This window comes from Alosa sapidissima, chromosome 6 (assembly GCF_018492685.1).
Source record: "Alosa sapidissima isolate fAloSap1 chromosome 6, fAloSap1.pri, whole genome shotgun sequence".
Classification (NCBI taxonomy): Eukaryota; Metazoa; Chordata; class Actinopteri; order Clupeiformes; family Clupeidae; genus Alosa; species Alosa sapidissima.
The window spans coordinates 10,413,988-10,486,076 of record NC_055962.1 but is presented as its reverse complement, the minus strand read 5'-3'; the positions used below and the strand labels follow the sequence as shown (position 1 = coordinate 10,486,076).

At 43.3% G+C, this 72,089-nt stretch overlaps 1 protein-coding gene and 2 long non-coding RNA genes across 3 annotated transcripts in view; 1 reads left to right on the top strand and 2 right to left on the bottom strand.

Annotated features, from left to right (window-relative positions):
* LOC121712017 (runt-related transcription factor 2-like) overlaps positions 1–6,460 on the bottom strand; it is a 43,177-nt gene extending 36,717 nt beyond the window's left edge. Inside the window, exon 1 of the mRNA XM_042095924.1 lies at positions 6,202–6,460. Within this exon, the coding sequence (XP_041951858.1) occupies positions 6,202–6,367 (166 nt within the window). The 5' untranslated portion in view covers positions 6,368–6,460. The remainder of the gene's footprint in view (positions 1–6,201) is intronic.
* Positions 6,461–18,574: 12,114 nt separating this feature from the next.
* Positions 18,575–42,307, top strand: LOC121711116. The gene is made up of 4 exons (XR_006032257.1): positions 18,575–18,707; positions 38,441–38,450; positions 41,532–41,536; positions 42,297–42,307. It is a non-coding gene; the product is annotated as an uncharacterized LOC121711116 (long non-coding RNA).
* LOC121711113 lies at positions 42,267–48,027 on the bottom strand. The gene is made up of 2 exons (XR_006032254.1): positions 47,730–48,027; positions 42,267–42,949 (listed from the first exon to the last, which is right to left on the bottom strand). It is a non-coding gene; the product is annotated as an uncharacterized LOC121711113 (long non-coding RNA).
* Positions 48,028–72,089: the final 24,062 nt, after the last annotated feature.

Sequence of the window (72,089 nt, the reverse complement as noted above, 5' to 3'; positions counted from 1 at the left end):
TTTTTGTGCATGTGTGGGGGCGAGTGCAGTATGGAAGTGCGGTGACAGTGGCCATTGTGTCCATGACGCTTTTTTTTTGTCTCCGAGGTGTCATTGTCTGTGAACACAATTCCTGACCTGCTTAGAAGTGCGGAGTGTGGCTGAACTCTGAGGCCCTGAAAAGACCATACCAAAGATGGAGGAGAGGTGACAAGACAAGGCAGATGAACAATGGATGGGCCACGGCAGATGGGCCATGTTTGATCATACCACCACCACGCATTCTCTCTCTTTCTCTCTCTCTCTTTTTCTCTCTCTCGCTCTCTTGTGTCATACTCGCGTAGTAGCTCAGAGGTGCAAGGCGATCCCTTGCCCCCCTCCCCCCTTTTCTTTTTTGTTGGACTCCTCCGCTACCCTCCTTTTCTTTCTATTCTTAATCTGCTCCCCGTGCCTTGTCACCGAGACGATCGAGTTTCTAAGAAAAACAGCAACCTGGGCGACCCAGAGACCCCGAGCATGAGTGACACCTCTTCCTGGGCTGCCAGGTACGCCTCAGGTGAGAGCTCGCCCACGCCCTCCGTAACGTTTTTCAGCGAGGATGCGTGGGCAGGGTAATCTGAGCGCCTGCTCGAGCAGGCCACAGTGTATCATGGCCAAACGCAGAGTCTCCCCCACACACCTGTGCAGCTGCCGCTGTCCTTTCTCAATTCTGATTGGCCCGAGCGTTTGGTGCATCCGGCCACCGGCACAGTTTCACGTGCTTCTGCTCCATGACTAAGTGCATTAATCAAATTGCCAGTTTGTGTTTGACACGCTAGACGTTTGGGGCTCGGCCCTCTCTGAGATCAAAGGACTACCGCATGCTGGATCGCTCTACCTGAAACCATTTGCCGCATACCTGTGACTAAATCCAACTCTTTTTTTTTTTGGGGGGGGGGGGGGGGGGGGGCTTTTTATGCCTTTAATTGGATAGGACAGTGGAGATTGACAGGACGTGAGTGGGAGAGAGAGAGTCGGGGTGGGATCTGGAAAGGACCACAGGGCGGGAATCAAACCCGGGTCACCGGCGTACGGTGCAGGTGCCCAAGCCAGTTGCGCCACGGCTGGGGCCATGAATCCAACTCTGAAGAACACGATGATTAAAGGTGCCCTGCCACACAAAACCGTTTTTACTTTTTATTTTTTAAAATATGTTAGGTTCATATGTGTTTGTGCTATGTCGTGAATGTGAAAATGAACAGCTACATCCTCTGTCAGCTCTAGCCACTGAAAATAAATAAGTGGAGAAATTAGGCCAATTGCAAAAGCTCCTCAGTTTGACGTGGAATTGATTGAGCTACTATTCATGAGCTCAAGTCCGTGCCCACCGAATTCGTCTAGCTCTGTGACAGTTTTCGTATGCAAGGATGGCTGAATGTCAACGGCCTTGTGTGCTATGCACAAATAGAACTTCAACGATGCATTTTGCCCAAGAACCCAGACTTGAGGAATGGCTTCAGTTCATTTTTTGGAACAATGTCACAGGCTTTGCAAAAAGGTTGCTGTTGAAGCCTGAAGCAGTAGGCTACCATCGCGGCAGTCTACGACCAGTGCACAGTCCGTAAGTAAAACGTTATTGTCAACTCAAGGAAGTGCTATGTTATACAGGTTTAATGCACTCGCTAGCCTAGCAAGTTTATTGCCCATTTGGACAATGCTAGCACTCGCTAGACAAGCTAAGTTCATGTCATGAAGGTAAAATTAGTTGATAACAGCTGTCATGTTATGGACGAAACCGACTAGCTGTCAGCCAATCAGAGTCAAGCAGCTTAGCTTGTTGAATATTAATGAGAACTGGCGCAAATCGAGCTGAGTCTTCCTGCAGGCTTTCTATACGCTAGAATGGCTTGAAACAAGGTAACCAAGGCATGTTTTCCACAAAAAATGTCCATGGTAGAACTTCAGACACACTGACGAAGGCCATAAGGCTGAAACGTTTGTTCATTTACACTTGTTGCTAATGAAATAAACCAGCAAGAAAAAGATTTTTTGGAGTGTGATCAATTTTTGATTTTCTGAGAACTTCAGACATTACCACAAAGTAATGAAATACGTGTGGCAGGGCACCTGTAAAGATATGCTAATTGATTAAAGAGATACCAAGTTCAATACATACTTTTTTAATACCTTCTTTTTGATGGTAACTGCTGGTGTCAAAACACTCAGTGTCTCATTTTTTGTTTTGTTTACTTTGTAACCAAATTAGGGCAGACATGTTGCTGTGAGCTCCTCAAAAATCCCTATAAGTGCCGACGTTTACAGAAGCACAAATGATGCCATGGGATGACATTTGGAATGATATGCTTCCGTGTTGGGAGCAGCTTGGGATAATGTGTAAATATAAGAATGAGGGCTGTTGTGTTTCCTGTCAAAACCCCACACTGATATCTTAATTGGTGCTGTGTGAGGCACTGTAATTGAATAAGCACATTATAAGCTCTCAAAGTGGATAATAGCTCCATATTGTCTAAAAAGCTTTCTCAGCCCAGGCACCGGCAGTCCTAATTATTGTGGCATAATTCATTTCTGCCCTGCGAAACATTTCCACAATTGTCTCTGGGTGGCTAAGTCAATTTACAACCATCCTGTGTTGTCTATGAAAACATCTTACAATCTTACAACAAAACAATTTATTTATTTATTTATTAAAACCATTTTACTAATTGCAAAAGTTATGTGGTTTCATGTTAATGTTTCACCCCAGAAGAGTCAGGACCTGTGTAATTCTATTTATAATTTCACAATGTGTGTTATAAAGAAGCATTCCAGTGAGATTACGGGCATTGGTAGATGTATTACAAAGATTACAGGCATTGGTAGATATATTGCCTGATTATGAGGCCATGTATTGCAGTCCATACAAGCCTTAAATAATGATACAGCAAAGGAAAGAAAATAAGAGTTTAATAGGTGCCCTTGGAGCTATTACCGTAATGCCTTAATTGGAACTCTGGCATTGGGAAAGCCACAAGGACGAGAGCCAAAAAACTCCTCGGAGGAATGTTCACAATTCACGTTTTCGTCGCTGCAAAGCGATCCTACATTTTTACAAACATGCATCTCACCTCTGAGGCCTCTTTAGCATTTGCCCCCAGGGGTGCTAAATCGGCTACCGCAAATGTCACGAAGACAAGAGTTAAATGTTGCTTGAGTCTCCAATCCCCATTATACTCCGTGAGACCCATCAGTGCTGTGCCACTGAGAAGCTGAGTTGGGGTGTTCAGAACAATCCTGGCATTCTTTGCAACCTCACACAAGGGTCTACTCTATACTCACTGTAGACATGGACTGTGTGATCTCCTCTGATTCAATTGTAGGGCACCACTGGCTTTGTAGTAATGTGTGTATGGTCTAATTCAACATTAAAACTATTTATGTATGTAATATAAAAAAACATTTTATACATATTTCTTTAACAAAAAACAATCTGCATCATATTGTAAACTTGTCATAAATACAGAAAAGGGATTTGATTTCTAAGCACAGCACTGCACATCAGAGTGAAAATGTATAGGTTTTAGAGATATCAATGCAAACTAGGAGCTGCGACTGAAGCCATGATACATTTTCCATTGTACTCTTTGGCCAGAATGTTTATTGATGAGAGAGGGGTGTCCTAAGTTTTCCTCCCTTGTGCAGGAGAGAAGAGAGTCCTGGGTTTAAAGACACCCTCAGAAAGTTCAACATTCTTGAAACGGAGAGGCAGACTTCTGTAATAGAAGCTGCCCCATCCACAGAAAACATGGCTTGGGTTTCACATAAAATGCTTTGGAATTTAAAAAAAAAAGGCTGTCTCGATGATTTCTCACATGATCTAACTTGCTTTAATCGTTTTGTGTTTCATCGTGACCCACATATTTTATTGTCCCTCCTTCTCAATTCTACCAAATGATAATTACTAGCATTGCTTAATTGGCAATACCGTTCACACAAAAGTGTGCCCTGGAGGGATACGGGGTGTGTGTGTGTGTGAATGCCACACATGTTTAGAATTAGTCTAGTCCCACATGCCAATAAGAGATGTGATAAAAAATGTTTTCGGGAAATTAAATCCAAATCCTCTCTCACCGAAAAGCCTGAATGAAATTTAATGTGTGTGTGTGTGTGTGTGTGCATGTGAGCATATAAATATATGGTGTACTTGATTCCAAATTTCTCACAGTGTCATTTGCATAATAAAAAGAGTGATATGTGAGCATATAAATATATGGTGTACATTTGCATAATAAAAAGAGTGATATGTGAGAAATCTTTGCAATAAAGTGTGAGAGACAGAAATTCAATAATTACTTCAAGTAAACTCTTCAACTCCAGCTTCATTTCAAAAAGTAACGTTTAGGCATTTTAAATCGAAAAGGCACTTTAAATCAGTCCATTATAATGCATTATAATGTCTTCTTTCTGACTACAGCCCTGTAGAACTCCCACATCACTCAGCAGCTACTGACACAACCCCCCTTCCTCCTTCTCCTCCTCCTCCTCTTCCTCCCCCGGCTTCTTCACTGACACAAAGCATTAGCAAATAACTCTTGTGTTGCCCCCTTCTACACCTACGAGCGACGTCAGACGTCGGCACGGGAAGCCGGGGTGTTAGTCCAGGCCTCACCGCTGATTAGCCCAGGTCAAAGCCCTTGAGTCTGCACACATCTGTTTACAGTTCCCCTCTTCCATCTCCACACCCCCCCCCCCCCCCCCTCATTCTCACTCGCATCTTGTACCCAGGGAGTGTGCTCTTTTTCTGGGGCAGATGGGCGCAGGCGAGGGGTTGGGGGTAAGCGGAGCTGAGTCTGGGCCGTGGTCCTCTCACAGGGCCCAGAGAGGCAGACGGGGGGAGGCCAGAGGTTAACTTGGTAATAAGGGGAGAGCTGATTGCTGGAAGTGCTTCTCTCTCGCTCATCGAGGTCTCAAGAGCACTAAAAAAAAAACGCCGGGCCGGTTGGGGGAGGAAGCACAGCTGTGTTTGGACAGCGGACGCGTCGACTTATTTTAAATCCAATTTTCAAATGTCTACACACACACACACACACACACACACACACACATGGTCCTTGTGTCTACCCGTAAGCCTGGAAGTCAGGTGGAATCATTTCAGCTGGTTGTCATTCAGCTTCACCGGTGATGTTCACAGCAATTCTTGAAATAAATTGACTTGCATAAAGAAATGTGCTGTTTGCATAAAATGTAGTTTATCAGTTGTATGAATTATAAATAAGTCTCAAAGCATTGTGTCGAAAACTATTGAATTATCCATCTTTCTTCATCTCTATCTTGTCATCTATCTTTTCTATTAGAAAAGAAAATACTGTAAAAACATAATAAAATTGCTAATAATAAAGTAGTCATTCTTTCTAATTCATCTATGATGACTGACAGGAATATGACTTCTCTACTTGCAATGACAACGAAAAGCCTTCAACTAACATCCAGACAGAAATGACACATCAGTCTCAACTATGCATTTCCAATTTCCCTATATTTTCTCCTCTGTCATCTCTTACTACTCATCAAAATAAATGTGTACGGTACTTCCATTGTAGCTGCAACAATTCCTTATTGTATCCTTGTCATCACAACTAGTTTGATATACAGTTTGGCAGTGCAGTCTTACAAACTGCCCTCTTTCACAACTTAGTCCAGAGGAGCTATTGGTCAGCTACAATCAGATCAGAAACATCTTCCCAAGCCACCTTCACTTAATTCTACTAATAGTGACCATCACACAGTCCCCTGTTTGATTCTCTTATCAGGAGTTTAATGTCCACTTCTCCATTTGAGAATCACATGGTTGCTATCAGCTCTTATGCAGCTCAGTGTCTTTCTGCTTGATAAGTCGCTGTTGTGACCCTACAAATCTAGTTGAGACTTGTCTAAACATGCGCTCCACGGCGGGAATGTTTGCAAACATAAGCACGAGGTAAACACAAGTGTTTCCGGAGACAGAGAGAGAGCAAAAATTGAGGAAAGTAAAAAAAAAAAATAAAAAAAAAATAGTTTCCCTCAGTTACCCCTCATCTCTGTTGTACTCCACACTTAAAGACAGCTGGGTCATTTAAAAAAAAAAAAAAAACCCATGACCTCAACAGAGTCACCATTAGTGACCTAACAAGGCCCTTAACCCACAGATCATCAGAGAGAGTCATCTCGTCCCACCAAGCCCCTTCTTGGCCCCCACAGGACACTTACCCCAGAAGAAGTTCTGTTGACATGGTGTCACCGAGCTGAAAAGACTGTTGGATGCCATGGTCGCCACTTTTGGTCGCTGGTTGTGGAGCGTGTGCGGTTTTTCGTTTCCTGTGCGGTCTCGGCGGTGACCGTGGACGAGTCCTAGTCGTGGTGGCGCGCGGACCATACCAGGGGAAGCGCAGAAGAGGCAGAAAGCATCCACAAAAAAATGTGTTTTTTCGTATCAACTATTTGTGCATGACCGCAAGTAATGACCAGGTCTGTGTTTTTTCTTTTTCTTTTTTTTACAGAAAAAAAGAGATGGAAAAAATGAGAAGAAAAAAGTTGCAAATGTCTCCTCAGCTGACTGACTGGATGGAGGAATGAATGAAGGGAAGGATGGTGGGAGCTGAACCCACTGAGATTCTGGGGAGTGTGGTCGAAGCCCGCGCTGCTTACTGGTTGCTGCTGCTCTTTAAGTCTCACAGTGTGACCTGCAAGAATTAACCGTTGACGTGCCAGGCAGTCAGGCAGAGCAGGCGGAGAGGAAAAACGGTACCCGGAGCTGTGGCCCCTGGCGTCGGTCTGTGGTTGCTCTGTGGAGGTGAGCACAAAAAAAAACACAGACACACACACACATGCACACACACACACATACACACACACAGAGCACAGAGTCCCGATAGGCAGCAGCTTTTAAAAATCTCTATTTCCCTCGCCTCCAAGCCTCGTCATCAGCGGAGAGGCAGGGTCACAGGCTTGTGATGTCACCAGATCACAGGGAAGAAGAAGAAGAAGAAAAACAGAAACATTCAAAAAAAAAAAAGGAGAAAAAAAGTTTTGAGTGGACCAGATCGCACTGTGAGGATTCTTTCTCTGTCTTCCTTTTCCTCTCTCACTCTGACTCACTCCCTCTCTCACTCTGACAGTCCCCCACCTTCTCTCTCTCTCTCTCTCTCTCTCTCCTACTTTGACAGTCTCCCTTCTTCTCTCCCTCCCTCTGTTTTCCTCCATGTGGAGCCGCGTGGTTCGGCTGTGCTTCCTGGCACTTAGGGGAGGAGCGAGATGATGGAGCCACTTAACTCCCCTGAGTCACGATGCCTCTGAGAGACGGGAGAGGGGTGGAGGGTGGAGTGTAGTGACTGTGGTGGTGGTGAGGGTGGGGGTTGATAGAGTGTTAACCAGCCTTAGCCACATTCAGCATATGGAGAGCAGCAGCACACTGTTTTATTATTATTTCTTTCTTTCTCTCTTTATTCCTTCTCTGTTTCTGTCCCCCTCCTCCTCCTTTCCCTTCTCACTGCTGCGTTCTCTCTTTAGAACTTATCTCTCTCTCATTCTCTCTCTCTGGCGCTGTTTGTCTTTTTTTAGGTAATCATCCGATAGAACACTCCTGTTAGTCTTGGTTGGGCACAGTGGAGGTCTTAAAACATGACCTGTTAGTCTTTCTTCTCTCTTTACATTGACATTTATTCATTTAGCAGAAGTGACTTACAGCACACTTACAGTATACACACACAAACACACTCTCTCTCTCTCTCTCTCTCACACACACACACACACACACACACACACATGCTCTTACACAGTTGGGGCAGTCCCATGTGCCACAGTGAGACTGTGTGTGTGTGTGTGTGAGCGAGTGAGGGAGGGAGGGAGGAAGCTGACGCCCGCACTGGTGTGTGAGTGTTTCTGTGTGTGTCAGTCAGATCGCTCCCCCGGATGACTCGGCAACTCTCCTCTCTAATTGGCTCTCACCGTGGCGACAGGCGGGGGCGATTCCTGTAAGTGGCTGTAAATCTCGCCCACCTGTCCTCCCACCCCACCTCCTTGCTCCCTCCATCCATCTATTACTCCACCTCTATTTTCTCTCTCTTTTCCTCCCTCTCTCCCTCACTCTCTCTCTCTCTTTCTCTTTCTCTCTATCAACCTCTGTCACAAATTTTTTTTGAAGGTTTTCTATTTGTTTCAAATCTGTCACTTTATCTCTCCAACTATCTACCCCCCTCCTCTCTCTTTCATAAGTTCTCTTTTTGACAAGCCGCTATCAGTCCCCCTGTGACTCATCAAGTTTTTACCAAAGAAACGTCTACTTGGCTGGGCCTTTGTGTAGCTTTAAGATCACAGGTATTTGTTTGAACAGATAAAGTATGCAGGCACAAGAGACGTATCTGAAGTCTGGCACTCTTGGAATGTTGTTTGATTTTTTTTTTTATCATTATTTTATTCCAGTGTGGCCTAATATAAGCCCCTTTGAGTCTAGTTGGTGGTGTTCAATTTCAAGTTCAATTAGTCTATACCTGTTATTTATACTGGCAAATGGCTTAAAGAAACATCTGCAAGTCTTTGACGAGAAAACCAGTAGACATTTTTAAATCTTGCTCTTTATACTTAAAAACAAATACTAAAACTGCATTGTTTCAGGCATGCTTTCATTTCCACCCTTTGTTTTCATGTAATAACACACTAGTTGATACAAAATGAGCCCCGTTTTCCATTTAATGAAAATCTGTCAGCAGTATATAAATCATGTTTGTAATTAACCCTGAACACAAATCGTCTTTTACCCTCGAGGCCCTAACATGATTATAGTGCATGACTGCCACATCACTTCACACACACACCTTGATGATTTTAAGTTAAATTCTGGATCATGTGTGTTTGTTTGTGTGTGTGTGTGTGTGTGTGTGTGTGTGTGTGTGTGTGTGTGTGTGTGTGTGTTTTCATGCAAGGCACTGTTTTTTAATGAGCATCTGGGAAAAACATGAGCCGTCAGAGCATGAAAACAGAATTTATGACATTTTGGGGGCTACAACAGTGCCACTGTATACAGCACCGTTAGGACGCGGTGATCAGGAGGTGCTCAAACATACAGATCTGAGATTCTCTCTATCTCCACTCCAGTGCCTTTCCATACCCCTTCAGTACCCACCCCCACCCCCAACACACAGATATACACACACACACACGCACGCACGCACACACACACACACACACACACATGCACGCACACACACACGCACATTCGCCATTTTTGTCAAGTATAACATTTGCTTTGGCTGGGCACTTGGTAAATATTTGTCCATAGTGAGAGTATGCCTCTCCAGCCCCAGAAAGCTTGAGTCCCCATAACACCGTTTATGTGGTGCTGATGTCAGTCTATAAATACTGGACATTTCAAACGGCCCCGGGCCCTAGATTTATTGACCATCTAAACTGCTGTAAATTGCTAATTAGCGTTAGCGCATGTCAGTCTGGAGCCATGGCGCACGCTGGAAGTTCAACGTTTAGGGTCTAGTTACACTGCATGCTGACACTGGGAGAGAATAGTAGAACCAGTTCACTGAGTCTGCAGGCTAATGTTGAGGATTAGTGAATAATCTGGGGGAAGGTTTTTGTTGGCATGATGAGCTTGGAACTGGTTAATACTTGGTTGCTTTAAATGTTTACCTGTGTATCGTCTTTTTGTTAAGAATGGGGACCTAAATCATGTACAGTGTCAACAGATTGCACTCAAAACTCCAGGCAACATCATCGACCGCACACTAATATTTTTCCTGCTTGTGCCCCATAGCTCTGATGCTTATGCAAGTACTCGTTTGGTCTCCAACAAGACGGCAACCATGTTTGGTAACAATTTCTTCAGTCAAAGAAATCACAGAGAGTTCACCTCCATCAAATCATTGACACACTGAAGGTGGGGAAATATAATACATGAGGTAATATTACCAAAAGGATGTTTATATCTACAATGAATTATTTGGTATGGTCTTGAAGGGTATAATTTGAGTGAAAGTAGATATTTTTCTCTGGTCGTCAAATAGTGAGTCTACATCTTCCAATGACCCAAGAGGGCTTTCTTGTGGTGTCTCCTCGGCTGTTTTTGGAGTTGCAGCTTTGAGGGAAAATAAAATCGGCCTTTGAGTAGTTTGAGGGGGGAAATGTTTAATATCAAATGGCATGCTTACAAGTTCAACACACATTAAAAATAACTTAGCAGCGAGATTAAATCAGATCTCAGAGAAATAGGCCAGTGTAGTCGTAATGCAATGACATTATTTTGTTAGGGAAGATATTTTGGTTTGGTGGCTGACCACTGCAAACTCAAGTGATTTTCGTCTTCCTCTTCGTTTTTAATCAAGGACTCGGTCCAGAGCAAACATCGCTCTCTACCTACACTGCAGCTCAAAACACCAAAGCCCTAGGGGGCTTCAGCGATGGTTTCCAAATACCCCCCACCCCTCACACACACACACACACACACATCACACACACATACATGTACACACCAAATGGCCCCACCAAACCCTAGGGTTAATTAGTGGGTTTAGTGTGTGTGTGAGGGGGGTTTGTCCTCTCCACACACACATACATATATATATATATAAACATCGACCAGTAGACATTGTTGCTGGGTGTGCAATCCTGTGCTTTAACTGTACTGCCCTCCCCCCCCTCCCAGGGTGCAGTTTTCTGGTTGGGGTTGGGGTTCATAAGTATTTCTCTTCTGTTTTACTGATGTTACAATTATTCGTCAATGTGCACAGCTTCACTTACAGGTGGCCCTGTGTTTGGTCATGTCATCTAGATCTTCTTGATTGAGTTCAAGTCAAACTCTAGTTGTTAATATTCTGTTACAAATGAAGATTTGGGTCTAGCTTTGATGATATATACTAACGTTACATAAGTCTCTGTCAACTTGTGAGAAACATCGCTATTATAGACCCTTTCAAGAGAGTTCCATTATCAGCATCATAGTTGGCCCCACAAGACTTTCTTTTTAACATTCCATATGTTATCTTAATGCAGAGGAAGTAGATTGGGGCCCAAATAGAACGTTCAAGCATTGTTTTTGTTTTTATTGTTGAAAGGGTCTATACACAACATCGTCACTGTGCCAACTGTGGTCATCACGGACCCCTTGTTATGGTCAGCTGCTGGTTATGAGTCACAGATTCTGTACTGTACAATCACATGATGCATAATAACCACATGACTTTTTTTTTTTTTTAGAAAACAGCAGCGGACAAAATCTGCTAGCATCCGCTGATAGTGCAGCCTAATATCAGTTGTAGTCACAGTGCTGGGATATGAAAGCACCAATCCAGTAAATGACCTCACAGACAGTGTCACTATTATGAACCCAATTAGTGTGATTCTCTCAAATCTAAAGCACTAAAGACTGGGCGTCACGCATGAGCAGATAACTCAGAAAACAAGCAGTCATAATAAAACTGAACTCAACAAAGTCTCCTTAACAATGCGTACAGACAAAAGGGGCTCTGTGTTCACGAGTTGGTCGGAGCCTCTCTCTCTCTTTCTCCTTGACCGGGCTAGTATGACAGCTCACTGGCACAGTCAAATGATTTTACAACGGGGACGGGGGACTCCTCTTTCACTCTCGAGTAACACAATGATACCATAATGTGAAGGAGGATCAAAACAGCCCTTTTTCATAACGTCGTGAAAAGGAGAGCTTTTTCATCAAGAAGCTGGAGTGGTAACTTTAGAATGATGGATGAGGGTATGGATTTTGTATATTCTGGACCGATCCCCCACTTTTGTGAGAAGACAATCGCTGCAGTCCTCCATTTCACCACTGAGTTTAATCAGATTGTTTGACAGTTTTGTCCCCACTTAATTCAGATGTGTCTAGAATTATTAGGTGCGGTTACTTAACGAGAACGTGTACCATTTATTATTAGGAAATTGTAGCCTAAGACTAATTACATTAAATGTCACGTTCACACTACTGTCGGTCGAGAAGGTTTTGGTGTGTCAAAGAAAGACTTGAAGACACTTAACATGCTTAGTTAAAAATGGTCTAGTTGAAAGTAACTGAAAATGTGCCAATTGTCAGATGAAGTGGATACTCCCTGACGTGTTAATTTGCATACAAGAGCGTTCCCTAGAAGGGTTGGTCCTTCGAATGTTTTGCCAGCCTGAATGACTCATGTCGACTGAATGTGAAAAATCTACATGATATATAATAATCAAATTGAAATTAAATATACAGACCAATAAAAACAGTTAAGGTTTCACTAAGAGAAATTTATGAAATGTCTTAAGCTTTCTGACAAGACACAATACTGCAGTGGCTCAAAATGACAAAAAAATATCATATGATGTTGATTATCAGTGATTAAATGTATGAGGTATGCATTTTCAACAACTAATCAAATATTAGTGATGGACTGCCTTTCTTTGGAATGCATTTTGTCGTTAAGGGAGAGGACCATAAATCTATTTCAAATAGGGCAGTGTGTGTGAGTGTGTTTGTGTGTGTGTGTGTGTAGTACTACACTGGGCAGTATCTTCCAATCTAGTTCTTCATCCCGGCCTAGATTTAACGCATGTAGGCTTTTTGTTTGTGAAAGTAAACAGCAAACACACGATGTCTATATAAAGACACGATGACATCCCACAAAGAGAGAGACGGCTCTTTTGGCTGGCATCTCACAGCAGAACAAAGCTGACCTCTCTGCTCGCAGATATTTTGGTTGGTCATTTTTTAAAGATTTATGGTGTGGCCTAATATTTGCACTTCCGTGCTGTTTGCTCAGCGGTGTCTGGCTGAAGGGTGGCATCACAAAGGGCGGCTGCCAGCGACAGGCGTCCACAAAAACACCCCCAATAGCCTACCAGGCCAGAGCAGGTGAACGACGTCTCTCCACGGCAACGAAACCAACAAGGGACGCCCATAAACTTCAGCCATAGCATGAGGCATGTATGTGTGAGAAGGCCTCATCCTCACTAGCTCCCATTTCAGTTTTTATGTGGAACTTTCCAGAAATAGAGGAGCACAGACTTCCAAGGCAAATTTGTAAATTTCCTCTCGTCCTGTTATAATCCAGGGATTCATAGATTATTTCCAGTCATGAATTCAAGCCAACAAGAAAGAAATATAACTTGTTCAAAATCATTTGTTTACATCTTCAGCTCATTCAAGTTATTAATTCTGAGATACCTTAAAATACTAATTAAAACACTATTATCTTAACTTTCACAAATGAATAAACACAATATCAATTAAAAATATACTGTATCTTAGAAGGTAGAGAATCACATTCTCTATTTTTAAAAAAAAATACAATATGCCAGTCAAACTAAACGAAACCTCTCAACCGATCTACCTTCTATGTCTCAGCTCCAACAGCTGAATCATCTATCTCTGATCACACTCACTGTGGAGCCTTTAGAGGGGTCTATAAGGCTGCTTAGGCTTAGTGGCCTATAGGCCCCTACTGCGATATGCCTTTTACATGTTTTTGTAAAAGTACTTAATGTCACTGTCCTCCATTTTGGGGAAAGTTGTGCATTTGAGCTCAGTAGTCAATCAAATTCACCTCATTATTGGTGGGCAGGTACAGTAGTTCTTTGTTTTCCATGTACAGACCAGGATTTTGTGTACTAACAATATCGCTTCTGGCAGGCACACACTGGATGGACATCAAAGGAACTTGAGAATTCGGGTGAATTTAACAAACAGTTTAATGGGTCATAATCAAGGCCCTTGCCTTTAAAGATGGTTTTGAAGCCCACTCTGAGATGATATGCTTTGAACATTTCCTTATAAAAGTTTAAAAAAGAAAATCTGCACCATAACATTAGCAGCTGACTCACCTGCAAGCTTTGACACCTTCGAATGCCAGGGATGCTCAGACTGAGCAATTACAGGAGAAACTCTTCATCAGCAGCAGTTATGAAAACTCCTGCTTTAAAATAGCCTTCATCTCTGCTCCGAAGAGGTCGCCTGCTATGTGTTTAGTCATGGCCTGCCTCTTGATGTTTGCTTACTCGTTCTCTTTGTTGTTTCATGAAATTGTGCTTTAATCACTTTGCCAAAAAAGACTTTGGCAAAAAAAAGTCCTGAAGTAATTTACGCCCACATAATTCGGCAGCACAAGTCAGAAGAACGATGGTGGCATATTTTCAAATAAACTCATCTGTAAAATGTTGATTTTTGCAGTCGCTGTAAAGCAATGGCTCTTTATTTAACCTCTCTCACTGACCATTTCTATTCTTTTTTTGTGGGTGTCCAAATGTGCATTTCATTGTTTCCGCGCAGCTGCGCCTTCTGGGTATTTTCAGGCTCCGCGCTGCACACACAGTAGATTTTTGAAGTTTGTGTTGGGGCATATCTGTTTACACTTGTCAGGACCCAGCGCTGACCCAGACCATTGACTGGCTTGGCAGCGCATGTGTGTGTGTGTACAGTGTGTATGTGTGTCTATGTGAAGTTCTGTCCAAGTGTGTTTACACACTGTGTGTGTGTGTGTGTGTGTATGTATGTGTGTGCGGCAGAGAGGGAGAGAGGTTGTGTGGATGTGTGAACGCACATTCTCTGTGTGGATGTGTATGTATATGTGTGTGTGTGTGGGTATGTGTGTGTGCGTGCATGCATGTGTGGTTGTGTGTGTGTGTGTGTGTGTGTAAGAAGGAGAGAGAGAGATGAAGAGTGCAAAGAGCAGGGCACTATTTCCAGTCTGACCGAGCTCCCAGTCGAGATCTGCAACCTTTCAGCAGTCTGGCAGCCTTTGCGGCTGTTTGGCTTCACCCGGAGATGCTTTCGGAGGCCGACTGCCCCCCCAACCCCAACCAGAAAACTGCACCCTGGGAGGGGGGGAGGGCAGCCAGCAGGGACTTGTTGATTTATCACCCGCCCAACAGAGTTGTGCAACCGATAGGCGCACCCCGCCAAAATATCTGGACACCCGTGGGTGACAAATGATTTGTTGTTTGTTTAAGATGCCATTGGGATATTCAGCATTTTTTTTTCGAAGTTGCATTTTTCCCCCAACTATGACCACTTTCAACTCTGTGGCCTACAACTAATGTGGCAAGACAGATCTAATAGAGAGTCAGATTTGAAAATAAACGGCTAATGCACCTCCAACTCCATGCAATCACAAGTGTAGGAGTAAAGAAGCTATTGTCTGTATTTTTGCCTGTTCTGATAATGTTTAAATATGTTTCTGGATTTGATTTCCCAGATTAGTGAGGCTTCTGACATGTATCGGGTCCACGGCCTTGCAGTCGGTGAGTGCTAAGGAAACGGCACCTGTTTATGTTGGATTAACCAAAGGAGATATGCTGATTTAAAATCTACAATGAAGCCGGCGCCTCGTCGTGAATGCTCCCCTTTCAGCCCCGCCACTTTTATTTCTTATATTTTTATACCAACGATGGTGCTTTTGGCCTGATCCCAGGAACTGTAGTTTTCAGTATGTAATACTCAAATATTTACTCTGCTCCAAAAAAATATATGTTGCTATACTGAGATGGGGACCAGAGAGTGAGAGGATTTTAATGGGCAAACCAAAGGGAGTCGGCTCCAAGGTCCATACCAGTGCCAGGTCTGGGCTGTGCCCGTTTCTGGTGGTCCGATCGACACGACGCAATCCAGGCTGCGCGCAGCAAGGGATTCTGTCACGCACAGGTGGGGGGCCGTGATACGGTGGTCAGTATGACATCCGCTCCAGCTGGGCTCGGTGGAGGCTGGCCAGTTAATATCTGATCTGTCTCCACTCGTTTGGCTGGGCAGGGGACCACAACCACGGGTGACTCCTCCTGACAGATTCATCCTGAATTTCAATATGTTCACTTGTATCAATATTTTCCTAAATGTATGTATAAAATGTTGAGATTGACCACTCAAAATTAATTCCACAGAAGTAGGGAATGTTTAATAAAGGTTGGAAAAGTTATTTTTGATGTAAAAGATATGAGGGGAAGATTTGATAAATTATTTAAAGATATGTTGACAGTAAGTTGACAAGTTTTGGAAAAGTGTGAGATTAATATACTCTCTTCTTTAAAGTGTGTTTTATACATCAAGGACTGCTCCTGAATGACTCAAATGGTTTATGCAAGATAGAAACTTTTTTATACATTTATATAATGTGAGTTCCAGTTTGGACTTGATTTTGGAAAATATTTAATATTTTCCACATCTTTAAAATCCTTATGTTGACATTTTTCTTGTAGACCATCCAGCTTAGAAAAGTAAATCATTTCATTTAAGCATGCATAATTAAGCAGGTTCACCTAAAAATAAAAATGGGGGTAAATTCAGGTCCCGTGGTCCACTTTCTTTCAGCAGACACATGTAGAATGTAAGGAATGTCCCTTTTATAAGTGATATATTATGATAGCATCAATGCTTAGAATCCAGATTGTTTTCTCATTCACCACACAGAGTCACTGTTTTGGCATTTCTAGCCTTGTATTCCAACCAGAGAATAATTCAGATGTCATTGAGATGGGGCCCTGTGTGTGGGGGGGGGGGTTGATGCTCTCTGGTGCTGCTGTCACTGACTCCCGGACAGCATGTGGTTCAGGGCGCATGCCGCGTTCCATTTGTACTCGATAGTCCTATTTCCCAGCTACGAGTAGGAAGTTGCCATTGGAACACCCCTTGAAGTTGTAATTCCTACTTGTCAGCTTGTTCAAACCACAAGAACCCAGAGTTTGAATTTCCAAGATGGTTGCTGACATTAATCCTGTAATCCTGTTGTCCATACTGGTGGCTTGTGACAACTTGTAACAAGCGCTGCTTTGCGTTTACGTTCATCACAACACAATGAGTCAAAGACCAATCAATCGCCGCTATTCACCTTGAGTAACATAGAGTTTGTTTTTAGCAACACAGCAACATGGTAAAACACAGCAACATGGTGTTGGTAAAAAGTGAAAGCCACTTTTACCAACACCAACCGATAAACAACACATTCCATGATATTCCACCAAAAACAAGACAACATAACACATACCCTTGAGGCATTGGAATGTGTACGAGTAATTGAAATGGGCATTCACATTTGATAAGCATTAACAAGAAAAATAGTTCTATCAGAAAGACTCAGGGAGGTACAATGAAAGTTAACACACATTTTAATCCATCAAAGGATATACAAAAGGCATAAGCAACAAAAAGACAGTCTTTGGCATAGGCCCCGTCCTCGGTCCAGGTCACCGAGTGTGCAGACCCTTGCAGATCCTGCCGGTATGAGACGGCAGGGGTGGAGCCTACCCCGAAAGAATAAAAAATAAAGATACCCACCAGAATGCTTAGATGGTCATCCTCTCCAAAATAACAGCACGGTGTAGTGTCCATGACAGATTATATCCGATTTAAGTACGACCCCTAAATGTGATGACTGTTTCCGTGAGCAAGCCACATCCTGCAACAGAATGGAGCTAAAGCAGATCCAAGGGCAAGATGAAAAGAGTGAGGCCATGCTTTTGTACATTGCTCTTGGAAAGCCCCCCAAAGAGTTGAGTTATATGATGAGTGAAGTATTGTGATGGTAGGATATAAAAGACATTAACTGTTGTGATGTGAGATTACCTGAGGTTTTGCTTGCAGAAGCTAGACCAAGGGCGAAGGTGCGAAGTGTCTAGAATGTATTAACACTTTACCTCACGACCTCAGTCAACAGCCATCAGACACACAGATCCCAGATGCACCCCTCCCCCTCCCCTCCCCTTACACCCCTCACCATTACAAAGGATCAAGTGACAGTCCAACTTAAGAAATTGCGCAGCAATAAAGCAGCTGGGCCTGACAGACTGTGCCCAAGGCTACTCAAGGCCTGTGCTGCTGAACTGGGGGAACCACTGAAGCACATCTTTAATTTGAGCCTATGCCTTGGACAAGTTCCAAACACTGTGGAAGACATCATGTCTCACCCCTGTCCCAGAAGCCACCCCTGTCCCAGTGAGCTTAATGACTATAGACCTGTCGCTCTTACATCACATGTGATGAAGACAATGGAGCGATTGGTCTTAGGTATGCTCAGACGCCAGGTACGCCATGCACTAGACCCGTTACAGTTTGCTTACCAGGAGAAAGTGGGCGTGGACGATGCCATCACTTATCTTCTACACAGGACACATTCCCACCTGGACAAGGGTAAAAGTGCTGTGAGAATCATGTTCTTTGATTTCTCAAGTGCTTTTGTCGTGTAGGCCCTGTGTGTCTCCCAAATGTTGCATAGAATGTGTTTACATATCTGTTTACCTGTGTGTTTGCTGACCATCGGGGACTATACAGAGGGGGGACGGACATGTGTGACAATTATGAATGTTTTATTGGGGCAATACAGATTGCAAACAAGAACACTGGACATATTGTGTTGTAGAGGGAGGGGGGGTGTACTGTAATGGCCAGTCTTTGGTCTGTGTCTGCCGCTGTTTTGTTTATGTGATCGGTGGCCAGTATGGACGATCGCCGCCCACGGGGTGGAGGACATACAGGTGTAGGCACTCGGAAGATTGGATGGCTGCGATGCAGATTGGTGGAGCTCGTAATGGACTGGGAAATAAAAGGGCTCACCAGTATGTGATTCAGCAGTCTGGGGGAGAGGGAGCGACAAGCACGGACGATGGACGACGGACGACTGATGACTGATCCAGCCATTAAGACGGTGCCGCTGTTCCTGCGCGGCCCTGCAATCCATGTCACCGATGAAGCTTGCCGGCCGCGTCTAACAGAGGGAAGAGGCTACGAGAGAGGACTGGAGATCGTATGATCGTTAAGACTATTCTGCGCTCTCAAACCGATCTAAAGGAACGGTGATCCCATGTAAATGCCCGTGTGAATGAAGTTATTGTGATTGTTTGCCACAAAGTGCTCATCGTGGTTGTTTACTCCTTAACAGTGTCAGCAGCAGCGAGTCGAGTGGCGCAGTGCTTCCGGGTTCTCAGGATGGTGACGTCATCACGCCAGGAAAGTGGCGGCGTGCCCACGCCAACCCCATCCCCTGTGAAGGCAAAATAAGAGTCCTCTGGCTGTGCTTCAAGCTAAAGGTCCTGTGCTGCTGGCTTGCTAGTGGATAAAAGACTGTAATTTTCCCCGGCCTACTTAATGCACAGTGGCCGGGTGAGACTCAGTTTATTTTGATTTTGTTTTTTTTGTTTCGGTCAGGAGGGGCCCTGACCGAACGGACATTTTTACTTGTTTGTTTGTGTGTTATGTCTCTGCCTGCATGAATGGGTTCTGGCTTGGGGGGTTGGGAGGCTAAGTTGCTGGTAATGGTCTGGGGATCCATAGTGTGCACGTGTGCAAATGGTTGTGTGCCGTGAACAAGATTTGCTGTGGTACTCTGCTTGATGTCTTGACGTGACTAGGGTTCTGAAACCTATGGTAGCTTATGGTGTGGTTCTACTCACTTGTTTCCAAGATCCTAGCTGTGCTGTGTGACCAATGCTGACCTATTAACCCCTGCTCGAAACCTGTGTCGGTGGAATGCTTTTGACCTGCATGTAATAAAGATTTGTACATTCTCTTAAACATCTGTCTGTGTTGTGGTGTGTGTCCTGGGATTCTGAGCCTGTTCAGGGGTTGTTGTCAGCACTAGGCGACACTTTTAACACCATCCAGCCCCTCAGATTGGGAGACAAGCTCTTGCAGATGGGTGTGGACGCTCACCTGGTAACCTGGATTACAGATTACGTGACCGAGCGACCACAGTTCGTCAGACTGAAGAACTGTCTCTCTGACACTGTGATCTGCAGCACCGGAGCGCCACAGGGAACTGTGCTCTCTCCAGTCCTGTTCACCCTGTACACATCTGACTTCTGCTACAACACCGAGTCATGCCACATGCAGAAGTTTTCTGATGATACTGCAATTGTGGGGTGTATCAGGAACGGGCAGGAGGAGGAGTACAGGAGCCTGGTGGAGGACTTTGTGCAATGGTGCAAACTCAATCATCTTCAACTTAACACTTCAAAGACCAAGGAGATGGTGGTGGATTTCCGCAGGTCTAAGCCCACTCTGCTACCAGTTCACATTGATGGGGTCAATGTGGAGGTGGTTAGCACCTACAAGTATCTGGGTCTCCACCTGGACAATAAACTGGACTGGTCAGCCAACACTGATGCACTCTACAAGAAAGGGCAGAGCAGGCTGTACTTCCTGAGGAGGCTGCGGTCCTTCAATGTGTGCAGTAAGCTCCTCAGGATGTTCTACCAGTCTGTTGTTGCCAGCGTCCTCTTCTATGCAGTAGTATGCTGGGGTGGAAGCACAAGGAAGAAGGATGTGGGGCGAATTGACAGGCTGGTAAGGAAAGCTGGCTCTGTAGTGGGAGCTGAACTGGAGTGTATCACTTCACTATCTGACTAAAGGACCTTGAACAAACTGATCAACATCTTGGACAATGAGTGTCACCCACTCCACAGCACTATTGTTAAACAGAAGAGCCTGATCAGCTGGAGACTTCGCTCACTGCCTTGCACAACTGACAGACTGAGAAAGTCATTTGTCCCCAGGGCCATTGAACTGTTCAATGCCTCACTTAAGGGAAGAGGAGAGATAGACTTCTCTGCATAGTCTGTCTGCCTCTTCATCCCCTCCATGTTTGGTACTGTCTGTCCACTAGCCACTTGTACCACTGTCTTTATGCCTCACTGTTTGCGTGCTATATTAGCACATATGCATAACACCCCCCTCCATGCCACAGCCGAACTGTGGCCACACTTATACATTTTCTTAAATAGTTAAATATATAGATATATAGACTTTACTTCAGTCTGTCAGGGGCAGCTGTGGCCCACTGGTTAGCAATCTGGACTTGTAACCGGAGGGTTGCCGGTTCGAGCCCTGACCAGTGGGCCTCGGCTGAAGTGCCCTTGAGCAAGGCACCTAACCCCTCACTGCTCCCTGAGCGCCGCCGTTGTAGCAGGCAGCTCAATGCGCCGGGATTAGTGTGTGCTTCACCTCACTGTGTGCTGTTTGTGTTTCACTAATTCACTGATTGGGTTAAATGCAGAGACCAAATTTCCCTCACGGGATCAAAAAAGTATATATACTTATACTTTACTTTATTTCTGCATTGTTGCACTGTTGACTTACTCATTTGCACTATCACCATGCCCACTATCACCATTGCACTACCACCATGACACTCATTCATTCACACAGAGCACCTTACCATACCTTACTATGCACAGAGAATCACAGGCTCAGTCCCTGCCTCAGTCATTGCAAGCGCCTCTGATTTATTAATCACCACTATGTGGATACTGTTTTTAGAATTGATTTAGATTGTGTTAGTATAATTTGTAATTTTGTTATTTGTATTTTAGTATATTTTTATATATTGTATTAAGTGTTAGTATAATTTGTATTTTAGTATATTTAGCATATTCTTTATCTTCTACTGTCCTTACTGCTTAATTGTGTTTTTATATTATATTCTTTAATTACACTTTCTGCTGTTAAAGAATGTGTTTGTGTTGTATGTATGCTGCTGAGACCTTGAATTTCCCCTGGGGATCAATAAAGTATCTATCTATCTATCTATCTATCTATCTTTATTCTGTGCCTAAGGTGCCGGCTGTGCGTAGTGACTGGAGAAGAGTGGCTTGGGTCCATCATAATTATGACCGCCGCGCAGTGAAGCGGTGGTCATATAGGTTTAGTCAGATTTTTTTTTCTTTCTTTTTTTTCGCATGCCCAAATTTCCGTCAATGATTCCCGGGACACTGAAAGACCGGGGTACACAAAACTTGGTGGGCATGTACCCCCACATGGATAGCATGGAACCATCATTTTTCGTTTTGATCTGTAGCCCCCCCGCTGGACTGGACCCCTCGAAAGGAGGGTAGGGCAGACACAGTTTTCTGTGAATATCTCGAAAACCGTAGGGTTTAGAAGAACCATTTTTTTTTGTATGTTGATCTCAAGGGGCCATGTCAACCCATTCCATAACCACTCATTTCATGTATAGCGCCACCTAGTTCAGTGTTTCCCCTACAATGTATTAAACAGCGGCGCAGCGCCGCCACTGGATTTTCAGCGCCGCTGCAACATAATATCACGAGATTCACTTAACACACTGTAAAAGCACAATGGCCAACGTCATCTCGAAATTGTTTTCTGAAAGTCTTGAGTAAGTTAAGTGCATCAAATCCGCACTTAGCCTCTCATTATTCAGGACATATATGCGGCATGATGTGTCAGGTGATTACAAGCCCAAAGACAAGTCTGCAGCCCATATGGCTAGCCTACGTTCTGAACACGGTTACATTGTTTAGCTATCCGACTGATGGGGTCTTGCTCCGCCACAGTGTAGCCTATGGTGTCATCGTTCACTTGTAGGTTACACAATAAATAGCCTACTTATAGGCCTGGTGACAATAAGTTATATTTCATCACGAAGCTGTTTGTATGCCGTGAATTCGCTTGTAGCCTATGCCATATGTTAAGCTTGAGCAATTCCTCTGATCCAAAGCCTGCTTTGACACATTGACACTAATGTGAAACATGCATCCTCCTCTCCTAGCCTACATCAAATAAAAGAAACCAATTCATGATTACCGAAATGAATTTAACATGGGGGGAAAAAAGTTTGTTGCGATTTAGCCTACTGTTGTGATGCGGTTCTTTCTGCTGATTGGATTTACCCCCCGTGTCGTCAACTCTGAGAACTCTTGCTCCGGCTGACAATTTTATCCAGAGAGCTGATTTCCCAAAGATGAGCCTCCATCAACATTCAACGACAAATTATTAAAACGTAAGTAATGCAATAGAGTAAACCAATGTGCTACAAGGTGTATGGTCTTAACGTTAATTGTAGCCTAGACTTGTAACGTTAGCGTAGGGCTATATGTAATGTTTGCATGGGAAAGCTAGGCGAACACAGTCTAGGCCTGTTTAAACTGTCTGATAGTTAAAGGAAATATGAGCATATGTTGGCATATACGTATAGCCTAAATTCTGTCCACTTAGCTATAATAGGCTATCACAAACAGACCTTTTCTACGTTTACGGCATTAGACATATAGGAGCCTACATTCTCTTATCAGAAAGACATGTTCTCATAACTTCAGCGTTCTCTTGACGGTGAGACGAACGGTCGCACTTCAATCAAGTAGCCTAGGTCTTTTTCGAGTTAATTGTGAGTGAGTTGTATGGTAACTGTGGGAGTGATGTAGAAGAAAAGTGAGTATTTACTTTTTTATACGTGGGTTTGTTGTTTTGGGACTGAGAATTAGACTACAAGGAGAGCATCTGGCTACGTGCATGCGTGTCAGCATTAATGGCCCCCCCACAATTCAATTCAATTCAAAGCCCAGAAAAATTAAGTGCTCGCAGATTGGGTGTGGCCTTTGCCATTAAGACAAATTTAAATAAATTGTAAATAATCTTTTTCTGAGTTGTGCCATTTAATTTTTCTTCTATCATTTTTAACCAATAATGTAAAAGAAAGCTGAAAATGTCCACAAAAGAAACACGAAGGTATGATATAAAAAATAAAAAAAATGCGCAACAACCCCCCCCCCCCGCCAAGTAATAGCACCGCTGCTTGAAAAATTTCTAGGGGAAACACTGTAGTTAAACACAAAAAAGTAAAAATGAGGTGTTGTAATTGAAGGTATCTGTGACCTAACATAGTCAAAACTGCACGAAATTGGAAGTGTAGGATCATTATGACACCTCCTCTATTGGCGTCTGTATGCACGCCAAGTTTTGTGGAATTCCGTTCAAGGGGGGCCACACAATAAATTAATTTATGTTACTATACACCAACTGGCCTGTAGGTGGCCGGAGACAGTTTTCTGTGAATATCTTGAGAACCGTAGGGCCTAGGAGGTCCACCTTTTTTATGTATGTTGGTCTTAAGGGGGCATGTCAACCCATCCCATTACCACTTATTTCATGTATAGCGCCACCTAGTTAAAAATGAAAAAGCAAAAAATTAGGTGTTTTCATCACAATATCTCTGGCTGACAAGGTCAAAACTGCACGAAATTGAAAGTGTAGGATCATTATGACATACTAACCCTCCGAATGCATGCCAAGTTTTGTGTACTTTCGTTCATGGGGGGGCCTTACAATAAAATAATTTATGTGTACATTTAGTGACGTACACCAACAAGGATTCCCGGGACACTGAAAGACTGGGGTACACAAAACTTGGTGGGCATGTACCCCCACATGGATAGCATGGAACCGTAATTTTTCGTTTTGATCTGTAGCCCCCCCGCTGGACTGGACCCCCCGAAAGGAGGATAGGGCAGACACAGTTCTCTGTGAATATCTTGAGAACTGTAGGGTCTAGGATGACCATTTTTTTCCGTATGTTTGCCTCCAGGGGTCATGTTAACGCATTTCATGTGCACACATGTGCACAAACAGATACACACACACACACACAAACACACATTCACAGTAATCATACGTATGACACATACTCACACAGTAGACATATGTACGCTTGCATGCACAGGCACTTACGCAGGCACACACACAAGCACGCACACACACACACACACATAACATAAACATAACACAAACCATCAAGAATTTCTCAGAATTATGAACAGGCAAGATGGAGGTGGGGTTGTATAAAATTAATTTTACATGTGAAATGTATGAACTAATCATGTTTTGGTACTTGTTGTCTAGCAGATACCAGTGAGAATTGAGTGTGGATAATGCAATTTAGTGAGACAGTTAGAATCATATAGGCCTTTCAGCGTGATTTCTTTTTGTGGAAAAATTTTGCTGGACTGGGTGGCGGTCATATTTTGTACCGCTCTGCGGTATATCTAGTTAAAATAATGCTTTAGCTGAGCCGAATAACCACCACCAGACCTTTGCAAGGTAGCTTACCTTAATTGACACTTGCGAGAGCTATTTGCGCATCTAGAAGGGCTTGATCCTGAGGTCTTATATAGCACTCGTAAGCCGATGAAGACCATATTCCGAGCAACTTGATTGAGGATGCAGGTAATCCTAGAGCGGCTGCTGACGTTGCAGCACCTATGCGAAAGTAATGGCCAGTATAGTGGGAGGTTGAGAGCCCACAACTACCATCCACTGTAGACAAGTGGATTCTGAACCATTGTTTAGACATAGATAACCCAGTGGGTAGAAGAAAGAGGGGTGCATTAGGTGAAGTGTGTGGGCGAAGTTTAAGATTTGATCATAGAAGTATAGGGACAGAAGAGTTATTTACTTTAGAAACTCTGATAATGACACCAGAACCTGAGGTGTCCATTTTAGAATGTTTCAGAAATACACAATAGAAGTGGGAGGAGAAGAGGATGGCTGAGCAAGCCAGATCCTGAGAAGGGTTAAAAACCTGGCTGTCAGAGCAAAATTCCCCAGAGCGCATGAACCCATAGAAAGCCATAAGGAACAGAGCCAGGGTTAACTAACCAGCAGCAGACCTAAGGACACAACAGGACAAGACAAAATACAATCAACACATACATAGCTGGAGTACACTAGCACTTATGGATGGTCGCTGAGGATTGTTTAGCATATAACTAAAATAAAGACAAGAGATGGAAGAGTAATCCTCATCATGCTGACTGGGTGAAATAAGATTAAATGTGAAACAAAGCACTGCTCTAGAGCCAAGAGTAAGTGGGTGTTTAGAATATGTGAACCAGCATCACAGACCTTGTCAAGTAAATAGTTAGAGTGAATTGGTGATGTAGCCTAATAATCGCTGTGTGGGGCGGAAGCTGCACTGAATACAACAGGAAAGCCCTGCAGCGCATAGTGAACACAGCTGGAAGGATTATTGGTGCTTCACTCCCCTCCCTGAAGGACATTTACACCACCCACCTCACCCGCAAGGCGACCAAAATTGTGAGTGATGCAAGTCACCCCGCTCACAATCTGTTTGATCTACTGCCCTCTGGGAAGAGGTACAGAAGCCTGCGCTCCCGCACCACCAGACTCACCAACAGCTTCATACACCAAGCTGTAAGGATGCTGAACTCTCTCCCTCCTCTCCCCCCTCAGCTACATAACATCCTGGACATTGGACCCACAATGGCCGCCTGCACTACTCCACTTGCACACTTGCACACTTCTACACTTTACAACTTGTTGTTGTTGTCCTGAAAACACAACACTTCTGCTGCTCTTACATAACTTGCACCACTATGCCACTTTCTTTCTTACTTAGGTCAAACAGAACTACCCAAGCCTTTTATTGGCCTGACTTTGCACTAGTATTTTATTGACTGTCTATGCACAATTTCAACCAAATTTTGCTGCTCTTATTTTTTTATTATTATATGTGCCCTCTTATTTACTTATTTACTTACTTTTTTGTTTACTTGAATGTTATGTTTGTCTGTGGACTTAAATTGGTAAAATATGTCTTGTCTTCACCGTGGGATAGTGAGAAACGTAATTTCGATCTCTTTGTATGTCTGGAACATGTGAAGAAATTGACAATAAAGCTGACTTTGACTTTGACTTTGATAATTGCTGATTGAGAATTGATTGACTAATTGATTTGATTATATGACGATTGAGAATTATGTGATTGAGATTCGAGGACATATGGATATTCGATAGTGAATTGCAAAATATAATGATTTAACAATGCAAGTTCACGATTCTGCTGCTCCTACTGTGGTGGGATAAAGACATGAAGGGTTAGCGTATAGCTTAGATGAGGAGGTAAATAAGTTGACATCACATGACCTGGATGAAGTAAGATTAAATATGAACCAAAGCATTTGGCTATAGGCCTACGTGAACCAGCCCCGCATCCCTGCATGAAGTAGATAGTTACGGTGAGGGACAGTACTCCACGTCCAAGTATAAGTGAGTGCAGTATTGGCCTGAAGGAGAGTTTGTGCCTGCTAGAGGTGTTGCTCTTTTGGCAGAGAAGAGAGGAAAGATCTTGTTCTAGTCCCTACGGCCTGAAGACCTGCAAGGAGGAATGGAGTGGTTAGAGAGGAGACATAACATTTTCAAAAGGACCTAGCACACAGGCAAATAAACAGCCATGATACATTTACGTTGCCATTAGTTAAATCAACGAACACAATGTATGGGCCTACATATTATGTAGACACATAACCAATGACAGTAACAGACAATGACAGACAATAATGATCAGCCAGACATGAGATAATGAATATAAGATTACCTTCAGGTGCATCGGAAATATTATGCGTTAATGACATTGGTAGCCTACCGCCCTGCAGACAATACCAACAGCACTCCAGCCAAGAAGGAAGAGTACTTTTGTCCCTGTTGGCCTTCCATACACAACAGCCTGACCAGCGAGACAATTTGCCTAGGATGTGGACCTAGCAAAGCTGTATCATGGCAACTTTGGCAAGGAAACCATTGTGAGTGTCGATAACTGGAGTAACTGAGTTAAGAGGTTCCGTAGGCTACATGTATGTTAACAGCGTAGCCTGATAAGTCTACGTTTAGCAACCATATTTACATTGTTAGCGATACAACGTTAACCTCATTAAGCAACTAGGATCTAACACGAGACTAGGGTGAAAGAGAAACCTTCAAGCCGCGGAACTTGTCTCTTTCCGTTGATAAGACCGGGCGGACAACCCGAACAGTGGCAACAATTTGGCCTACCTTACTCTCCGACGTTTATGAGCTACTATGCTACATTAATGGAAACCCCCGAGACTTTGCTGAGATGTCCAACTCAGTTGAAGCGAACGTAAGGTAGGCTAAGCTACTGGTCTGTGACTGCATCACATGTTAAAGTTGTGGCGAAGTGAATGACTAGCTACCCGTGCATGGATACGGAACATCGAAAATCGGCACCTGAAAGCAACGGCAAGCTACGTATGTGATCACCACCCACGGGTGGGCGTGTGCGCCAGCGCTGCAGGTCAGCCTTTCCACATACACACCTGGCTTTAAAGTTCACCGTCCTGGTAGCATACGTATCTACTGCCAAGGCCTGAAGGGGACAGGGAGAATATTTACTTCTGCTACACTTGCAGAGAACTCATGTAAAAACAGACTGTGGGAGATGGAAGGGGTTTGATGCTGTCCGGCAGTATTATGAGTGGAACGTTTCCCGTACGGCCTGATCTTATAGTGTGTGCCAACCCATGTATCCTGGATTTTGTGGCGACCATGAAAATGGTTCTTGCAAAAGAGTTTACATGTACATTACATTTAGCAGACACTTCTTGACCAAAGTCACTTACATGCTGTATGTCAGCTATATTACAAGGGATCAAATTGTCCCCGGAGTAACTTGGGGTTAAGTGCCTTGCTCAAGGGCATAACAGTGAAAGCCAGGAACTGAACCGACAACTTTCAGGCTACTGCACGCTAGCCCAGCTCCTTATCCACTACACTACCACTGCCCACTAGAAAAAGACTAGAGTGCCAGGTGGTAATATGGGAACGCATGCTGCAATCTCCCAGAAGAACTAAATTTATTGAGTTAAGGCGAGACACTACAGGTGAATAGGGTAACATTTTTTACAAGCAGATATCACTATGAAACTTAAAATCGCCATGTTTTTGCCATGTTTTTAGGCATAAAATGTCATGTAAGTCAGGCTAGGAATAATATATCAACAAACCCCTCTGTAAAAATATTCGAAATATAGTTAGGCATAAGTCTAGAAAGTTTGGTGTATGTACGTGCTTCTGAAGTGGAGTTTCCTTGCTCAGAGTGGGAGAGGAAACTCGTTTTGAGAAAACAGCCTTGAAAGACAGCCAATGAGATTCCGTTCTCAGCCTAGACTCGTCTTTGAACTTTCGCGATTGGTTGCTGATACAAAGGAAGTGTCCATGTATGGATCACATAGCGTGATACAGGAAAAACAGAGCTTTCCAACGGTGCTACACACGATATGTTTTGGGTCACAGTCGCGGGAGTGCATGCAAGGTTAGAATGCTAACTTTCGCTGAATTTAGGATAAATATACAGGCGCGAGTAGACACAATATAATGAAATAAACACCTAAATGTGTAAATCGGACTTTTTTGTTGTAGTAGTGTGATAGAATACATGCTAAGGTAACAGACTAGCTCAAAATCTCGAAATTGACCTGAGGGGTATTCCAGAAAGCAGGTTTACTGGCTTAACTGGGTATGTTAACCCAGAGTTAGCGGTAAACCTGTGATTTCAGTTCCAGAACGCTCAAATATGATCAGGCTATGTAAGTAACTATGGTAACATAGGCTCTGAAGTTAACTGGGTATGTAAACCCAGAGTAAACGGTAAACCTGGGATTTCAGTTCCAGAAAGCTCAAAAATGATCAGGCTATATAAGTAACTATGGTAACATACTGTAGGCTCTGAACTTAACCTGGTAGGGGATAGGTTTTGTTCAGGTTATGTTCAATTATGTTCGGTTATTTCAGTGCATGTTCAACCAGGCCGCTATTTTTACACTTGTCACACAATGACGTTTAATTTTGAACAAGGTCCGATTGAAGAAGAAGCACAAAATCATGTAATATTTATCCGTGGAATTAGCCGTGAGAGGGCGATAAGACCACGACATCACATGATAGCCCATCTTTTCTTTCTTTTCCAAACAAGTTTTTCAAGAGAGTTTTTCCGCTGAATCCTAAATTTGGCTACTTGAAAAGCATTCTCGACTCCATCCCTACATTAGGCTACGCATGGATTAGAATAGAATAAAATACATCTTAGCTAGCCAACACCATAGTGGACATTTGCCTTTGGCTCACCAGACATCGGATGGACAAAAAACATCTCAGACACACTGAAGATATAATTACAGTGCAGTAGGCTACAAAAAAGGGAAAACATATAGAAAATGAATAAATAAGTTTAAATATAGACTACATAACAGCTCAGCCAGGTATGCGTGTTGTCACTAGTTTGGTTAAGAATGCTGATGGCATTTGGGATAAAATAGTTTTTCAATAGGCTACACTTTTTGCCTCTCTCCAAATTATGTGCATCGATTATCGCTCTCCGACTGGGAGTTTTTGTAACGTTAGTGTTGGAGACGCAGAGCATATCGGCAAACTGTCGGTCGGTGCGTAAAGTTTGCCTTGCGCAACTTCATTCGTTTTCCTGGACACAAACCCACGAGGATCATTAAAGTGTAGTTTCACCAACTGGCAGGTCAGCATCACTTATTCAATTTTCCAAATGTGCACCGAAATGTGTCCAATAGGCTACCCATGCCTTCCGACATTCTTCACCCTTTCGATGATGGAGCGCAAAAGTTTAACTTGGCCCACAGCTGCAGAACCCGCGTTAAAATAGAAAATTACATTTGGGATTCTCAAAGAATTCTATGGCCCACTCAATCTGTGACAAGGTAGGCTAGTTTAAGAAAGCATCATTCAAAGCAGTCAATACAATAGGCTACGTTATGTCCACTGAATTATTTAATTGTGCTTTTGACATTAAACGGGATATCCTAAACGTACGCATTTACATGGTCAGTTAGGCTATTCTCTGCCAAGCAAGGTCTCGGAGGCAGACGCTTAAGTATTGCTCTTTTTTTAGTTATTACAGTTCTCTCCTCTTAAGCCTCGAGGAGAACTTTGCTACCCCGCCTTAGAAAAATACTGTGCTCTTCGTTTCTCCGGTTTTACTCATGGTTTCGACTCTCAATAGATGATGCCTTTATAAGTTCGCCGTGAACGCGCACAATTCTAGGTTCTATCTAACACAGGGTTAATTGAACTAACTGGTAACCGGTGTTTTGGAACCGACAGCTCAGGTTTAGTCGCAACAGGTTCAGACAACCCAGAGGTTAAGTTTTATCTCAGTGTTTGTTAAACCTCCTTTCTGGAATACCCCTCAGTGCATGAAAAAACGATGTTTTCACCTGCCGTGTCTCGCCTTAAAAACATAACGCAACGTTTCGACCCACCAAGTCGAAACGTTGCGTTATGTTTTTAACTTCTACTCTTCTTACCTTGATAAGCCTTTTTTGTCCTGCACCTGGCCTCAGTGAGGTGGGATGTGCATACAACCACTTTGAAGAGGACTACAGTGTCAGGACCACCATGCCTACGATATGCCGCAGCCTTTTCTAAGTATCTCCTAGCACTAGCATAGACAGAAGTCAGGGACTCTTGATGTTGCAATCAACGGAATCAGTCGATGGACTGTCCCTGTGGTCACCTCCAGTATTTCCAAGTAGGTGGTTAACTTGTAACTGTGGCTTCTGACAGAACATCAGCTTGTATGGAGAGTGCTGTGTGGACTGGTACACGGTGGTATTATAGGCGAACAGGAGCTGAGGGAGCAACTGGGGCCATTTACGCTTCTTTTCAGGGGGTAAGGTCCTGAGCAAGTAATGAAGTGTCCTGTTGAAACATTCACTATGACCGTTCCCCTTTGGATGATAAGTTGTGGTTCTAGTCTTTGTTATGCTGTAGGTGTCACACAGGTGCTTCAACAGCTCCCTATCAAAGCTGCGCCCCTGATCAGAGTGGATTCTCCTTGGCACGCCATACACATAGAACCATCTCTCAGTTAGAATCTTAGCTACGGTGGAAGCTCTCTGATCAGGGGTGGGAAAGGCCTGGGTAAACTTTGAGAAAACATTTGTGACTACTAGAACATTCTCTTGTCCTGTGCTAGCCCAATCCAAGAGAGTAAAGTCAATGAAGATTATCTACAAAGGCTTAGTGGCTAACACATTTCCCAAGAAGATTCTGTCTTGGGTTGCCTTGCTTTAGCAACCACACAGTGCTCACATTCAGAACACCACTTTAGCACCTCACATCTGGGGCCAGTGGCACCTCTGCCATATCAAATCTGTGGTACTGTCCACCCCCAGATGGCCGTGGTTGTTGTGTAGGCTAGATAGCACTTTGACTCACAACACCTTTGGTAGTAAAAGCTGCAGCACTGGATCCCTGGAATGAGGAGCCTGGATCGCTCGGTACAAGGTCCCATCCACTTCCTGTATCTGGGACCACTGCTTTATCAACTGTGGACTTCCCTTGGTTCACTCCACTTGTTTTAATGGGTATGTGGTCGTCCCGGTCACCAAACCACAGGTATCTGGAAATACAGGGACCAGTCCCTTGTAGGACTTACAGGTCTCTTTCGACCAGGGATGGTGTCCACCATACAAGATTCTGTCATCCAAGAGTCTTGGATAGGTGCACTCGAGGCTTGCATGTTGGCTATGGCAAGCGGCAGGGGGACGTCCAGGCCATGTGACACAAATCACAAAGTGTTAGTGGGGCTTGTGGGAAGCATAGAAAGGGTATCGGCATTGCAATTAGCTGTCCCAGGACGATATTTGATGTTGTAATGAAGAGGGCAAGCTGAGAAACCCAGCAATGTTCCAGAGCGCCCAGTTTTGCTGACTGCAGGCATTGGATGGGGTTGTTGTCAGTGTACACGGTGAACTTGTTGCCCAGGAGATACCTGCCATTTTTCCCATGATTGCCCACTTGACTGCAAGGAGTGAGTTTCATGGCACTATAATTTGACATGTTCCTCTCCCTTGGCTGCAAGCTCCGGCTAGCAAAGGCTATTGGTCGCTGTAATCCATCCTTCTCCTGTGACAGAACTGCCCCCATTCCGGCATGGCTTGCATCCGTCTCTAAGATAAAGGGACGACCTAGGACTGGCACTTGAACAAGCCATTCTTTTAAGGCTCTGAATCCAGAAAAAGTTCTGAAGGCAAACCTGACTACATTCAATGTTAACTATCCAATATTCAGATGTCTGTAATTGAAATGTATGCAAGTTAGTGCATAATTAATGAGATATTGTTAAATTATATCCATAAACATATATTTTCAGTAAACTTGTAATGCAAAAAATAGTGTCTCTATACTACATAAATAATTAACTAGTAAAGTTTCATAAGAATATCAAGGAGTTAAATTTTTTACCCTATTCACCCGTGTTGCCTATGGAGGCCAGTTTTAGGCCGCAAATGCTAATTAGCAGGTTTAAAACTAAAAAATCAGCTAAGTAAATATGATATTCAGAATCAGCACCCAAAAATTAGTCAAAATACCCTCTTTACCAGTGTTTTCTCACATTTACCCCCAAGTGATAGTAGCCCCAGTCTTAATTATGCATTATATAAATGATGATGTCAAGTGTGAAAATGGATCGTGAAAATTTTAAGACAAAAAAAATCTTGTTCCTTAGACTCTATACTAGCAAAATATACAAAAAAAAAAACAATTTTTACAAGAAAATCCAGCAGGATTACACAAGACACCTTACTAGTAGCTCGGAATGCAATCGGTTGCCATAATAGGCTATCCTAAAATCCAGCGATAAAACAAAGCATGAATTCAAGAGCGTCTGTCCTATCAAGCTTTTACATTATCACATTATAACTGCTGTTAGCCACATAACATTTAGAAGCTAGACATGGCCAACATAAGGACTAGGCTTGGAATTTCGTAATTTTAAAGGGACTGTATGTAAGATTGTGGCCAAAACTGGTACTACAATCACTTTCAAATTACTGTAGAGCGATGTATCCCCTCCCCCTCCCCTCTGACTAGCAGAGCTGGCAACCCGGATGCCGAAACACTACTGACTTTGTGATTAGTAGATAGGTGGAGGGTGGCGCATCAGGCCGAAACACAACATGACAACATCAACATCAGTTGAGGGCTGCAACTTCACTTTTTAAATTACAATATCCTGGCCGGACTACTGTTGTCAGTGATATAAGTATTTGAAATTAACATGATTTCTTAATGTCTAGTGACATATCAGTGGCATTTTATGATTAATTGAAATACATTTCTTACATACAGTTCCTTTAAGGCTGAGCATATTTGGTAGGGGGCACAAAAGCACATTGTAAACACATTGTGAAACCTAAACCCCAAAGTTGGAGACATGTTTACGTTCACCATCTAAAAAAGACCAGTGGAGGGGTTTTGCTTCGACCTGAAGGGACTTATTTTCTGATAATTACAGGGCTACTTGCCAAAACGAGAAAAGAAACCTAACACAATGAGTCTTTAAAAATGATTTTTTGCTACCGTTTTGTGTCTTTCGCTAACAAAATAAATAGTTCACCACACAGAACTTGACAGTTTCAGGTGTTCCATGGCAACGTCTTACTAGCTTACTTTCCCTTTCAATGAAATTCCATTGCAATAAGCAAACGGACGTCTTGTGGAGGGATATGGAAGACGTTAATCAACCTGTTGCCATTGACAGCGGTGATTATATGTGTGATTATGTAAGGAAGAAAACGAAGCCTACTTGTTGTACAACTTTCTTTGGCCCTATAACAGTGATAGTGTGGGTACCTGATCTGCATGGGTTACCAGATCTGCATGATTACGTCACAAAATACATAAAATACATTCTGATTGGTCTATTAGCCGTTGCACTTCCAGAATTTCATTGGTCAGAATGTTGCTTGCTGTTCGATAATTCGCCTGAGTTTATTGTTTTCATTATTGTTGCGAAGCCTGCTTCCAGGCTCAACCGTCATCCTACTATGGTTTGTTATAGTTACCATTCATAAGCATTGATATGGAACGGTGATTAAACTTTTTTTACTTCTAGGTGTCAGAATTCAGAATTAATAGCCACCCCACCAGCCAATTTAGAAAAGAGTATTTCTTCTCTCCAGGTGATAAATAGATTTAACATAGCTCCGAACGTTGGGAAGGCCCATTCATGTAAATGGAACTTTCTGCAGCAGTCTGAAGAGCCGTGTAATAACAGAAATGAATGCACGCTCGAGGTTGTAAAATGACCCGACGTGGCCGTTTAAACTTCATAAGTGCATTAATTTCTGTTAACAGACCACCGTGGAGTCCATTATCCCGCTTATTCCACTGTTGCCACTTGCGTTGTGTTCATTTCCTGTTATAATTTAAACGTTTTAATCGCTAAAACTGTCTTGTTCGTAGAACTACTTGCTACGCTAAAACTGTCTTGTTCTGGAACTACTTTCTTCCGACACATATCAACTAATTTCTCAACTTGCAGGACAAACTGCCGTTACTAGTTCTAAATGGATGGTTGCTATACGGCCAAAGGCCAGTCGTTAGTTCTACCTCTCCCGTTGTCATGCGGGCGTATCCCCTGTCCCCTGTTGCACGTCACGTTTTAATTTGCTAGCTGATCCTGCCTCATGGCTCCCCAAAATGGCAAATCATGTGAATAGATCTGCTGACCGGCAAATTTTCACCTCGTTTTTCAGACACACGATGCGGCAAAAAAGACGTCTCCTCTTCCCGCAAATTTTGCGTGATCTCTGTAAAAAAAAAGTGCTAATGTGTCCATTTTAACCTGTCAACATGTCAACAAAACCAGAATATCACACACATGCAACACATCCAGTCCTGTGGCAAAGTGACTCATGATTAGTGAAGTGTTAGATCTGCACACAGACATGGGCAGGTCCAGAGGCCAAGATGAGAGAACAGAAGTTCACAGTGAATATACAGTATTAATGATATATCACTTTGCTACTGTGATATAGTTCTATGGTTCTTCTGTGATGCATGCATCAAGCTCACATGCTACGCTCAACCATTTCAAGTACCTAATTGACCTCTCTGCCAGATTCAGTATCCTTCTTTGAATTCTACCTAATAGCATTTGCATGTTGTACCCTGTGACAGCCAAACAGTACCTCCATAAGCTTGCATAACCTGTTATTCCATGTCGAAGCATGCATGTCCTGAAGTCACCTCTCGCTTTGGTTCTCATACTGCTGTGTGTGGGTGTGTGTGGGTGTGGGTGTGTGTGAGTGTCTGTCTGCTGTCTCTATCTGTGTGTGTGTGTGTGTGACTGCTACAGAAATGTTCCCTGTTCAGCGGTGCACTCCAGGTGCCAGAGAGTTACCGAGGACTAATTTACATCTGACACCTTGGCCTTTGCAAACAGCGAAAACAGATTGATAACACTTTTTAAATCAGAGGAGCCGTTTCTCACACCTTAGTCTGAGTTCACGTCGCTGTTAGCATTGCCTGACTTTTTGTGTTCGCCGTCGAAGAAGAGAACCGATACCCACGGATTGCTTGCTTTGGAAGTCCCAGAGCAAACCTTGGAGGGCCACAGAGGCCGGATGCAGTGTGCATTTCAAAAGAACCACTATTATTGCTAACCCTCCATGAAAATGTGTTATTTTATTCCACTCTATATTTTCCTTTTTATATCCCTTCTTTTTCTTCCTCTTCTTCTCTGTGCGTTGTGATTAAATGTATGTGTGTGGCCAACAGGCAAAGCTCACGTAGCTTTCTGGGAGTCCTGGGAGGACTTAACTCAATGGGTCTGACCTACAGCATCTGGGTGGCCATTATGAATGGTATTTGACATTTCGACCGACCCTGGAAGGGTGATATTCATTTATTACATCAGGGAGAGAGAGTGTGGTTCCTGATTTTAATGGACAGTGTTACTTGCGTGGCCTTGATGTTTCTATTTCAACAGTACTCCTAATCATCAGGGTATATTGCTCTTAAATACATTTTCAAAAGTTCTCAAAGTCTACATATAAGCCACTGCTGTTTGCAGTACAGTAGTTATGTTTATATGTTTTTTTCTATTTCCCTTTTATTGAATAAATACACTTTTAAATGTTTGAACAGAACTAGGAAACATGTCCATTTACTGGACAGAATGGCTGAGGCACAGAGAGAGAAAGAGAAAAGAGACAGAAGTTGGGCATCGCTCTTGGTCAAGTCAGTAGTCACCCATGGCAACACGTCAGCCACACTTGGTTCCATATCACACGCGCTCGGATGCGAGCCCTTTCCAAGCGGTCCAGTTTAATCATATTTCATACAACATTATCCCCACGCATAAAAATAAAAGGCCCATTTCCTATTGACTGCCGCCACCCCCGCTGCACTTTTCCAGCGCACATATGGTTTTGGTGTAGGAGTCATGAATGGGCTCCGTGCTGATGAGAGGAGTTATATCTGCGCAAGCCACAAAAGTCATTGGATAATCTGAGTAATCAGCTCCAGACTGTGCGTGTGCCTGTGTGTGTGTATGTGTGTGTGTGTGTTGGGATGTGGGGGTGGGGGGTGAAGACTGAGGAGAGCCTCACAGTCCTTCAGCCCCGTGTTCCTGGTCCGTATCGCGGGGCAGGGCACTACTACCGCCACCACAAGCCGTACTGGCCAGTTGTGGAGCCGGTGAGGGGATTTAGTTTCCAGCGCTCGAGACTGTCTGCGCTTGAGGCCTCTTATTTATGGAGGTGTTGTTGATGGGCCTGACTCATAATGTACATGGCTTTCTGGAGGGGGGGGGGGGGGGCAGTTGTCATTAATGCTGGCACAAGCAGTATGACGTAGCGCCGTCCGGAACATTAAGAATCATCAAACGCAACATAGATGGTAGCCTTTGGCCCCAGTGGTGCATTGACTTTTCGGTCTGGGTGGAACGATTTAGAGAATCTGTTTAGGAGGTTTCTCTCTGTGCCTTTGGCAATCTATTTGAGGTCACCCATTTAAAGAGTGAACACTATATATTTATGTTTTTTTCTGCAGACTTGGTATGTGTATAAAATTTTTCCATTATCCTCAAGATAAATTTTTACCACCTGACTTTTGCAGACTGCCCAGCTCCTTCCGTCGTGATTAATGCCTGGCACTCCGCTGTGATGGATACGTGTTTTGGCCACCGCAGTATTTGATCTCGCTGTCGTGCCTCGACATCTAAGCTAGAGTGGGCGTCGGCCGTCTCTGATTGAGGGAGCTAATCCGACCGGCACAGATGGCTGCCACTGGTGGAAGATCTCCCCCTCGCACGGCCAGCTGACAAACCCTTAGCCGAATCAGAATCTTTGATCCACCGTGGAGGAAAAAAAATATATGGAGGACTCGTTTGGCTGTGATCTCTGCATCATTTAGACAGTGAAATGTGAGGCCTTCATTTTCTGGAAGTTATTTTGGTCTTTAGTGTCTAAGCCCCCTCTTTTCGATTCTTTCTGTTTTTGCATGGGCCTCGCAAAATTGTTAGAAGCTGTGCTTCTGTGCGGCGGACGTTACGGGGTATTTACTTGCAACTCTCGAGGCCTCTCCTCCATCTCTTTTGATGGGTACCATATTTTCTAGGATCCTTGGAGTTACAGTAAAATACAGTAAGGCAGCCTTTCTGTAGCCGTGCTGTCTTTTTTTGGGTTCTGCTCTTAGTTTGTTTTTTACTGAGCCTGGGTTGTGTCATTGCAAGATTTTTTTTTATATATCAAGAGAATGTGCGCTCATTTTACTAAATTATGCACACGTTTATTCAAAAACGACTTACAGCAATAGAATAACATGTACGCTATGAACACAACAGGAATTATCACTACATCTGTCAATACTAGAGGATAGTAGTGCTAACATATTAAGTACTAATCAAGGTATGGTAGAAGGAGAAGTGGCAGAAGAAGAAGTAGAGAGAGGGAGAGAGGGAAGTAGAGAGGAAGGAGGAAGAGGAGAAACGAGAGGGAATAGTGTGTATCAGGAGGTAGAGGAGGGAATAGTGTGTATCAGGAGGTAGAGGAGGAAGAGTGTGTATCAGGAGGTAGAGGAGGGAATAGTGTGTATCAGGAGGTAGAGGAGGGAAGAGTGTGTATCAGGAGGTAGAGGAGGGAATAGTGTGTATCAGGAGGTAGAGGAGGGAAGAGTGTGTATCAGGAGGTAGAGGAGGGAAGAGTGTGGTAAGTATGTATCAGGTGTGTGAGGTTGTCAGACACTTCTCTTGGAAGAGTTGTGTCTTTATGAGTTTTTGAAGATTGAGAGGGACGATTTTACTAGATTGTGCACACACAATTAAGTAAACTTATATTTTGCGCTTTTTCTGTTACAGAATGTGCTCGTTTTACTAAATTGAGATCTCATTTCACTAGATTGTGCGCTCAGTTTAGTAAACTGTAAACTTTTACAAAAATTTAAATGCGAGCACTTTTTAAATGAGCACACTATTTACAGTAGTAAAACGAGCATACAATTTAGCAAAACGAGTGCAAAATTTACTACATTGAGAGAACAATCTAGTCAAATGAGAGCACGTTTTAGTAAAATGAGCACACAATTTAGTAAATTGTGCACTCGTTTTACAAAGTTATGCACTCATTTTACAAAAATTTAAATGAGGGCACAATTTATTGAAATGAGCACACTATTTAGTAAAATGAGCATACTAATTATTAAAACGAGCACACCACGTAGCAAAACGAGCGCTCAGTTTACTACAGTGAGAGCACAATCTAGTAAAACGAGAGCAGGATTTAGTAAAATGAGCACACAACTTTGTAAAATGAGTGCACATTTTCTAGATATACACAAAATATTTTGCAATGATACCTTGGGGATTCAGTCATTTTTGGTCCTGTGGATATCTGCATCCATAGAGGATTCTTACAGTGAGACATCCTTGTACAACGAGTACACATGCACATTTATAATTGAAAATAATTAAAAGTTCAAATTGGTTATATACCTCAGAAATTTAGAGCAGTTACATGAGCAGAAGGTGTTTAGATGATACAAGATATGCCATTAAGTCGGCCAACTTCTTCATTAGCACTGAGTTACTTATGGTTGAAGGTCCAGCTACGGTCCCAATCTAAATCATGGTTCAGTTGCTCATAAAAATTTGGAAGCTGAGCATGTCTTGTGTATTAGAATATGTTTGGAAAGATATAGTTGTAGTCATAGTGGAAGTGCAGAAAAGTAGCTGATGCAGAGATTCTTCTGTTTTGTTGCTGAAGGGTGATGTTTGGCTGTAGTCAAGGCTACCTAACCAAGCGCACTCCATGTCCTTCAAGGAAGCCTTCAGTGGGTGGTGCATGGGCCAGCTAACTGTATGTCAGCTTGACTCCTGGTTTTGCCTTTGGTTTGGACACACCCAAGCGCCTCACCAAAACTATGCAGATGGCGTCTTTTCCATAATGTAAGTGATCAGCAGTGCGAGACTGAGGTCAGGCTGCTTCCTGTTGTTTAATGACAGCAGTCATCCAGCGCCCGGCTCGCGTCACTTAAGAAGGTTGATTCTCTAATCTGGGGGTATATTTTTTGCTGCCGCCAGACCAGCAAGGATGAGAATTCACGCTGGTATCGACGGAAATGATGTATTTTTAAAAAATAAGGTTCAGTGCTTAGAAAACTCCCTAGGAAGTGGGTGGCTCAACTAGGCTTTGCAAGGAAAAGGAGCTTCTCTGTTTTTGTTAGAAACAGCTAAGCATGCACATATTTCAACTTTTGAAAACAGTGACCATATCCTGTTATGAATGGACACGAACAGTTTTATCGTATGTGACTGACAGAGGGAAAAAAATGAAATACAAGTTATTGTCCTGGTCTTCCCAGGCTTTGGCCTTAGCATGACTGGGCAGTGTCTTAAGTCATCCCCATTGGGGTGAAGGACACTTAAGTGCTACCTGATGTTCGTGGTGGTGTGTGTGGACACACTGGGGTTTTCATAGGCGTGCCTCAACAAGAACGCACAATAATTTTGCCATTTACTGCGGTCTCATGATGGTGTACTGCCGCTGTTATATTGGTTTGGAATGTACCATTCTATTTTTGAGAGGGCCCACTCACTTTGGGGTTATGGGCTACTTGCTCTATCTCCTCTACTGGATCCCGTTCCCAAGCATGAGGTTTTGACTGGCTATTCTGTTTTCACAATGTATTTATGGCATACGGGTAACGAGTTACTTACTGTTAAACAATTGAAATAGGTTTTTAAGCAGTGAGGTTTTTTTTTTCTCTTTCAAGTCATTTCAGAATTATACCGTACAGAATCTAGAACTTACATTAACTGCCATTTTTGTGTGATTGGTCTCCTCAAGGACCTCATTTATATACAATTCTAAAATGTGTCTTGGGTGATCAGATCACAAGTGATTAGTTTTACATAAATACAATGTAAATACAAGTGTAAACAACCACCAAGACACGCTGTAATCTGATCACTCAAACCACTTACCAAGGTGGTCAGGGATGGATGTGGCCACATAATGTTTTGTAGTGCAACTGCTAATCCCTCTCAGCATCCCGTACAATGGGAGTTCTGATTAACGTGACATAACAAAAACTAAACACAAGTGGTCAGCAACGTCTTTCGCTGTACACTTTGGATACAAGGGTAAACAGAGATGTCTCTCAGCTGACCACTAGTGATTAGATCATTCTAAAGACGAATTGCAAATTGGCACAAAGGATTCCTGTCCTGGGCCAGAACGCTCCTAGATCCCACTGCTGTCTGGTCCGATGCCTAGCGAATGTCACGCTGCGCGCTGCTGATGTCTGTTTTTAATGTGGACTGACAGACGTGTGATATTTCGAAACGTAGCAAAATAAGCGATACTTCTATAGCGCCAGTGGTATGAGCGGAATAACACATCCACGTCCAGCACTGGTTGGCTGACGGGCTGGCTGGTGCAGGGACTTGCTGTTTATTTTTCTGGACTGAGCACATCTATGGAATTTCAGAATTAACTGACAGGCTTCAAAATATTTAGAGACGCGGCACAAAAACAGAGCCAACATCAAACGCGCTCCATCATCGCCAGCGCTCATGAGCACCACCGCCGCCGTTTGGCCTGTGGGTTCCTGTCAGTCACTCTGACGCCACTCTCCTGGGAGACGTGCTGAAAACCTCTCCCTCTTGATCCTATCTCTTTAATTGTGTGTATGTGTGTGTCAGCGTGTGTATATGTTTTATTTGATTAAACTCTTATTGTATGAGAAGAAAAGATGATTGAGAAGAAGATTCATTTTAAATGTAAATAAAAAGTAATAAACTGTACAGTTATTACTGTATATCTTGTAATATAATGTATCTTATTTTGACATGTACACATGCGACACCTGGTCTTTGGAAGCCATTCTTGAAGCTACCTCAGAAGATGCAGGTGAGATGAAAGACAAGATGAAGGTTAGAGCGATGTATGGTTACTGGTAGATAGCTCTCCAAATTTTGACCATAAATTACAACCTGTAAGGCTAGTTGGTGGAATTCTGATCATGCTTAAACCTACAAGTGAGGCTGTAATAGGCTTGAATAAGAATTGTGCATGCTTGTGTGATGTGTGCGCAGTGCATTTGTATCTATCTGTGCGAGCATACAGTACTGTATGTGTGTGTGCGTGCGCGTCTGAGAGAGAAGAACCCAGCATAATTCATTCCATTGTCAAGAACCTCAAGTGTGCCTGTAATTGAACTCAGTTGTTTGGACTTGATAGAAATAAGACCTGATTTGTATTTCAGTAAAACAAAAATAACTGCACCCTTTTTTGGCGCCAGAAAATCAGTCTGGCTAAATGGAACTCATTTGGATCCATATAATGTCAGATGAGGATCTGTCATCTCCAATGTGTAAACATTTAAGATGCGACAGTATGTGCGTGGCTCTGAGTAATACAGCTTCAATAAACCCGGGTGTCAGGCACGCTTGATTTATTTGAAGTAGAGGGGAAGAGTTTAATATGGGACACATGGTTTTAATAGATAGTCGGAGTTGGACCAGATACATTGCCTCACAGTTGAGTGGTGGCTTGGTAGGCAGAGACTGATGCATAGGGTAGAGAGACGAGACTGACGTGTCAAGGACAGTCATGATCACGGAACCCGGAGCATTTTGCAACCACTGATGTGACTGTTAAAGAGCCATCTGGGTCACAGGAGAATAGTGACGCAGGTATAGATCTCTCAGAGAAGGGAATGAAATTTGAATTTTTATATATATATATATACTGTATGTCTATTTGTGTCTAACAAATACAGTAAGTAGAGTAAGTCATCAGTATAAAGTATTGTATTTCTTTCACATTTGCCATGGAAATATATAATTGTGTTTGTTCCAACACCATGTTGATTTTTAACACTGACATGAGGCGGAGGGGTGCCGAGCTGAAGAAAAGTGTTTAGATGACTCAGGCTTTTCTCCCCACCAGGCATCAAAAGCTGTCAGTGTGCTTGGAGTCGATGTTGAGTCTACATCCTCTGTTCGTTTTATTTGTTTCCTTGAAATGAGAGGGGGGCGATTGATCACTGTCCAGTCTTCGGCCTCCACAATAAGGGCCGTCTTTGTAGTCCAGCAGCACAGTGCGGGGCCCCCAGTGCCTACACAAATGGAAGAAATTACACTCAAGTGAATTATGGGGTTTTCCTCTTGGACGTCTCTGGCATTTATTATATTACAAGTGCATTAATGCAAGCGTCAGAAATGAAACGAGGGGAAAGCAATAAAACCTTGTCCTGTATATTGTTGTAATGGTCTAAATAATCCCTCTAGATGGAACAGATCTCACTTTCAGAGAGTCTGCGTTGCCGTTATTCTTGAAAGCCATAATATGACAGTCATTATTTCCAAGTATGAGCAATGTAGGCCACAATAAGCAGACACTGAATGCCTATTATGGATTTAACTTTGTTCAAATGCCACGTGCACGTTTTGTTGTCTGTGTCCACTCTTCATATAGTTGATTAGACGTGTTCTACATGCACACCACTTTACTGATGGCTGTAAGGCACGAATCTGGTTTGGCTTTGGGTTCTCACTCTTTTTAATTGGTTTTCTAACCTCTCGAACTGGTGAAAACACTCGGCATATGAACCTGTGGACCGTTGGAATCCAACACCAGAACAAGCTGAGAGACAGAGAAGCATTGTCACACAGATTGCAAGTGTAGTCACCCCTATGGTGGTGGTCTAGTGGTTGGGGATCTTGGCTTCCAAATGGAACCCCAGAGAGTTGTGAATTTGAGTTCCTAAGAAGTTCCAAGTTCCTAAGTCCCTAAGTTGCTCCATGGGGACAGTCCCTCTAGTTATATTCACTGGTAGTCACTCTGGATGAGTGCATCCGCTAAATGAAAAATACTGTATGGATGTAACCTAATGAAATTATGTCCACATTTATTCTCTCCATAGTACATTATACATTACAACCATCGTGCTGCAACCGCCGACTTCAAGGCACTTAACCCTTGCCTAACCTTTTGTGCCTTCCATGCAGCGCTGCCTGGAAGATGATGTTGGAGGCTTAAAACACCAAACACCCTTCAGCCAGTTAGCAGCCCAGCTGGTTGTCACCATCTTTTAAAACATCGTCCGAAGTGCCTACTTCTAGCACCTTTTTCCACAAACAAGCCAATTAGGTGCCACATTTCCGATGACCACAAATTATGTATTCTGTGTGGTGTGTATGGGCTGATCCTCCCAGCAGGAAATTGCCAGCTCAACCACCAATCCGCATCAACGTCATACCATTGTACTCTATGTTGTCTCCATCTGTAACGTAGCAACTAATTGACTAACTCTAGATGATGCGGAAAATCAGTCCTGTTAAACGGCATTTTGAAAAAGATGGTTGTAAATGTCAAACTTTTTTGGTTGAACTCTCTTTTCCTGCCTTCTAAGACATCTTAGAATCACCCCTATAACGGTCATTTTTGAAAGTAATGACCGTTATAGGTCAAATTTGTGTGACAACTCTCTGAAACAGCTGTGAAAAATAAATAAACAAGACGGATGACACTCGTAACCATGGACGGATTATGGACTTTCGGGCCCCTGGGCCCAGATGTATTAAGGGCCCCCCACTAATTGTCACTATGTGGTTTGATGTGATTTTCTGTATTCTGATGCATTTTGGGGATGGCCAATACTTTAATTCAGTCAGATTCATAGCCTACATCCTGATTTGTTGATATTGAGGCAGTGATTCCATGCAAAGGCTTGGGCTTCAGGGCCCCCTGACCCCTTGGGCCCCTGGGCCTGGGCCCGGTAGGCCCGTGCAGTAATCCATCCCAGCTCGTAACGGCTGCTGATTGTGTTGAAATGTCATTTGTTTTGACTTTTTTGCTTAGATCTGTCAAAATCTAGCGAGAAATAAACACTGTACTATCTAATTATACCATTGTTGTAACCATTGATAGCGTCTGGTCTGATTTACGTGCTGTCTGTCAGACAACTTTCTACCGTTAGCCTGCTAGCTTCCATAGGCTAATTTAACATTCTTGCTTGTGCTAACGTCATACTGTAGTGCCAACGTTCTCTTAAGGGACCATTCAAAACCATTGTTATTAAAAGATACCTTCACTTCAAAGTCGTGTCTTATGAGACAGCTCTCCATCACGGCAGCGAGGCAGCAAGGTCATGCCTTTCATTTTGAACGGACCCAATCTATCCATAGAATGAATAAATGAAGGAAATTTAGGATTTCATTGATTGTACAACATTTGTTGATTGGTTGGTGTACAGGTGAGCAGACAGTAGCCTCAACTGGACTTGGTTGACCCACAAAATGCACATTGTGTATATAACAGTAGGCCTATACAGTACAGGGTGGGTGGGTGACTGCAGAGCTGGGTGAGCTTGTGTATAATTGCGTCTAAATTATACGAGTCCTCGTAGTGAAGGCACTTGCAGCCAGGAAGCAGGGCCAAACATCTGATACTGACTTTCTTTATTGGACTGGAGAAAGTGTGTGAAAATGTGCAAACTTGGCAATGTGTCGCTCGTTGTCATTTCTGGGTGTGCTGCATTGGCCGATGGTGCTGTCAGACCTTAAATCAACTTCATCTCAAATCATCATCCTCCAAAAAAAAAATTCTTTCTGATAACCATTTGCTGTGAAAGACTGTGTGTGTGTTTGTGCGTGTGTGTGTGTGTGTGTTTGGCAGGGATAAGGGCTGGCCAGATGGCTTTGACTTTGGTCTCTGTGGCCGTAGCAAAGGTCTTGAGCTGCCCCCTCTCCCTCACACTCCTATCTGCTGTGACCACAGCTCCCATATCTCAGTGGAGTGGCGGAGGTGTCTGGCATTGCTCAGAGTGGACGTTGTAAATAACGCTCCGATGTGGAGATCAGGAGTGGACGCCATCCAGAAGCTGCAACGGGAAACATCACCATAGTGACAGCGGCCTTGGAGTCCATTCAATTCAGTTCAGTTCCATTCCGTTTTCAGTTTTATTCATTGTAGCACTGTCTTGAGGTGCTTTGCCAAGCCCTTCCATCTTCACACAAGGCCACAAGGTTGAAATCAACTTCAGCATAATACATTGTTAAAGACTTTATGGATCGGTTTCCTGTACATAGATTAAGCTCAGTTCTAGACTAAAAGGAAACTTCAATAAAAATCCCCATTGTAAAAAACATTTAGTCCTGGGGTGTCAAACTCAATTTCTGCCCTAAACTGTGGGTGTTTAATGGGGAGTCAACACATAGAATGTGTCACTGCTTCGTCCCAGGTTATGGATTAAACATTCCTCTGAGCTTGGTTTGAATGAGGCATCTAATAAAAATAAAAATAAAGCCATGATGCCACCCTAAATAGACTGTGTGTGCAGACAACAAGGAATGCCATTCGCGGCCCAGCTTTTGAAGAGCCTTCAGTCTGTCCAGTCTGAGAGAACGTCTCGAGTTGAAAAGAAAAGGGAAAAAAAAACTCTTCTGCAAAATAATTTCCGAGATCCCGCTTCACGGTGTCCTATGGGGGAACTGACCGTCTGTGTTGTCCATTTTACTCATTGCCCTTAAATATGATTCAAGCCTTTCCATTCTGTAATAAGAACAAAGGACCAAATGGCACTTTCAAGTGACTTAAGAGCTGAACCGTGAGACACACAACAGGGGACATGTTGCTAAGTGGCTGGTCTACATCCTGTCTGAGGCGTGGCGATATCGAAGCATTTTCTTTTTTTTGCCATGATAAATTGTTAAAAGTCACACGGAACGTGACCACAGTTGTTCAACAATGTGGTGCCCGTCCTCTGTGCTCTGCTTTTTTCATATAATTTGCCTCTGTTTTTCAAGTTCTCTGATGTGGTGTGGAAACATTTCCTGGCCCTGGCCCACATTTAGCAACCTCTAATGGTGCTTTTTATTCTTTAAAATAGTTTACTTAGGAAATTAAGGTCTTCTCCACAGAGGGATGATTTCTTTTTATGCTAGTGCTTTAAGCGTTTGTCATCAAGATGCCATCCTTCCATACACAAAGTAACATGCCATCAAATATTTTCAGTGTCTTTGCTGTCAAACATAAGCTTCAAGCATGGCTAGATTTAATTAAAAGACTGGCAAGGGGAAAGAAATTACACTATTACGGCCAATAGGGGTGGAAATAGGACACACCAGAGCATATTAAACTTAAAGGCCAAGAGGCCTGAGGGCTCCCTATCCTGGGAAAGTCCGAGAGCCAATAACCTGGAGACAAGGGACTCCCTGCAGAACCACTGATGAGAAGATTCCAGCACCAAACTGGCATTCACCTGCAGAGCTTCCCATTGAAGTACTCTCTCTCTCTCTTTCTCTCTCCCTTTCTTTCTTGCCCTCTCTCACACATGCACACACGCACGCACACGCACACACACACACACACACACAGAGATGCATACTGCTACACAGACATAGACACATATAGTATAAAGACATGTACACCATGCCACTGAGAAAACAGAGGCTTGTGAGGTTACCACACACACACACACACAGTTGAAAACAAGACCACAATGCTCCACAGAAAACAGAAATGCACATAGACACTCCATCCCACACACATACACACAAGCCACACATAAACACATGTTTACATCATGCCACACAGTAAAGAGGCATACCTGTAGGCATACCACACACACACACACACACACAGTCATACACAGCAGCGTACAGTTTCTCTTTCCCTTTCTCTCTCTCTACCTCCTCTCTCTCTCATACACACACATAGATGCACAAACACCCCCCCCCCACACACACACAGCAGCAGCGCACAGTCTCTCTCTCTCTCTCTCTCTCTCTCTCTCTACCTCATACACACACACACCCATCCACCCAAACACAGAGATGCACAAACAAACAAACACACACCCATTGAAGTGGTTACAGTACACATCAGACTCCTACCTGTTCTCAGCACTGAGGCTATTGCGGAGCCCTGTCATGTCTGCGTGGTGTTTACAGTGCAGCGGCAGGCGGCCTGTCAGATTAGCCCGTTGGCTTCGGCAGCATTCCGCATGTCTCAGGTGCTTTCACCTGATATCACCTGATCTTACACCTGAACTAGCCCCTTGAAGAAAACAACCTGCTCAGAAAAGATAAGAGAACATGGCGTACACTAAATCACACAGTACTGTAGCAGATGTGTGAACAGTACTGTAGCAGACTCTTTCAGTTGTACAGTAGGCAAATATTTGCCCCCCTAAAAAAAAACAAGAGTAAATGCTCTGAATTCAGAAGCTTGAAACTGACTCTGTGCTATTATGTAATTCACCCTTCTAGTTTAATCATTATCAAAGTCAAAGAAAGAGACACTGATTGGCTAAAAAAATAACGGACTTTGAAAATAGCGAGAGCAAAAAGAAAGCATAGTCTATGTGATATTTTTCTAAATTACAGACGTGGTCATTTCAAGGTGGTCTAAATTAAACGCATAGAGGCGATAAAATGCTGTGGTGACAAGTGGGCAAAACCAAACACAGACAAATAAAGCATAGCTATTATCGCGTGGCAAGATCTGCAGCCGTCATACATTCCTTTCGTGTGAGTCATTACAGTGGAAGCTGCTTTGAATATTGTAGCGATCTCACTCTCAGGCAAGATTCACCTTTGGCCAGGACGGCCTTTTATTGGAACAGGCAGACTCAAACACAATCAGACATACGGATCACTACATAGGGCAACACAGGGGTAGTCTCAGCTGCACATGTAACACACAATAAGGGTTTACCACACACATCAACACATGAGGTACAGCACAGTACAGTACAGAGGATAAGCACATGAGGTACAACCAAAGAGACTAACACGCTAACAAATACACAACATGGTAAACGTAACCAACTATTAACCGACATTACACATTCTAGCATTCACTCGCACTGCATTCTGGGAGACACTCATTCAACGTTAGACATGAACATCCACCGACATATTAATAAATTCCACGTTGCAGGAGGGAGCAGGACGCAACAGGCACCCTTCCCAACAGACACATCACCTGATGAGCCAGACACAACACTGCGGTTTCACACGGTGGTGGAGCAATACGCTAACATCAAAGGCACTCCATTTGGCTTGTTACAAACGATTGCATAAGATCAAAAGTACTTTTTTTTGGTTATTCATTTTTACATCTTCTTTTAAATGGGTAGGCCTACAATTCAGATAGAGACAAGACAGCTAACACTTATCACATTTGCCCCAAGCATCAAAAGCCTTGCCAAACACGCCTTCCCTACGCCTCTGCCCAGATGAGTTACAAAACAAATATTAATGCACTGCCATCATCACTGGTCTACAATCAATCAATTTAATGTCTCTCCAACAAGAAAACTCTGTTCTCTGTTCTCACTCTCCATAGGTTACAGTGTTTCCCACAGAATTGGATTCAATTTGTGGCGGTTGCTGACTTTGACAACGGGGGGTTAAAATAAAGGTTCGTACTTCTCCTTGGGACAAGCACTTTTGAATTTTAGAAAACACTTTTCCATTTACATCGGGATTTTGCCAACATTCAGGTTCAGAGTCAATAAAATGAGCCCTTCAACGAAATTTACAAGCAGCTGTAAGTAGACTAAGCATGCTAAATTCGACATCCAAACAGTATTCTAACGTTAGCTTTGAGATACTGTATGATTTCATAACTTAACTTAGTTTAGTCTCTTCAATGTAGCATACAATGTTGTGATAAAACCTTAGCAGAGTTCACTTCAATGCAGCAGTTTTGAACAAATTTGCGCAGCATGGTCACGATGCTAAGCGGATTTAATAGCAATTTAGCCAGACGTCTTCTATGCAATGCTTCTATGTGGCAACAACAATCCTTCAACAATCGTGAATATTCTGTTACATGCACATGCAGAGGAGTGGCAGCGGGCTACGAGAGAGAGCTGGGCGGGGCAAGGAAAGGCTGCGTGCGTAAAAAGCGCAGCTCAATGGCAATGCAAGGATTTGACCTTATATTTAATTTAAATTAAATTAAATTTAACATAGAATATTCATCTGTGGCGGCCGATTTTTATTTCGTGGCGCCCCGCCACAGATTAGTCAATGTATGGGAAACACTGGGTTAACATGGACAACAAACTCATTTTTCTAAAACCGCTTTTCCATGTCTCACCTGCAATAAATATAGGAGGCTATAAACACAGATATGTGTGCATTTACTTAGAATACATGGGGTTGCCTGGTCGGGAGGACAGCTTCATTCGTCCCTCCATAGACATTCAGCAAGCATCCATTACAAACAAACATGCAATGTGAAAGTCTGGGATTGGGGAGAGCACTAGTAGGCTATGCCTAGTCTAGTGCATAAGCATGATGTTGAACCTTTAGATGAAAAACACTCTTTAATAATAGGCCTACAATAAATGAATAAACCTAATGACGTTTACTTTTGACCATCACATTTATCGCCTGTAACTCCGTGATAAAAGGACCTATGGAAAGTATTTGACTGAGCAACGGAGAATATGTTCTATGTTTTGTCCACATGATGTAGGCCTATGTCTAATCATTGTTGCACTCGAAGAAAACTGGAATGTTACATTCGTCATCCTTTTCAATCGTCCCGAACGGTCGTTCTCTCTCCAAACTAACTTTATTCTCAAAATGTTGAGTTTCATGTCGACACGTCGAGATTACGTCGAGACATGATATTTCAACTTTATTCTCGAAATGTTGAGTTTAATGTAAACATGGTGACTTTAAAGATAGATAGATAGATAGATAGATAGATACTTTATTGATCCCCAAGGGGAAATTCAAGTCGACACGTCGAGATTAAAGTCGACATGACATTTCAACATGGTGACTTTAAAGATAGATAGATAGATAGATAGATAGATACTTTATTGATCCCCAAGGGGAAATTCAAGTCGACACGTCGAGATTAAAGTCGACATGACATTTCAACTTTATTCTAGAAATGTCGAGTTTAATGTCGACATGGTGACTTTAAAGTCGACATGTCGAGTTTAATCTCGTCATGGCAAAAATATTTTGTATATTTTATATATGTGTGGCCCTAATACTCCGTTGTAGTAGCATCATTCACTATCATGGCAGAAGAAAATAAAAAAGATTTCTACTTAGGTATTCAACTAGTATGGCCTGTTGCAATTTACAGAAAGAGGTTCAATTTGATTTATGAAATTAAAGATGCAGCCATTGAGAACTATTTACCCTTCCTGCATCTGAAACAGGAGACCCGAATAAAACCATCGGTCAGAACAAGCTGGTAGTTTATGCAAAAGATCAAAGACAAAAAATGTATGTTGAGATATAGACAGGCCAGTGGTTTTTGTAGAAACATTGTCTGAGAGTCGGGTAGGAGAGAATTGCTATAGAGTGGGATTTGCACATGCTATTAACCTCTTAACTCAAAATCACAAATTCATTGTAAGGTTTAATCAAGTATAGTAGTTGTTTCATCAATATGCTGAAGCATTTTGATTGACTTGTTTATTGACTTTTGGAATGTTGAAGATGAGTTTTGGTGTTTGATGTATGTTTTCTTTACATGCCTGTTAATATGAACAAGTATTTTCTCAGTTTAGATTATCAACAGGATCATCTTTTACTGAAACCTTACTCTCAAATTCACCAAAGAGGCACATAAATGCCAGTAGCAGCAAGTGCTGCTGAAATGTCTACACAGACATTCCATTTTCCCTTCTACAATTTATCCTGCAGCACATAAAATCTTGTCCCCATTTGGTCTTTCCTTTGCCAAAGCATCTGTTTGTCTCGGCTGTTGATACATTAAAATGGTGAGCTTTTTAATTTCACCACAAACATGTGAAATAGCTCACCAAATGGTAGCCGTGGAGTAGCAAGAATGTCCTATAAAAGACAGCGTTTGAAAAAGAGGTCTCGTGCCCTCTCCCCACTCGACTCAGAGAGTTTATTAGTACAGGGCAGAGGCCACTCGTAGTCTTAAGGAGTGGGCCGTGACTCGGTGCATGCTACTTAGGCAAAGACCGCAACAATAATAGACTGAATTATACAATAAATCCTCTCCAGATGTGCATGTGTGTGTGTGTGGGTGTGTGTGTGTGCGTGCACAAGCTAGTCTACCCCCCACAACTTTGACAATGTACATAGCATCTGCAGTAGCTTTCTGTGTTTAATAGTCTCACATTGAAAGATACACAAACACACACACACACACACACACACACACACACATGCACACACACACACACACACAAGCAACACCTCAGAAACACTGATAACACGTACAGCATTTGCATTAAATGAGGAAGAAGTAACTCTAGTTGCATCCACCCCACCCCACTATGTGCACACACACACACACAAACACACACACACACACACACACACACACACAAAGCACACGCACACAGAGAGAGAGAGAGAGAGAGAGAGAGAGAGAGAGAGAGAGAGAGAGAGATGGTGGCCTATGGCAGATGGTCCAAGTGTTTGAGTTTTGCCACGAGATTGCTTCCATATTGTGTCGTTTGTTCTTAAGCTTTGGAACCTCTGTTTCCTCTCTCACTCCTCACTAAATTACACAGCATATTAACAAATGATGTTTATGTAACCCCCTCCTAGATACTTCTACTTAGGAAGCTGAGGGGAATGTTCCAGAAAAAAAAAGGATTTCCCCGTTTACTGTTTTATTAAAGGCAACTAACAGTGCTTTAAAACAATTCCTTAAAATTCTTAAAAAAATGTTTTTAATATTTTTGATATTTCCTCTTGATAACCAAGAACTATTTACTCTGCAATAATATTTGGGACAGAAACATTTTAATATTTTGATAAAATACTTATGGGGAACAAATATACCTTGTTCAGTGGGATAATTGTGTCTAATTGTTGAATTGAGGAAATGTACTAGCACAAATCAATTCCCAAGTCACAGAGAAGGTAATTCTTTAACGACTTTGCTTTCAGAATTTCAGAAATGTTTAATTTGAGTAGAAAGTGAATCATACTCAAGTGTTTCAGAACAGGGGGTAATAGTACATCATGAGGAACCCAGTAATTAATTACTGAGAAATGGCAACAGGCAATAGCAATCAGACGGTATCTGTTGTATTTGAGTGTATATACTGTATGGTAGCTTAATAATTATAGGTTAAGAGTTGTCAGAGAGTCACTATTGTGACGGTGCGATGGTATTGTGAGAGTCCAGTGGTCCAGTGGAGAATCCTCCTGCTGCTGGAGGTCCACTGTGGAGTGGTTGTGGCTTTCCTTCTGTGGGCCATAGCAGTTGTGTGCGTCGGCTCCATTTAGGAGACTGGGGGCCCGACGAGAGACGTCACAACAGCAGGAGGAAGTTCACTTGGCCACCGCTGCCGCCACAGCGCCAGGTGCAAACTCTGGCCAGCCTTCGCTCTGCTGGGCGGTCCATTTTTTTCACCTTATTCTCCCCTTACCCTTTTTTTTTAACTTGACATAACTTTTCATCGCTCAGTATCTTTATCAAACCTGCGGGTCCATATTTTTCTGTGCTCTCTCTCTCCTGCCGGTCTCTTGCGTCTTGGGAGGCCTCTGCGTAAATTATACAAGGAAAGGTAGAGAGCTCCCCTGTGTCTGGGCTGTATGATTCATGTGTTTAAAAGGTCGACTGAAACACACAGCACAACTGGGCGCTCATTTACTGCAAGAAGCCCGCTAGTAAAACACCCGGGCTGAGCCTGTGTTAAACTTTTCACTTCATTTCCGTAATTCATTTCAGCCTTTTTTTTCAATTCCCCCGCTCTCTCTCGTTTTACCCGACAAACAATAATTAACTAAACAGATTGCGATTGATGAGCAGTACATAAAATTCCCCACTGGGAGACCTGAAAGTTATTATTGCCTTCGGGACTGGCAAAAATTGGCCTCACATGACCCATTTACATCTTTTTACATGGTGGGTTGTTTGGGTTAATGATCGGTTTCACGTTAGGATGTGTCATTTGTGACAATAAGTATTTTTAGTAGCTGTATACTGTTTTAAAAGCATCATTTTATTAATTGTGTGGTTCTAATATAAATATAGTATAAAAAAAGCCACTTCAAATGAAAGGAAGATGAAGTTTTACTTATCGACGGTTCCACTCTATGCGCGGGTGAGTGAGCGAATGGTGGCACTGGCTCTGTCAGACTCCATGATTCAGGGGGGAAAGTATGAATAGTAGTCGGCATCCCCACGGAGCCGCAAGGAAATGACTAAAATCGGCATTGAGAAATTTGTTCCTGTGTACCAACCAGGGCTTCCATATTTTAATTGGATCATAATAAAAAATATATTTTATGTATTAAATCCACTTTTACATTCCACCGGGGCTTGAGACGATGATATATTTTTATGTGCCATTGCTGTCGACGTCCCTTGAAGGGGCATACGTTTGTGGGGGCAACCTCTCTTTTTCCTTTACCCTTTCCATGACTTGTTCTGGTGGACTTCTGGGTGGCCGAGGACAGTGCCAATAATGCCCCCTCCACCCACCCCCACCCCCCACATGTGTTTAATTTCTGAGATTTATTTATTTGTAGTTGGGGATGAATATGCATAATGGAAAGTCCGATCTTGTCGGGCGTAAAGCTTTGCACAGCAGCTCTCTTCATTCCACCCCCCCAGACTGTGGTTGGTCTGGTCAGACACAACATGGCGAACCTGACTGGTCAGGAGGCGCTGGCCCGATGTACCCTCCTCTCCCAATATAGTGGACAAACTTTAGCACTGGCGCGTAGCACATACGATAGTTCTATTTACGTCCACAGGGGCACAGTGATGTAGTCATGAGATGTCTAGGGCCTAGCCCAGGTATGCTAACATTGACTTGCCAAAGATGGCAGCGCACTTGCTTGTGTGTGTGTGTGTGTGTGTGTGTGTGTGTGTGTGTGTGTGTGCATTTGTTTGCCATGCTGAGTGGGTCCCGCATTTCTACTTATTAATTTAATGCATTTCCAATCTTTGAAGAATCTCAGAATGAAGCTTTTTAGGGAGTTTTCAAGAAGCTTTTAGAGAATCTGGCCGGATTCTTCGAATGGGGGAAAAAAATAATATTAAAAGCTCTTTCCAAACTCCGATCCAAATTCAATATATGGTTTATACTGTACATATATTGCGCCTAAAATAATTCAAAGCAAATAATACAGGGGCCTGATGGTTATGGGGCCAGATCTCTTTATGTTCCCGGGCTCAGAGGCTCAGCGTCCAGCTCATCTGGATGTCATTACCTATACACATGTTCCAGACAACACAGGTTGACATCCAGGGTTAAGCAAATCCAGCCAGAGCATAGTACATAGATCAGCTGTGCATGGCAGAGTTATAACCGGCTACCGTGCAGCGGAGCCGCAGCTTCGGTTGGTTTTATACCCACAGACAGCTGCTCCACACCACACCATAAAGCTGCAGGATCCGTCACAACGGATGTGTGATTGGGATCAGTGTGCTGGTGAATAAAACGTTAGCAGTGTGTTTTATCTCTACCTGGACGGTCCTTGACAATATGAGATCACATGAAGAAATAAAATTGCACTTTGCAAATATATCTCAAATACATGGCTTTATACATTACTAACTCCAAGGGCTTCTGACAATGTCTTGTTATACTGTATATAAATCAGTAATAACTAATTTGTTGATAGCCCCCAAGGGCCCATATGTCCAATAAATACCCAAATAAAGAAAAATCTGAAAATAATAAATAAAATGGTTTGAATAAAGTTTGCATGCCCATCCCCATCAGTAGGATGGCTGGATCGAAGCATATTAAAACCCCTCTATTTTGCAGTCAAGATGTTCTTTTCCTGATAATTAATGGCAGATGCCATTTCAATATGGTTCAGACCAGGCTCCTGTCTCTTTCAGAGTATCTTTAACTTTTGTTCTCCTCGTTAAGATCCATCATTGTGCCCATCAGTCAGCCTAAACACCCATCACTCCTCGACCAGAAGTCCCCCCCTTTATCGGTTTTGCTTACTCTAGCGTATTGTATTGCCTCCCAAAGTAGCACAGGAATGTGGCGTGGCTTCAGAAAAGTCAGAATGTTTTCGAACTAACAGAAAAATAGTATTTAACCATTCCAGATATGCAGTGGTCTGGTGGTTTTGGCAAGTCAGGGGTTGAGTTTACCCCGGTCGATTTATTCATAAAATCTCACATTTTTTTCCTCTCTCTCTCCCTTCTTCCCTCTCTCACTCCCTTCCTCCTCCGAAAGAGAGATGTGTAATTACAAGGGAGGATGCGTGACTGAAGGTTGTGTCTCAGTTGTAATGCAAGCCAGGAGCGCGAGATAGCATTTCAACTCTCTGCGCTGGGCTTTGCTTCTCTGCTGTCGGGGCCACTGGCCTCTGTGTCCTGCTCCCCTAGCATCATTTTCTCCCGGGCCCGAGCCACTGCGTGTAATCTAATTAGCCACAATTGGTGGACTGATTGTTCCAGCGACTGAGATGATGATCTGACAGGGGGCGGAGGAGGGAGAGGTGGGTGGGTGGGTGAATAGGAGCTGCTGTGATGCAGGACCACAAGTGATTTTCCTGTAAATGTTCGAGAACCGGAGTGGAATTCTAACTGCGGCTCTCAGACATAGAAAGGAAAGGTGTCGTATGGCTACAGTGGAAGCGGCCCAGTTCTTAACAGCAGGGAAGGCTCATTCTGACAAGCCCTAAGTCAGGAGTTTTTTCTTTCTTCAAGCTTTCAAAGCATATATATGCATATATTTTTTCAAGTTTCATGTAAAAAGCATGATTGTATTTGACAACATAAATGTAATATACTTTAACTAAGCCAATCACACGATAAATTGTGAAAAGGCTAGATGGTTTTATTTTCCTTTCGTGGTGGTTTTTGCACGTCTCTGGCAACGCACAGCATCCTTATGTAGATCCCTCTCGTCGGCATCGATTCTGCCGTGAGTGGAAAAGCTTCAGATTTCATTTGTGTTTGTCCTTTTTTTACTATTTCTCACCTCATCACATGGCAATTGAAAGTGACAACATAATTGTCATATCATTCAGAATTGAGCTCTGTGCGTCGTGGGGAAGAGAAAAAGAGAGAGACTTCATGTGAGGAGCGAGTGAGTGAGTGAAGAGGAGGAGAAGGAGGAAAAAGAAATAAAGAAAGGGAGGAAAAAAGCCACCCTTTTATGCGGGAGGGGTGTGTGGAGGGGGCGAGGTGGGGTTGGGGTTGGAGGGGGTTGGGGGGGGGGGGGGGGTAGCTGGCGATAGTTCAGTCATCTTGTCTCTGAGACACGTATCGTTAAGGGGTGGGAGACGCTCGGAGATTGCGTTGCGGGTGTTCCCTTGATGTACCCTGACAGGAACCAGATTTGGAGTCGAGCAGTGGCGGCGTCTGCGCGCTCTTTTTTGCTTTTTATTCGTCTGGCTCCACCGGGTTTTTCCTGGCCCCGTAGAGCCGGAGCCGGAGAGCGCGCCGAGAGAGAGAGAGAGAGAGAGAGAGAGTCTAGGGCCACTTATGCAGCTCCGCTTCTCTCGGCTCCTGCTCCTGCTCGTTTCACTGAGAATAACAAATGTGGAGAAGAGAAACCAAGAAGAAGGGGGAGAGGGGGGATGAGAGGAAAGAGAGAGAGAGAGAGAGAGAGAGAGAGAGAGAGAGAAATAAAAAAACACAATTGGGCTATTGTACGTGGTTCGACGGCACAGGGAGCTAAGCCGAGTTCTTGGGGATGACTCCCGAAAAGAAAGTGTGTGGTCCCCTCTCAGCGACTACCGTTTGTGTGATAGATATTCTATTTGTTAAGACATGTCCCTGGGTGTTTATTCAGCGTAATAACCTTTTGGCTTGTGTTGCTTGGCATGAGTGAGATGAGATCTATCATTTACCATGCCTCAGTCATTCACATTACATGCACATGAAATGCTAACGGCTCAGTTAGGGGCTATCCTGGAGTCATTCTGGCACTGTTGCCAACTGCTGATGTTGTTTTAGCATTTTGCAGACACAGTTTATGTGATTAAATCTTAAATTAGCATTACCGTTGACAACAGATTACTTAAATGTCAGGTAGGCTATGCCTTGAAGAACGTTCAAAATCAACATTTGTCCCTCCCTCAGAGTCCCAATGTTTAACTGTGCCGGAGTAATTACTTAAAATAAACACTAATACTTTATATCCTAATAATATACTAATCATATATTTGACAGATAGTGAGGGGAGAAAGTTTCAAGGCCTCTTGTGTCCACAAATGACATGCCATCAACATTCCTTTGATTGATGATGGGCTAGGTCAAATTTTTCTGGGCCTCTGTCTCACGAAGTCAACATGTTTTCCCACCGACTGACTGATTTATGATAAAAAAGAGCATTTTGGCAAGAGAGAGAATGCGAGATTCTTACAAGCAAGCCGTTGAAAGGCCCACTGACACAGAGGCCAAATTGCTTGAACCAAGCAGGAATGACTGGTCTCTCTCTCTCTCTCTCTCTCTCTCTCTCTCTCTCTCTTATGCTGTGGTGGATAACTTCCCCTGTTTTCCTCACTCCTCAGCATGGGCCTATGTGAAGCAATTGTGAAGGTAAAAAAAAATCACAGAGCTTGTTCTGTGCTTAATCAGATCTGTTTGAATCTGTTGTCAGTTACTTAGTTTTTCACTTCAGCCAGCTCTAGAGGGGAAAAAAGGAGGGGGGGGGCAGGTCGTGGGTGGTTTGGCAAGGTCAGCATCCTGACAGTGCGAGTGTTTCATAGGCAAGCAGCCACTTAATTCCGAACCATTCGTCGCATTAGCTGATTTGCATGAGGACAGCTTTCATTTTGTACGCGCGCTGACATTGATTAATGAGGTGTTTCAGTTAATAGGCAATAAAAACAAATGGCTGATCTCTGCGAGAAAGGATGGCCTGCATGCGTTGCCTCTGTTTTCCCTCTTTCGCCAGAGCTAGCGCGCATGTGGAGATTGTTTCCATATGATGGCAGCATTTTTGTCGGAGGAGAGCGGAGACAGAGATTGATACGACACACAGAGTCGAGCGGGAGATGAAGCGCGGCCCAGAAGAATAGAGAAAGAGAGTCGGCGGACATATGGATAAACATTTAAAATCCTGTCACACTTCATCTGATATTTTAGGCACTCAACTGTCTCCTTCTAATTATGGAGAGGCAGAAGGTGTTTTGTTTATTGCGGTGGAGAGTGAGCTTCTGTGGCTTTGGTTGTAATTAAAACCGTCAAGTGTCTTTTTCATTTTAAAAAGAAGAAAAAAAAAACTCTCCCCCTGGTAAGATGTGAATGTGCAGTAAATTCCCTCATCCGTTTTCCAAAATACTCCTAAAAACATCACGGAAATAAAATTAGAGATGCTGTGCTGTTAATTAGCCACTCTCTGACCTGTGCTGGGGGGGGGTTCAGAGCCAAGTGATGAATGGCACAACTGAGACCCAAACATATCAGCTCTGGGCTCTGGACGGGCGTGTGCCCCCCCACCCCCACCCCCAAAGTGAAAATATTAGTATGAATAGTCCTTATTAGAGGAGGAAGTGTTATTTTAACAGCGCTTGAATCACCCTCGGTCTCTCCTAGCCTCCAGTGGCTTGTATTTAAGCGCCTCTGCTGAGCGGGACATGAGCACACTTACGACACTAACCATGAGCACAGGCCTCCCCCTGTGCCGTACTTTCCTCTTACCTGTTCGGGAAGGCATTTCAAGAAAAAAATAGGCTACTTTTTCACTGTTGATTTATGATAACGGCCACAGTGAATCAGGTGCACAGGCTTACAACCTGGTTCTCTTTATGTAACTAAGTGGAGACAAAACATGGACTCCTGGTTCATGGATTGACTATGAGAGTACTGTGAGAGAAGAACCTTGTCTAATTTGAAGAATTGTTCAACAGTGAAAGCAATGACTAGACCATATAATTTGCTAATTTTAGTTTGATAGTGATTTAAGTTTAAGATAACATGATACAATAACTTTACATCATGTGATATGTGACATACAAACATACATACAAGCATACATACATACATTAACGTATACATAAATACATTTAAAGACGTGCAGTTATGTTTTGTAAGAAATGTGTCTCACTTTACAATGATCTTATCATTTTCTAAACGCATAATTAAAGTTTGTACACTTCCAAAGAGTAAAAAACAAACAAAAGAAAACCTTATCCTCAGAACTCAGAAGATGTGCTTCCAAGCAGCCTTCTATGACATGATCCTGACCTCGAAGTGACGAATGGATTTTCAACATTGATTTTATTATGTGTTCTTTACTGTTGAATTACAACCCCTGCCCTTGATCAAAGGCCTCTATAATTACCCCCACAAAGAAATAAAAACAACACTTTCGCCATGAATTATATTCCTGCACTTGGCCAACGTCTCTAAGTGACACAGGCATAGGTAATGACCTCAGAGACTGGGCTGAGGTCAATTTGAGTGCCTCGCTCAATCAGCCTCGCCACCACAAAGCATAACAGCAACACACAGCCACTGGAGCGCTGACCCCAAAGCAGTAGGGGCCACTTTGGCTATTTGCAGCTAAACTAAATAAGAATTAAGATCAGTATCTCGCTGAGAGGATAACGGATAAGTGCGCTATTTTCCCTTTTTTTAAAGAAATATGAATAAAAGAAAACAATACAAAAGAAAGATATAAGAGTGAGAGGAGTTGTGGAAGAGGTAGATAGATAGATAGATAGATACTTTATTGATCCCCAGGGGAAATTCAAGGTCTCAGCAGCATACAGACAACACAAACACATTCTTTAACAGCAGAAAGAGTAATTAAAGTATATAATATAAAAACACAACTAAGCAATAAGGACAATAGAAGATAAAGAATATGCTAAATAAACTAAAATACAAATTATACTAACTAACACTTAATCTAAATCAATTCTAAAAACAGTATCCACATAGTGGTGATTAATCAATCAGAGGCGCTTGCAATGACTGAGGCGGTGGAGGTGATGGTGGTGGTGTGTGTGTGTGGAGGGGGAGGGGGGGGGGGGGTTGGTTGTCAGGCTGGCACCCTACTGCCCAGGAGTCTTCGTGTCTGTGCATTGAAATACACTCCATCAAAGCCAGTGATCCCCCCTACCCCACCTCAACGCATAACTACAATAGTGCATGCAGGCTCACAGCATGCCGTTTCTGTGCATTGCTAAAATTAGCCCCCTGGAACAAGACAGAACTCCAGAAACTTTTTCTTGACTTGATTATATCAAGTCTGTCCAAGTTCGTATATTAAAACAGGGCGTTTCTCTGTTTTTGGGCCCTGGGTGGGGGGTGGGAAGGGAGTTGGAGTGTCTGAATAAGGGTAAAGACGGGGGTGGCAATTGTAGGGAACTTTAGAAGTTAATTGCGCCAGAGCTTGGCACAGACTCAAGTCATTGTGAAGGCAGACACGAGCAGAGACTTTTCCCTTAACCGGTTCCCGTCCCACCAGGGCACTGGTGCGTCTCCTGTGCATTCTGTGGCAGACCAACACCACATGGCCTGCATGTGACAACCACCTAATCAACAACAACTCATCCATTTCTTTACTGTTTGTAATATGCATTGAGGCGTTGATCAATTAACACATTTCCTTTTAAAAAAGTAGAAAAAGGGCCCCAGCCGTGGCGCAACTGGCTGGGGCACCTGCACCGTGCGCCGGCGACCCGGGTTCAATTCCCGCCCCGTGGTCCTTTCCGGATCCCACCCCGACTCTCCCACTTACTTTCTGTCACTCTCCACTATCCTGTCGCATTAAAGGCATAAAAGCCCCAAAAAATATACTTAAAAAATATATATATATATAAAAAGAACAACTCTGTGATCGACTGGATTGGCCTGATGCTTCATTCTGCTTGCTCTCCTGTGACCATACACATTCTTTATCTCTCTCTCTCTTTCTGTAGCAATGTGTGAGCTGACCATCAATTTACACTTGCCAAAAATAGCACCCATACTTTTGTGAGAAATGGGATGATGTGTTATAGGTGGTAGTTATGTTACTATGGTAGTTATGTTACTGTCATTCATACAGTAACTGCATTTTCAACATTTCAACATCTTGTTTCAGGGAACTGATATCATACAGATTTTTTAGCCATTTATTTACCATTTTTCTATCAAATCTAAAAAGACAAATTTTTCACATGAAGCATCACAGTGATTAATGAGGAATCTATCACCAGCCTGTCAGGACATATCAAACAAAACTCTCAAATATAGCAGAGAGCTTTCATCTTCTTAAGTACACCTTTCACATCGGAGTCACCGAAGTGGAGCTGTCACCACACCAAGTTTTACTACGCAGATATGGTAAACAGATCTGGGTAAATTAGCACTCTTTTATGAGTCACAGAGAGCCCAGCACTGACCTATTTTTCTGCTCTTCAAAAATGAACATAGACACGTAACTTAAAGAATAAACTTCAGTCGAAGCCACAGGTAGTGCTGACATGTACTTATCGTTGATTTATCGACATCTGCAGAGCACAATTGCAAGTGTCATTTCGCTCTGCTCTATGGTGCCCCTCCTCCCCCTCCCCCTCTCTCCGATGACTTGGAAATGATCTCTCTTGAGTGCTGAAAGATAGCTGGTGACCTCCCATGTGGTTTAAATCTGGCAGCAGGCACACAGCAAGATGTTACAGTGAACACAATTGGTTCCCGTTTTGGAAACTGGGACCCAAAAAAAAAGAGTTTGTGACGAAGGTTTATTCCAAGGGGATTTTTTTTTCTCTCTCCTTGGTGCCTGTTTTGAAGGGGGCAGGATTGTGTGCAGCCCTTGTTATCGCCTACATTAGCGTTGTTTGTGACTGACCCCGTAAACCCACAAAGTCCTCTGAAAAGCCGGTACGAGTGTAAACATCGTTGCCGTCAGAAAATGAGCCATGGATGCGCTCATGTGTTTCGATCATATTTCCAAGCAAAATTTGAAAGCATGTCATCATGAATGTTTACGGGAAAAGGGAGTTCTTAATTATAGTTTTGCTCAGCGGTGAGTCATCATGGCTTTGACCAAACACCCTATGTTGTTGTCAGAGCCACCCCCGGGCCTGTCCCCCACCCACGCTCGAGGTTCTTTTGAGCATTCTGGGAAAATGATTTCTTGCAGTTTACTCTAGAACCCTTACGTTCCTTGGTTCTCATAATAACAAAAACAGAACACTGCAATTTTTCTTTTCATCTCACAAACCTCTCACAAACCCAATGCTTTTTTTGTTACTCAGATGCCAGACAACTAAATGGGCTAAACTAGAATCTTGGAGGGTTGTCTATTATGGTCTTATTTGGGATGGTAGATTATGCTCCTTTCAAATGGAGAAATGGTGGATGGTGGATTTTGTGCTAAAATAACCTTTTGACATTAATATCTCTTTTTCTTATATCAAAAGCATATGTGTGTTTTGTCTTCATTCAAGGTATAACAGGAGCAACTCTTGCCCAAGTTGCTGTCCAGAGACTGGAGAGGAAGTTCAGTTTCAAACATATGTGTGTATATGTGTAGGCTTAGACCAGGTGTAAACACACCCACACACGCGCGCACACACACACACACACACACACACATATGGGCTTCATATGTGCCTCATGCTTCAATAAGAGATCCATTAACCCTGTGTCCGGTCTCTAAACTCCAAACCCACACACATACAGACACACACACACACACATACAAACACACACACATACACATACAGTATACACACTCATACATACACACAGAAACACACACACACACACACACACCCCACCATTCACCTGCTCCCAGCCTAACTCAGCAGAGAGCACAAGGTCAGAGGAAGCTGCCCGGATGCAGACTTGGCTCAGGACCGGGTCTGCATCACTGCAGGGCTGTCCGCCGGCTCTGGGCTGGACAGAAGTGGACGGGACAGAGAGCAGGCAGGGAAATTCCTCCCTCTGGGGCTCCCCGCTGTTTCTCTTGGCCTGCATCACTCTCTGGTTCACATCTGCACCTGCCTGCTGACTCTCTCTCTCTACAGTAAGTGTGTGTGTGTGCGTGAATGTGTGTGTGTGTGTGTGTGTGTGTGTGTGTGCATGAGTGTGTTTGTGCATTAGTGTGTGCGTGAGTGTGTGTGTGTGTGTGTGTGTGTGTGTGTGTGTGTGTGCATGTGGATGCCTAGGTGGAGGTTTGTGTGTGTGTGTATTTTCTCTGTCAGTTTCACTTTGTGTGCAGTGAGGTGTCCAAAGGTGTGTGCTCTAAGCCAACGTGAGAAAGATCACCACTGGATCATTTTGATCAGTTGACATTGCTATTCATATACGCTTGTCCACAGGGCGGGCTCTGTGTGTGTGTGTGTGTGTGTGTGTGTGTGTGTGCGTGTGTGCGTGTGTGTGTACACGCGACTGTGTGTGAACATATCGTGTGCTTTGTGGTCTGTTTCTCTTTGTCTACTAAGAGGTGTCCCGACGAGGTGCTTGTTGTGTGGGATTGTTTTAGTTCTTGTGAGAATCACCGGCGCTTACATCATTTAGACGAGCTGAACGTGTTCTTCATGTAAGGCCACCCGCTGGACCACAGCTGCTTCCTTAAATGCCATCCCATAAAAAAAACAGCCCCAGAGACTTGGAGGGAACTACACACAACCCAACATTATCCCCTGGATACATGCACAATTATGCTCACTTTATATTCCACTTAAGCAATCAAAGTGTTTGCAAGACTTGCAAATACAGTTGGGAATTATCGTATTAGAAGTACCACTATGGATGGCATTGAATGGCTCATCCTCATCCTTTCCATTTGTCAAACAGAAAGTTTGAGAGCTGAAGAGAAATAGACGAGAGGAGGATTAGATTAAAATCTCTTTGTACATAAACGAGCCCGTTGACTCACGATCTTCCTGTCGGAAGGAGCAATTAGGGCTAGGAGGGAGAGACAAGGATCTTGGCCACGCTAAACGGCTGTAGATAAATAAACGTGCCTGTTGCCTTTAGACTTAAAAAGTCCTGTTTCAATTAAACAAAGGCTCAGAGGTCCTCGATGCACCCTTCCCCGGACCACCCCCACTCCCACCCACACCCCCACCACCCTACGCCACCTCTCCACCCCCCTACGCCACCTCTCCACCCCACAGCTAGTCTGGTGGGCTCCCTTTAGCTTCTGCCTCTACCGCACATTTAACTGCCACGGAGCAGAGAAATAAAGAAACATTACAGTATCAACGCTGGTCTCCCACTTCGCTCCACTTACATTGGCTCTCATTCTATTTACATTAGTTCCACATATTCTCTTAAAACCAGAGTACAGGAGCTTTTTACAATGACTTTATTCTCCCGTACATGAATGGGAATATTATTGGGGACTCCAGTTTTCCTATTAAATCACAAGCTTGTCAGCCTTTCTTTATGCTGTGCAAATTAAAGCGGATCCTTATTCTCCTCACAGTTCGTCGCGAGTGTGGAAAAAAAAAAATCATAGCTGTCTGTTATGTCAAAACCACTGATGTTCCCTGTGGTTTGATAGATCCTCTCCTTGATGTGTTTTATGCGTCGCGGGAGCCGAGACAGCCCAGCCGAGGATTGACGGTGGAAATCACAACAAGCCCAGAGACTTTTGGCAGGTCTCTGGCACTGGGGCTCGGACCCGCGCCCTCGCCAGCCGGCTGCAAATCCGTGAGTTTGACGGATGATCGTTTCGGTCTCCTGTAATTTTAATGGCGGTCGTGCGCCGGGGCCGTGGCGGCTGTTAAAGCGGGAGGAGGCCCCGAGACGTTTCGGAAGATGGAAAGCCTTCCGCTCGGATGATGGATGTGATGTGAAGCAGACACACAGTCTCTTTCATATTCTCATTCTCTCTCTCTCTCTCTCTTTTTACTGTACTTGCTGCTTCTCTAGCTTTCTCTCTCTCTCTCTCTCTCTCTCATTCTCTTCCTTATTCTTTATCCTCTTCTTGTCCATCTCTCTCTCTTTCCAACTTTGTCTATGTCTCTCTCTCATTGCCCCTCTTCCTCTCACTCTCTCTAAGACTTTTCTGTCTTTCTTTTATGTCGTTTCTCTCGCTCTCTTTGCCTGTCTCTCTTTTTACCCTTCTCTCTTTCTCTCCCTCACTGTCGCTATCCTCTATAGCCAGTCGTGCGTGTCTGTCCATGTGTGCATGCATGCGTGTGTGCGCGTGCATTTGTGTGTGTGTGTGTGTATGTGTGTATGTGAGGTATCCGCTGTCGGATCCTCAGATCAGAGCTGGTGTGGTGAGATGAGCTCAGCTCTGTCAGCGGCGAAACCTCTCTATCCTCCAACATCCCATCAATCATCGGGAACGGGTCCCCTCAGATCCCCTCCCACGGATGGGCTCCCCAGGGTGGCTGCCATGCTACTGGGCTCAGATGGGAATGTTTAAAGGTCCCTCTGTGGGCCCTCTAACTGGGTTTCCAAAAGTAATGCAAATATGATATGTAAATGTGTACCTTTCAGGAGCGTTCTATCTTTACATTTATAGTGTATTCAAAAGCACACTCTTACTGTACTTACATTCCTGCTTTTTGCTTGTTTCACTTATTATTTAATTGTTTGCTAATGGTTTTGTTTGAATCAGAAGCTATGGCCTTATCTTAATTCATGTTAGATTATTCGGACGCTTTTATCTAAAGCCACTTACAACTGAGGAACCCTAACACTTAGGCCTCATAAATGATAGATGGATTTATTGCCAACACAAATTGGATGGCGGATAACAGATAAGTTATTTGTGTGCTTTGTTCTGTTTTGTAGTTGTTGTTTTATTATAGATTCCCTTATCTTCCTCTGATAAAACAGTATTTTTGGAGAAGCAGCTAGCTCATCCCGGAGTGCGTTAGCCATGCGGTGACACTGCCAAACGTCAATTAATCTGAGATAACCCTTCTTTGTTGAGACGTTAGTAAACCCTCGTCAGGTTGTTTTTTTCCGCACTCTATTAAGTAAAGCTTTCACTCTCTCCCTTAAAGCCTTTTTGGCCACAGGCAAGCACAAAGGCCTAAACCATGACTCAAACCTTCAGGCGATGTCAGCTCTTGGCTTTTTAAGGGTCCTTCATAGGGGCCTATTACTAGATTATTATTTTGTGGGAGCCTCTCACAGCACCACATGAACTACAACCGAGTATTTGTTTCCTTCATGTGCAGTATGCTTAATTGAAAGAGATTGTCTGGAAATTTGACTACTGTCTCCACTCTGCACTGTCTCCATTTCTTTTTTCTTGAGTTTGTCTGGAAATGTTTATCTTCTGTTGTCCCCTGAAATATACATTTTTTTCCTGTCTGGGGAATAAGTTTTTCCCCCCCTTTTGTTTTTGTTGTGGCTCCAACTTGCCGATGTCATACAATAAAGTCCAAGAATACACAGTGATTCAGCATATCTGCCAAAGCACACCGACTGATTTAAATCTCTGTGTCATGGTGGGAAAAAAGAAGAAGAAAAAGAAAAAAAGACAAAACAGCAACAGCAGTCAGGCTCTGATTTAGGACAGAAAACAGAAGAGATGCTGAGTCACCAAAAAACAGTCTGACAGTAGAGAGAGAGAGAGAGAGAGAGAGAGAGAGAGAGAGAGAAAAAAAAAGAAAGGGGGCCATCCTCTTTTAAAGAGGCCTGTGTTGTTAAAAGCGACGGGCCTTATAGCGGGACACAGCCAAGACTATTTCTGGACCCTCTGGGGTTGACCTTTGTGATCTGGGCACCGAGCTCACAGCTCTGTTTACTGGAAGAGCTCAGCAGGCAGCAAACAATATGGGCCCTGTGAGCTGGACCTGACACCCCAGTGCCCGCTAATGACTCACACCCTCGCAGGGTCAAAGGTCAAGATCAGGGGAGCGCACGTGGTCGTGAGCAGGCTGCACGCGAGGCTGTTTAGGAGTCTGACGCAAGCGATGCTGACACACAACCCAGGGATGACTGGGCACCTTGTCCTTGTCTTCTGTTACATGCTGGTGTCAGTAGTTTGGAGTGAGTCACCAATTACAGCAAGTGTACTGTAGAAATGTAGAATACTTGAACAAATGTAAACACAATGTTCATGTGTTTGAAGGGATGTGTGTGTGATATATACTGTAACTATGGGCCCTATTTACATAAAAAAGTGGGTAAAGTGCAAAGTCTGTTGACAAGCAAAGGTCTTGTGCATGAACTGTAGCTATGGTGTGGCCTGTGGAAGCATTGAGCAGACTCACCGAAGAGGAGCATTGAGCAGACTTCAAGTTAGGATTTGCATACATACATATGTGTGTGTGTGCGTGTGTGCGTGTGTGCGTGCGTGCGTGTGTGTATGCGTGTGTGTGCGCATATGTGTGTATGAAGCCCATATGCACTACAGTAGCTCCCACTTCCTTTACTGGTAATGATCCTGTGTGTCCTCGTGGTTCCTGTCACCTGGTGCTGTGTGGGTGTGCACTTCCAGGCCCTCCCTCCAGGCCTAATGATACAGCCATCAAACAGGATTTAGACGTGCACAGTACGCCAGGCTTTAAGTGGTCAGATCCAGGGGTAGTGAAATGATTGAAAGCAATTTGTGGCTTTGGCGATTTCTTGTAAAAGAGCCATATCCTGATGGATAAAGTAAAAAAAAAAAAAAAAAAAAACTTTTCCCTGGAAAATTGTCTTTGGAGACATGAAAGGTATTTTAAATAGGTAGTCAGTTTCTTTCTAAATTTGGATGAGATTGATTTATTTAAGTTGGTTTGAAAGTTTGGTTTGCCTAGGCCTTAATGTATTCCTACCAGGAAAACTGATCCGAAACAGGCAGAGGCAAAAAGGCCAGTTTAAAAAGAGACAAAAAAAACAAAAACGTTATAATCAATCACAATTTTGATCTTTGGATTTCAGATCCACGTATATATAATATATTCCATAGAAGTCCAACAGCCCCTAAACGTGCATCAATTAAATAAAAAAAGAACCTCCCCCTCCAAGTCTGTGGTGGAGAGGCAAAGGCATCCATTCTTTCCTGGAGTTCCAAAGGACGCTCGTAAATGCTGCGTGCCCTTCCAAAAAAGCAGGCCCTGCTTCAGTGAGTAGACCGTCTTGCCGCCAGGAGACATGGGCAGTGTCCTCCACCCCGCCTCCTCCTGACACACTGCTGGCTATCGGAGCTTCATTTCCAGGACTTCTCCCTCCCTCTCTTTTTCACTCACTCATTTACTCTTTACTTGTCTCTCCTACTCTCTCTCTCTCTTTCCTATCTCTCTTTTTCACTCACTCATTTACTCACTCCTGCTCTCTCCAAATATCTGCCCCCCCCCCTCTCTTTCACTCACTGACTTACTCCTGCTCTCTCCAACTGTCTCTCGGTCTCTCTCTCTCCCTTTTCTCACTTAGTCTTACTCTCTCCAACTGTCTGTCTCTCTTGTCCTTTCACCTCTTTTCTCACTCTCTCTCTCTCTTTTCATTCTTCTCTCCTCTCTTTGCGCCTCATAAATGCCTGTTTGACACAGCGTGCCATTTCACTGGCACCATCTCTTTCCGTTCTGAATAATAAATAATATATGTACAAAAAAAAAAAAAAAAAAAAAAAAAAAAAAAAAATATATATATATATATATATATATATATATATATAAAATAAAGAGTGAAAAAAATAACCACATGCTCCGTCCCAGACCGGTACCTAGTCTTAACGCATGCCAGTATGCCAACTGCTGGAACAAAAAGGTGGTACATTGCAGTCAGCAATATGCTGATGAGGCCATTATATCTCTAACCCTGGAATATGAATGGTGGGTTTATGTGGCATGATGGTTCAAGGATAGCACAGGCAAGAAAGTATCTGAAGTGTGTGTGTGTGTGTGTGTGTTTGTTGGGGATGGGGGTGTTTGTACGTTTAAGTGCATGTTTGCATTTGTTTTAGATGTGTTTACATGTCTACATATATGCAGGTACAATATCTGGAATTTGTGCATGCATGTGCTGTATGTGTAGCCTACAGTACATTGAATTCAACAGGACCACTTTTTCCTGTTCTCTTAAAGGTGCAACACATTGTAGCCCATGACTCTGAAACATGGGAATTCCGCTAAGTGTTTTAGCAGAGTGTGGATGTGTCATTTTTGGCTAATCCGAACCACATACTAACACATTCTAATGTCCTGAGCAGAACAATCGCCGTGTTATGTAGCTCAGTAAGAGGATTCTCCCTGGATGGCTCCATCTTCAGTTTTCTCCTTCTCTCTCACTCCAGCAGGAAGTGTGCTTACGCATGTCATTGTTATAGGCAAGCAGGCCAAATTGTTAAAACAATTAGCAGATGTGTGTTTGATGGCTACCCTGTAGGTTATGGTGGAGACCAACTGAACATAATAGAAGAGAGAGAGAGAGAGAGAGAGAGAGGTTGGGAGGTTGGGGAAGGAGAGAGAGAGTCAGGCTGGGGAAAGAATCCATGGGATTGTCATGGACCAGTTGAAGTCCAAGCACTGTCTGCGCAGGAAGGAAACGATTCTTTATGTACTTCTCTATTACTTCCTGTTTAACATCCCGAGATTATAAACGAATAAAAACAGACGGGCTCAGATCTAAACATGGACTTTTCGTATTTATGTTCCTAGAGCCGTGCTGCGGATTGTGCGGGACAGACCTCTGTCCGAGTCCCCCTGGGTGTTTGTGTAGCGCGTTCAGGAGGATGTTATCGCCACAGCCCTCCGATAAAGGACAAATGATGTCCCGAGGGGGTCAGGTTCTGGAAAAAAAACCCCTGCATATGGCCAACAGGGCTTAGAAACACAAGCCTTGGATATTGTTCCCGTAACATAGCCCTTAGTTCATAAATCACCTCTCTCTTCCTCTCTCACTCACTCGCCCACACACACACACACACACTGCTGCTGAACTCTTGGCACGTAAACCGTGCGGTCCTCTGGTGAACAGTCCGGCCCGTCACTCTAGCCTAGCTCCTGCTACAGTGTCTTAATTAATATGGCCATTGAGTTCCGCACGTCATAATGAACATACGGCTTCTGTACCCAAGCCTCCCCGGGCGTGTTTTTCTTGGTCCGTGCTAAAGTCGATGCTTGCTGTGCGGACTCTTGAGGAGATATTTTTAGTTAATGGATCTGTAAAAATGCAGGCAAGCAAATTCAAACTCGAGTGAGTGACGAGATGCCCTGGCCATGTTTACCCGTTGGATTTTTAAAAATATTTTTTTGCAGGATATATGTGTGTATATATATATTGATGTGTGTTTTTGTAAGAGTGCAGCCGATGAATTTATCAGCTTCGATTTTTCGCTTGCGATCCTCATAAGCTTCTCCTTGTTTCATCTTGTTGGAAAACACACACACACACACACACACACACTCTCCCTCCCTCCCTCTCTTGGCACAGGCACACGGGCGGCCTCTGAGTGAGGTATGGATTCCAGGGAACACGAGCGTGAAAATGTGCAAATGTAAAGTTTTATATCATAACACAACCCTGTCAATCCATGTGTGACACAGGAAAGAGACACGAACCTGATATATGTGTGCTGTAAAATTCAGAGCCGGACAGTAACGGAGTACATTTACTTGAGTACAGTACTTGAGTACAGTTTTGAGGGATCTGTACTTGAGTATCATTTTTGGGGAGTACTCATGACTTTACTCAAGTACATTTGAGAGGCAAATATTGTACTCTTTACTCCACTACATTTCTATTCATAACCGTGAGTACCCGTTACTACTTCTAAAAAAAAGGAAAAAAGAAAAATCTCGGAAACCCTCAAGTTGTTGTTTCCCTCTCAAACGTGATTGGATTGTGCAGGCGCCACTGATTGGGACAGCCTATCAGTAATCACCTTAAGCTCTCTGCCAAAGTCAACTCCATGGTTAGATTTAGATAAGAGACGAAACCATGAACGAAACAATGGATGAAGACGCAGCAGGTCCATCTCGGGAAAGTGTTTCAAGTGTTTCAATTACAAAATAGTATTTTGTATTTGAAATACATATTTTAAATACATGTATTAGAAATACTGCCCATCCCTGGCAACATGGTAAAAAGATGAAAATGACTTGATTTTACTTTCAATTCCTTTTACATTCTCCAAGGATTAACATTAACATTTTTCATAAGTCCATGTAGGATGTTTCTGTACATAAATGTAAGCACTGTGGCAGTAGTAATGCAATGTTTAGAAAATGTACTCTTGTACTCTTGATACTCAAGTACTTTTAAAAACAAGTACTTCAGTACTTTTACTTAAGTAGACATCTGACTGTTGTACTTTTACTTGTACTTGAGTAAAATTTAGCAAAGGGTTTCTGTACCTTTACTCAAGTAATGAAGCTGTGTACTCTGTCCGCCTCTGGTAAAATTCTGCACTGTACCGTGCACGCCCTGCGTTCTAAAAAGGGAATATGGAATGGCAGAGTCTTGTCCGT